The sequence below is a fragment of the Plectropomus leopardus genome, chromosome 1 (genome assembly GCF_008729295.1).
Source record: "Plectropomus leopardus isolate mb chromosome 1, YSFRI_Pleo_2.0, whole genome shotgun sequence".
In the NCBI taxonomy this organism is placed as follows: Eukaryota; Metazoa; Chordata; class Actinopteri; order Perciformes; family Serranidae; genus Plectropomus; species Plectropomus leopardus.
In genome coordinates this window covers 30,983,406-31,055,494 of record NC_056463.1, presented here as the reverse complement: position 1 = coordinate 31,055,494, position 72,089 = coordinate 30,983,406, and the positions used below count along the sequence as shown (strand labels likewise).

Genomic DNA, 72,089 nt, shown 5'->3' with positions numbered 1-72,089 from the left:
TAGGGGGCTAGAGACAGTTTATGCATAGGGCCCAAAAATTGGTTTAATACGGCTGCTGTCAGATCTGTCAATACCATCTTAAGCTGTACTGTAGCTGTTTCTTTTTACTCTACAGCTGAAAAAAACCCAACAAAACAAAACTGAATCACATGAATCGTGACCTTTTCTTTTTGATTTATCTATGTTAGACTCTGATCTCATCCCAAAAACTATCACATCATTAATTGCTGTATTGCTACCACCAAATCCTGTGGTTCCTTTCTTTTTTTGTACTTTTGAATAAACGGTAAATGACAGAGGGGAGAATCTTTTACATTAATGGAGGACTTAGTGAGATGATCTTGCCTCAGTTCATTAGCAGAGGTAATTTCTGTTTTAACCTAGGCCGTGCTAATTCCAGCCTGGCCTTTCGTACATGCGAGGCAGTCCTTTAAAGACGGCTCGCTTTTGAAGCCTGCTGGTCGAGCTGTTCAAAGCTGCAGCTGTTTTTGGTGGTGTTTGACAGCTTTAATTGATGTTTATTTTGGCATCGAGTTTCATTCCTTTCATGCAAATGTCCTGCATGCAGCGAAATGGGTCAGGGCAGCACTAGGTGGGCACAGTTTGTGTGTACCAGGATAAGAGCAAAGTGCTTAACGAATTTACATTTTAGATCACAGAATCTCAACAAGCAGAGCGCTACAAAAAGCAGCCACACTAATGCTTAAAATGAAAAATGGCTTCACAAGTCCCTCTTTGATTAGATAATGGATGATGAAAACATTGTACAGCATATTAATATGCCTTGTGTTACAAAAAAGCCCTTTCTTCACTTTTCAGAGCCAGATAACCAGGCTATGATATTCATTTTCACAGTTGAGATTTGTGAGAAAAATATCTATCCTATTAACTTTTTGTTTAAGATGTTTCACGAAGGGTTTCTTTTATAAACAGTTTCTCCACGTTTGATATCCGTGTGAGCTCTTTGGCTGTATTTTGCAGCGGTGTTTCTGCCAGTTTGCCCACCTGTAGACCTGCTGAGAGTCGGCCGACTCTCAGACATTCTGGCTCAAGGCACACACCCCCCCGCTCCTCTACCGCCCACCCCCATCCCGCCATGCTTTTCCCTCCACCAGGTCTGACATCACCATGGAGGCACGCAGGGGCCTCCTCATCTGCTCCCAATTACAGCCTTGCAAACTCCTCCACAGCAAAGACTTCAAACTGTTATGAAACTGAGAGGAACAACCTGAGACCTCGAGAAAACAAACCAGTGACGGAGGCATGGCACCGGGTCTGGCAAGGTGTGGATCTGTGTGTGATCATGTGACGACACTGCGGCAAATTAAAGCATCATGGGGGTTTTGAGGATATTAGCAGAGGCAGTATTGTGGATGTGGAAATGCCAGGTATTCTGACATAGCAAGAAAAGTCTGGATGTGCAGCAGCCTGACAAAAAAAAGAGAGAATATGGTGCTGGTTGTCCTCCCATTCCCACTAAACTTGTGTGAGAATAAGCTCGACAGTCCAACTGACTTGTATTTGAACTTCTGGGTTTTCCTGTGCCAAGTAGCAGGCCATAAAATCCAGAGAGGTCAGAAATAAAACGGCGCAAATGGCCTTCTCATATTTGTTGCCGTTTTTGGTTCAGCGTCAACATCTTTTTATCCTCACAGATTTATCCTGAGCCATTTCTCAATTTTTCAAAAGCATTTCTGCTTTGATAGATGGAGGGAGATTTGTACTTCGTACTGAGAAAACACGCCTAATCTTGGATTAAGCAGCACTACCATTTTAAGGTCAGAGGTCCACTCGCAGTCATCATGAATCAAAGTCAGATACAGGGAAGTAGAAACAACACAGATACTAAAGGCCAGTTTTGAGTATGCTGTGGTCACAGTGACATGAAGCCATTTTCATTGTGACACAACCAGAAAAAATGAGCAGAAACTTAGCTTAGTTTGTTTTTAAAGAAGTTCTTAGTTTAAAACTAGCGATTTATCTAAGTTGTACCATCAAAACTTGAGAAATGTTTTATCTAGTAAAGAATTTAGTAATGTGTAAATTGGTTGGGTTGCTAAAAATTTTAGTTTTAAGGGGCCAATTGATGTAGGCCTTTGAATGTAGGTATGACTATGTGTTATACTGCGCTGACATGGAATCAAGCAGACAGCAGACGACAGATGGAAAACATCTTCTGGACAGCATGGAGAAAATAAACAGTCTGACGGAACGGCAGGACAGTAAAATAAAACATGTATGACAATATGTTGCAATGGTACTGTCACATTGTTTACAAGGATAGACTAAGATCTTTTAGATAGAATTATTTTGTGTTTATTATTTATGCTATGATTCTAGTAATGTTTTTCGTCTTGTGTGAAGGAGCGACATAACATCTGGTTGTAAATTTGGATGTGGATAACAGCAAAAAGTTAAAACATTTGTCCTTTTAACGGCAGTGCTGTCTACTGTTGTTGGTGCCAGTGTTCTCTGCTGGCCTCGACTTATTTTACCGTCCTGCTCTAACCCACTAAAATGATATCCAGTTTGTCATCTACAGTCTCCGTGATTCCATTCCAGGCAATAGGCCAATGCATGCATGAGGAGATGTGTTAGGCATATGGATATGGTTGTGCTAATCTAACTAATTTGGCAGTTAGTCTGATATTATTAGCATAATGTTTTGTAAGTTGTGGTATATTGTGGTGTTTTTGTAAAATCTATTGAAAGTGGGCTATTTCAAGCCTATTTAGCAACTGTAACACGTCAGCTACTACTACTTACTACTAAAACGGTGTAAGATGTTAAATTCAAATTCAGTGCTGTGTAGCTAAATTTCTACAGACCTACATTGTAACAAGGCTAAGTTACAAAGTTACAAACAACGGCTGGTGCAACCGTTTGCAAAACTCAAAAAAAAGTGGGTGTCAAACAGCAATGTAAAAGTTTATTAATCATTGTATTAACTTACTAGAAAGGCATTTCTATTTTTGAAAAATCCAGGTTTAAGATCTCAATGTGTTCAGTTTAGCTAGCTTCTTTACTTCACACTCATATACAGCCAAAACCTGTTAACCTACAAAGGTTTTTTAAATTTGGCTCAAAAACTTTCAAAAAATGTGTGATTTGTATGTTTATTGGCTCATGGATAACTGCAAGTGCACCACTGGCATGTTTCTACCATTTACCCATCCCACTCTCTCTGTATCTATAAATCATAGCACATTTACGTGCCAAACACTCTGAACACGCAATCGGGACCACCCAAGTATTTAAAATGTGTAAACCGCAGCCAGTGAAAGTGTGATGCCTCAGCCCTGATAAGAGTCACTGAGGTGTAATACGAGTATATATCGAGTAGCTGGCACACACAGTGTTTTAACAGGTGATTGTGAAGGTCGTTGACATTGAGAATCTCACCATGAGAGATTGTGCTGTGACCCATAAGCTTTCCAGATGTTTCCCAACACGCAAAGGGACACAGACCTGACCCTGCTCCATCCAACAATACAAAACATCTGAAAACTAGAAAGCACCAAAAGAGCACAAACTGCTGCCAGAGACTCACTATCCACCTAATTTATTTTAGAAGCAGAAATTTTTAATCTACATCAGGATCTGGAGTTGCTTCAAACTACCGCTAATGCTGGAACTTTTCTTTTGAAATCTGAACAATGTGAACATGGGGAAAATATTGACTAATCAATCACAGAATGAACATTTAGAGAGGGAGTTTGCCCTCGCTTCTCTGCTTCTCTCTCTTTCTCACTAACTGTATCTATAAAGAGAAAGATGGTAACAATTTAAATGATTCATTAAGAATTTATTTTAAGTCAATGACAAATAAATAGAGGAGTTTATAAACATATACAAATGAATTAAATACATCAGAGATACAAGCTGCTCCAGAACGTGACACAGACATATCCAGTGTATATTTTGTTATTTAAGTTCATTAAATGCTCTAGTCTGTGATTATATGGTACATTCGTTTTAAATGCCCAATCTTTGAATCCTTAAAAATCACTGGATCCAGGTCGTACTCCACTCCAAACTTTCTTCTTTTACCAGTGGACAACAAATGGTTCGACCTCCATCGGAATGACATCACTGGCCTCTGTGGACCCTCCACCCCCTCCCTCTTTACCTTCACCCCACCCCCACTTTCAGAGCCAGTCGATGGACCGCCAGCCATCCATCCGGCCGGCCTTTCTCTCTCTGGGAACACAACTTCATTACAGAGATGAATTGTCTTATTGTGAAGCCCCAACTGCCTCTCTCACAGGAGAGGGTGGAGCCTCGCTGGACATTGGGGCATCATGCGGTGACCCGGCTTCAGGGGTCAGTTCACCCACTGTTTGAAAAGCATCTCACGTAACGCATCACTGGATGACTGCCCCCTCTTCTCAGCCGAGGGCCTTCTCACAGCCACACCAAGCATCAATGCACTGAATCTTTGTACATCTTTTACAATACTGAATGAGTGTCCACTTATAGACACTACATATATGAAAAACTGGATTTTTTCAATGCCAAAATGACCATTTTGTATATCTTCGAGATTATATTTAGGATGCTCAATGATTTTTAACAAAAGAGGTTTCGATTTCGGTTTTTTCAGTTATATATTTGATTTTTTTTCCCAGCCTCATACTACAGCTGTAGCCCTACTTGAGAAATATCATTGAGCACTTGTGTAATTCCCACTCTTTGAATTAGATCTTGGTCTTACTCTGCAGTGTGACCCTGCAGGTATTGCCCCCTCTCATGATGAAAGCAGTTTGTGGATGGTCATTTACTGGCGCGGGCAGAATTGAATGTCTTTGATGGTGGTCTATTTGAAGCTGACCTTGGTTACCATTGTGTAGGAAAGAGGGCAATTTCTTCACAAGTTATGTGCTCTGTCAGGTCCAGCCAGCTTTATAAACTGTGGATGGAAAATCTGTCCTGTTTGTAAAGTAGGCACTAGACACACAAACCCTTGGAGGCAGACGTGTGGGGCGGGCTGTGAAGAGTCAGGTTGGTTGAAGAGTGTTTGATCAGCTCCTGGAGGAAGCAGCAGTTTCCTCCTGTGGAGGACACAGCCCATGTATGTCACTGTAAACTGTCCGAGCCTGAATGCATGCAGGGATGGTGAAACACACTGTCCTCACAATCGCATTTTAATATTACATGCAATAAAGTTGAAGTGGTTATAATTTATGTTTTCATGATAACAAAATCAGATGACAATGGGAAAGGTGTCGCTTGTAGTAATGAACCTACAGAGAATTAGCACCTGAGTCTGCAGTGCCCCAAGGGCTGGGCAATATGGCCTAAAAAATCAAATTTGCAATTTCTTCACACCAAAGTCAATTTATGAGTTTAACTGATTTTTTTCCATCTCAAAACCAAACTACAAATGACAAAGAAATCACTCAGAACAAGTTTTTCTTTTGTTTTAGCAATAAAAATTAACAAAGGCAAACTGAAAAATGTAGAGGGCTTCAAGTCAGTTTTGCCTATTGTACAATTTTGCAGTTATTAGTAACTAATTAACTAATTAACATTAGTTCCACATTAACAAATAATGTTATTCATTGTGTTCAAGTTACTGGACCATCGGTCTGTTGTGGTGGAGTAAAATGACATTCCCTCCAGCTCTCTAAGCAATCTTTTCACATGTACAGTTGTACAGATGAGGCAGAGCAACTTGAGCAGAATACTTGGGGCTTGGTAGCACATACCCGGTGTTGATAGTTTTTAGCATGTGGATAAACCCAGGTTTTTCCACTGTTTATATGGGCACCGTATCTTTAGCGATATGCAGCGTGACTGCATCAGTGACAGCTTTCCACTGGGTCGTTTTCCTGTCAAACTGGACAAAATGGGAAAATGATTCTGCTAATGTCGGCTGCTTTTTTCCGGGTGTTTGTTGGCTGACGCAGACTCGTGCATCTTGAGAGTGAGACACATTTCTTCCACTCAGCTGCATGCCTCTGTCTGAAATGTTGAAATAATACTGAATTTGCATGTGTTTCTGACGGGAGGACTTGAAATAACTGACCTTTAAAAGCATCATTAAATTAAAAAAAAATTGCTTTGTCCAATATTTGAAAAACAAACGGCAACCTCAGGGGCTAAAAAAAATCCAGAAGCCAGTGTGAAATGCCAAAAAAATCCAGTTCTTTCAAGGCCACATAAAGCTGGTTCCACAAGTGACTAAGTCCCCATAAACACCCGTGTGAAAATGTCCAACTTTAAAGCAAAAATAAACATGTTTACATCCTGGTACAAGAAAACAAACAAACAAACAATAAAAAAAAAACATTTCGGTCTCTATAGCTTAATTCCTCTTTCATGACAATTGTATGTGGTTCGAATTTTTATACAACTCAACAATCTGTCAGATCTACCCCTCGCTCGTCCACAGCTCAATCTTCTCCAAATACACTTTTTCCTTAAAAAAAAAAAGATGGTGACTGAGAGAATGCCAAAGCCGAGGCGTCAATATGGCAATTTGCAAACCAATAGGTTACATCCATTATTTTATACAGTCTATGTTGCAAAGTATTTTAGAAGATAACACTCCCATTATCCCCAGCTGTAGTTTGTGTACAGTGCAGATTATCAAATGATATGAACGTGGTAACCTTCAACATCATTGTAAGCATATGGCCATGCTGATGCTAGCATTTAACTCTGAAGCTTCACAGAGCAGTAGACTGAAATATTAAACTGTGTTTTAGCTTTGAAGCTAATTGCTGAGTACCGTTTACTTATTGTTTCTATAGCACAACCCAATATCATATTTATTGAGTTACACAAATTCATGGAGCTGTCCAGTGCAATCACAGGATCCATACAGTGAATGTAATAGGAAAAAAAAGCCAATGCTTGCTATTGTTATTTCATTCCTTTCGGTCTGCACAGAAGTGATCGAAACCATGACAGTTGTTTTGAAAGTAAGAATTCTGCTTAGAGATGAAAACTTGCAATCTTTGCTCTGTCGTTACAGATGAAACGTATTTAAGTGTTGAGGCTGGCACTGAGCCTAGTTTGGCATGTGCCAGAAATAGTGCTATAAAAGGAATCAATATGCTTTATTAGTTATTTGTTCATTGTAACACACAGTCGTTGAAACATTTTATAGAGGTAAAAAGCAGCCAGTAGAGAATTAGTGTTGCTTTTACTGCTTTTCTTCTGAAATGTCCTCACTGCTTTCTTGCCAAGCAGCTACAGGCAGAATTCTGTGGGGGTGGCTATGAGCCAACTCAGAAATGTTTTATTGTTGTGGAAAAAATTATTTTAAGTACTTGCTTTACAATGCAGCTTGAGGCATGCCTGTTTCTGCTGACAGCCCTCTGTAGCTTTTGTCTGGTTAAATGATATGCTTTACAAGATTTTTTTAAAAGTAAACACATAAAAGGAACAATGTCAAAACAGTATGTTGTGAAATGTTCTTTGGAAGAGTTCTGCTCAGAAAGTGCTCCATATGATGTTTTATTTTTCAGTTGAGCAAGATCACTGAAAGCATTAGACTTTAAATGTACCCGATCATCTCTCAGTGTGACCCTGCGTTGTTGTGTAATGTGCAGGATTATATTCATTCATGCAAGAATAACGCTGTATGAATTCATCAAATAAATTCTCGTATCTTTAATATCGTGTTCCTCCCAAGGATGAACTACTTAATTAGTGAATATACAAGACACATGAAACCAATCTATTTTCATCAATTTTAAAGCTGGATGAACCTCCAAGGTATCTTTTTGTCCACTTATGTTGTTGGCCTGTTGCCTAAGGGGACATCCAGGCTTTGGTTTTTGTTTTAAAATGTATAGCTATTGCTGTGTTTACACCTAGCATCCCCCCTAAAACTGAGACTTTGAAAACACTGCTGACCCTGTTTTTATTTGAAAATGCTTGGGCTGAGTTTAAGTCTGAACAGGTGAAACGATGGGTTTTCCTTCCCGATGGGGTCTTATCAGTCAAGTCCATGGACTATATAAAGATGGACAACATATCTTCATTTCCTCCTACTGTACAAAGGTGAAAAAAAAAAATATCCCGGATACGGCTGCTGCCATCTTGCACTGGTGATGTCATTTGGAGCCAGAATCTGCACATTAACACATTATCTTTGCTGTCTCCCGTTCCTGCCCGTACAACCGTACAACCACTTGCAAGTAGTGTTATTAATAGAAAGCACACAAAGTGGCACACGCAACTGTGAACCAAGATGTCAAACTCTCCTTTTATAGCATCAAATAACTAATTGAAACCAAACTTAAAAGAAAAGCAGTCTCCTTTAAAAACATCAGCATGATAAGAGCTACCTAAAATTACAGAAACCATCTTTGAAACAAATGTATTTGATGTGTAGTTTGAGTTTGTAGTTTGGCTCATGTTTTACCTGCTTACATTGGGGAGGCGGGGTTTATGACCTATTCGTCAGCCAGAAGCAGGCAACTAAAATGTTAAGGCTTCACTTTTGGGGAGCTGTCATGTTGTCCATCTTTATTATACAGTCATGAGGTGTCAAAAAATAAATTTTGTGATTTCATCCCTCTTTTGTGGTTACTCCTTTCATGTTGCATCCTCTGATGATGGATAATGCTCCCTGTACTGTTCTAATATTTTCCCTTATTTTCTTTGCAATGACTCTCAGTCTGTTATTTTTCTGCCACCTTGACCACCTCATAGTCATGTGGTACTATTATTAACAGTTCCACCTTGTTGTTGATCCAAACACCCAAAAATATCTTATCTTACTTTTATCCATCTCCTTAGGATTTTTTTTTTTTTGACAAAGCAACCAACTGTAGACAATTGGCCTTCTGTTAACACTGGCAAGAACATGCCCATAGTATGTGAATGGTCATGTAAAATGCATTTTCAGACATGCTTGTATGGACATAGATTTCTGAAACAATGCTTTGACGATTGCGTGTAATGAAAATGTATTACTGTGGATGTAGCATTAAAGTCTTATTTGATAGCTCCAGTAATTATAGAAGCCCAACAGTGTCCTCCATGCAGGTTACACTGATGCTGCTATATCAATTCACCTGTTTTGAAATTTCCTATTTTGTTCCAGTTACACAGCAGTTTTTCCTCAGTGTGAAAGTGCAGAACTAATAACCAATTCTAAAAATGTCTGCAGAGTTTACAACCTTTGCAAAGATAAGATAGATGACCTTAGTGGCTTCAACTTTGCTTCTACATTTCAATGAGGTACCCTCTTTTACAATAAGGACTGTGTTAAACGCTTCCCAATAAGGGACTAACTTGTAAGGCCCAAACACACCAAACCGATATCAAAACTAGTGGCGACGAAGGCCAGCTGTTGCGTCACCTCATGTCGTCTTTGTCTCGGCCAAAATGTTGCACTTGAACGAACCGCAAAGACCTCCACCAATTGCCACTTAGCATGTGCGTTTTGCACCTGCATGCGAGGAAATAAAGACCCATTAAAAAGTTCAGTGGTTAAAAAATGTATCTCCCCTAATATAACAAGTTTTTTCAACATGTTGAATCCCCCTGGAAAAAAAGCCAACAAGGTCTAACTAATGCGAACAGTGCAGGACACACCTCAAGAACTTGGGTGACAGACACTCAGTGACGGCCCAACACTGACCGACAATCAACTGTTGGCTTGGTGTGTCAGGGCTCGTAGGTGTCATATATCAAATCTGATGACATCCTCAGTGTTCAGCTGTTACAAGGCAATCCGATCAAATCGGTGGGGTTGTGGTACTTATTGGCTTCTATCAGCAGAGTTATGTGTTTAGATTTCCGTTCTCCGCCCAAAAAGAGATAAATTATGCTGCCTGTTTCCCTGTAGATCTGTAGGTGAAAGTTCACAGGTCTGTGGACAGGAAGTCTTTCTGCAACAAGAGCCCAGAGGCTGACTGTGCCAAGCCATAGCCATGTTATTCCGAAACAGACCTCCTCGCTGTGGAAAGTGCTGCTAAATATTTGGGTATTAGCCTGCCATTGTTTTCCTGTGTGGACCTCAGCCTCACGTCTCAAGCCGAATGCCCTGAAGATGATATAACACTCAGTGCAATTCGATCGTGGCCTCTGCGATTGAACCCAAGCAGAGAGTGCAATTTCAAAGCCTGCTGAAACTATTCAAAACACCAGCGGCCCGTTAACGGCCCAGGATAATGAATTCCATGGTGGTGTGGGCCTCTATGTGTGGGAGACTCCGAGCTTAGCTAAATAAACCTTGTCTGGCTGAGTGGCCCCACTGGTGCCCGGCCCTGTGGGGACGAGAGCAGCGCGGTCTCTCACAGGTCACTGGACGTGCTCAGTGTTAATGACAGTCTCGTTTACCCTAAACTCACCGTTACATCCACTAGCATCATCCCACAAGTCACACCTCGACTCTGTCACAAAGGATAGGCTACTGTTGGCAAGGGCATTGTTAGCGGCTCAGCTTGAAATGACAAACTGCATCTACAGAGGGTTCACAGGAGTTGCACTGGTTGAAGCTGATAGCAGAGATCACTAGTCTTCCCTGTGGTGGGAGTGACAGGCTCTGATTTTTTTTCTCTTCTCTCTTCATTAACTATTCACATTTGCACCTTATGTGCAGATCACCATCGCCACTCCACGTGAGTCCGAGCAGTTCAAAGGCAGCGTTGCTTGGAAGTGTGCACGCCACCCCAGGAGTCGCCGGGGCTCGGACACCTGCGGGGTGGTGGGTGCTGAGAGCTGGGGCGTGTTTGGATCAGGGACTGAATTTTCCTCTGAAGATGAGGAAAAGGTTTATGGCATGCTCCCATGAGAGTGTCTCCTGCTCTTTGAAGCTCCTGTCTTGGTGGCTGCTCTTATCTTGGGAAAGGATTATTTTATCTCCTCCTGTTCCTTTCTTTCTCTTCGTCTTCCTCTGCTACAGCTTCTCTCTCTCTCGCGCGCTTTCCATCAACGCAGGTTTTGTGCGGATCTCTTAGGGGATCTTCTACTTGCCCTTGCTCTTTCACTCCTCTCATTTCCAATTTCCCCCCTTTCAGAGTACACCCATCCCTCTTTTCACCCCCACCCCCATTCTCCTCTCTCTGCTTCCTCTGCTGCACCCCACTCTCTTTTTCTTTTCTCCCTATCTCCTCTATTCTACCCTTCCAACACATGACAGACTGTGTAATTAATGAGCATCATAAACCTCTCTTTCTATTAGCTACCCATTAGTAAACCTGGCAAGCCTGTCATTTTGGACAAAAACACACAGCTCCTTCATTTGATCCCCACATCAAAGGGGGAACCCCACTGTTTTCGGCTGAATACACTAATTGTGTCCTCGTTCTGGATGGGGCTACACCCCCACCGCTTCAAAAAAAGCAGCCAGTGCCGAGTGCAGATAGTAAAGAGAAGTACAGAAGCAGAAAGTATTGATTATACAGGCCTAAATTTGGAGAGTTTTGGACGTTAGAAAATTAACAGTCGTTCAGTGGTGCGCCTGAAAGTCTGCACAAGTGTGTGTTTATGTACCGCACATCATTCGCTTGCCTCAGTTTTACTGTAGACACATTTTTGCAAAAAAAGAAATGTCAGGCTTAAGGCTCTGAGTGTTTTGCAGCTGTTGAGATAAAAAGGAATTTTTAAGTGTGATGCTGAGGTTTCCCCTATTTTACACTACAAACCAATATTGTAAAATTTGGGATCAGCAGTCTTATTTTAAAAATCATATTGGGACTTATGTCATCTGCAACATCTTTAAAACTGATGTTTGCATAATGAGGTCTCACCTTCAATGTAATTTTGTGGAGCTTAATTACTTTTTGTGTTAATATGACTTACCAAATTAAGACCAAAACAAGCTAAGAAGTGTTACTGTAGCCAGTTTTACATTCCCTGTTCGAGGTGGGAATATTATGCAGCCTTGCTGTTCTGTATATGATGTAACAGCAGAATGTGAGGACAGAGTTGTCTCACCTTTAAGCCTCCATAGGACGTAATAACACTGCAGAAACGGTCTCTGTATAAACAACCTACAGGACGGGATCGTAGGCAGGACGGATGTAATTTTTTGACGATTATGTGTTTATGTGTGTATCATGTTTTTTGAGTTATGTGTGCCAACTACCGCAGGAGATTAAAAAGCAGCTGTTAGCTGAGGAAGAAAGCGTAAATGTCCGCACATTGGAAAAATTATGAGATTGTGGAGCTCCTTATAAGCAGCCATATAACAGAGAAAGTAAATAATTTTTATTGTTCATGCCATTATTATTGTTCATAAAGTGCTGCAGATGTGTATGTTGTATATCAGAGGCTGATGCTGTTGTGTTAGACGTCAGGCCTGTCACACCTCTTTTGGTTCTGCGATGCCAGCATGCTGTCTAAAATTAAACACTGGCGCTGCCATCGCTTGGTTCTGTGTAAAAATGCAAAGGGGCACAAATAAGTGACTGTGATCTCTGTATAAAAAACGCTTAAAACTCTTTGAACTGCAGATTGAGTTCATGACTTTATGTTTGACAACTACACTTTGTTAACTATTTAAACATACACAAGCCATGATTTTGACTTGTCATCTTAATTACATGCATTTACAAAATAAATAAATAACATTTTCCAATTTAAAATTTTTACACCATGTTGTTTGTGCCTGCCTATTTTTCTTGTACACTGCCATATAAAATGACATTAAATGATCTTATGGGGCATCAAATGCTCTCAACAGATGGAGCTGCTGCCTATTAGTCAATCTGTGTAGGCTAAATAAATACATCAGAGATGTTTTCTGTAATATTTGGTCGCATCTGCTTTGAAATTGAATTTTATTCAACTTAGCAACTTAGAAAGTGTTAATGTTAAAGCTCAAAAGTACATCAATGTGTCCAGCCGTAAATCCAGGTTATTTCCATTGCTCCCAGTATGCAGAATGGAAAACGCATGCCAGGCTGTCTCTCCCTCCCTGCAGACCCTTTGCCTGACACATCACACGCTGGGCCACCACAATGGGCTGAGTCACCACCGCTGCAGGAATCAACACTGTACTTCAGTCACGATTGTCTTCTGCCCTTTATAGCATCTATGCCCTTTTGTTCCTCAAGATAAAGGCAACAGTCACATGTTTGAGCTTTAAGCGCCCAGCAGCTGCTCCTCTCTCCCGCTATATGCCTCACATCCCCCTCCTCACCACCAGGCAGCATTCCCTCCGGTGGGCTCTCCAGGCATCAGGCCCCTAACATTGTTACAAGGACATAAACACAGACAAGCCATTAGATCCCCCCCGAATCTGGCCGTGTGAATGCCCCCCATTATGCCTGTTTCCAGGGAGAATGCCGAGTTTTATGGTGGAATGAGCCAGAGTTGGCCACCAAGGTAGGAGCTCCCCCAGGTCAATAAATACCAACATCAATCAGGCAGGTGTCTAAAGAATTTAGCTTTTGTTCCGTGAAGCTTTTCCACCATAAAAGAAGAAACGCAACAGAAATCAGCGGACAGATTTCTACTGGATTTGACAAATGCTTCAATAAGAGCCAAATATTTACTTCATTTATTGTCTGATTTGATGAGGTGTCAAGCTAAAATAATTGCATCCCACGGTAATGGGGATTGATTGGAGGTTTGGGGGAGGGGGCTCTCGTCCATGAGATGGAAGTCTAGCTTTAAACCCCCGCCACCTCCTCTCTCGCAGGCATCAAAGGCGAAGCTTGGAAATAGGGCCCGCAAAGCCATCTCTCCGTTGGCCTCTTCAAAGGACAGGAAGTGTGTCAGAGGGACAGGCCTTCTTTCCCAGCAAATTCAGGCGAGTTGCTATAATAACAAGCTCATCTGTGTGTCTGTGGCAGCCTAGTTCAAAGGGGAGGCTGATTCCTCTTGGTACAACATGTGATGATAGAGTCAGGATGCGGAAACCACTGTTTAGTAGAAATGCGACTGGAGGGCAGTATTAGAGACATGTGCCCAGTGTACAGTCACATCCCCAGCGATGTGAAAATCCATGCCTGAAAATCAGGGCTAGATTACATTTTTGATCTTGACTTCTCCAGAAATCATCCCAACTCTGAAATATTTGCATATGTCACCTTTGGCTATTAGCTGTTTAACTATGTGCAGTAATTTATAGAACTTCTTCTGCCAGTAGTTGGTGTATTAAACTCTATAAAGACTCAAACTGGATTTATACCTGTAAGTTAAGGTGTTGCACAGCCTGCAGTTTGTGTGTAGGCTCCTTGTCAGCACTGTAGGCTATGCCACAACTGACATCTGCCTCCTCGAAAATGGACGGAGTCAGCATTTGGACTACAAGAGCTGCAAGATTTTTCAGCATTGCTACATGTGTGTTCTACTATACGTTTCTAATATGGTTAGAAATTGCTGATAGTACCAAACGAGGTAGTACACAAAGGCACTGGAACACATTAATGGATTCTGCCTTTTAGTCTTTTGCCTTTTTCTGCTTTTAGGCGAGTGACCGAGGGAACCACAAATGCCTGAGGCTCACCAGCAGGGCAACTTTACACTGTCTTACATTTACTGACTAGTCGATTTTCCTGCAGTGGTAATACAGGCGACAGGAACACTTTAAGGAGTTTTATTTGGGATACCGGGATACCACAGAAGAAGAATCAAGCTTGTTCTATATGTAACACATCCACAAGGGTTGCAAGTACCTGCACAGCCAAAGTGATGTCACACAATCAGACGTGGAACTTCATGAGTGTCCTGTTGGATGGGTTTTCACCTGTGCGTGCACATGACATTTTCTATCTACGTGGATGGACAGAAGAACCATGCTGTAGGCATGATACACTGCCCCCTGAAGTTTGGAAGAATAACACTTTGCAGCAAATAACAGTTTGCAGCAATAAGAAACCTCCACAGATTATAAAAGATCCAAGAGTGTCCTTGTTGCAATTATGCATCACTGTGCAACCATTCAAGTAGAAAGCATAACTGAGCAAGGTATCCTCAGGTTTCCTGAAAATGCTCACACAACAGTTCGTATAATAGCTTATGAATTAGCGCCCTACAAATGACGTTTTGTCCTTAATGTACAGTTATGTAATTAATGTAAAGTTACTCTGGTTTGGTTTTTGGGGGTGGACATGGTGATGAACTACCTTAAAATGACTCAAAGTTCCAAACATTGGTCTTTTGGGGAAAGTTCTGGGCAGACAGTTGTATGTTATGTGACCCATCCACCACCCCAAACTGCCTTCCAATTGGAGCACTTATAAACACTTTACTACTGTCAACGCTTTGGTCACATGATCATAGCGTTCCAAAATATGTGGGTTATGCATGAGTTACTGGATCATGATTACGAGGCATATGTGCAAATTTTGGTGCATTGTTTTTTGTAGGAAACAGAACAAACAGTGAGAACATCCTGAACTGAACCTTTACAGAAACAATGCAGGAACACATTTTACCTCAGGGGTGCATCACTGTATAAATGTGGGCACATGATTGGGTTTGTACATGCAGAAGCTGTAGGAAAACCGCTCAGATGTACTTACTTGCGTGGTTCCATAAGCTGGTAGTTCAAAGCATGTGCGCTCCTACGTATCAGACAAAATTCCTCTCTGGACTGCTTGTGCCAAAATTTCTAAAATTTCAATTTGAGTGGTGTCAGACATCCAGCTGTCTCTTTGCTGAAACCACTCATGCACCCTGAGAAATAATACGTCCACTCCTCATTTTGGCCATCATTATTTGCCATAAAACTCCATCCCGAAGGCTATGCCCCCAAGGTGAAGGCCTCTTGTGTCAGAGATATTCAATGAATCTAAAAAGCAGGTGCAAAACTGTCCTGGAATTTTTTTGTTCTTCTCAGCTGGTTCACACTATAGATTAGGTCCCATAACCACAAATCTCTCTCCAAGTTAACCTGACAGTTACCCTTTCACCAGATGACCTCATGTCACACTGGGGGAATTATTTATTTATAACTTTTTTGTCACATATATTCTGACAGCCGCCCTATCATATGCTGTTGCAAATGTATAACCAATGTTATGATAGCCTTTACGGTAAAATAGCCAACCAGTTACAGACTGTTCTTCCACCCCTTGTCAGTAGGGGGTGCTCCAGGATCTCAGCACGCTGCTTCCTGCGTCCATGTGCAGTAATCTCACACACTGACATCATGGATATATAATGGGAAGTCAGGATACAGCCATAGAGACGGGGTCCCATTTCATTCCTATGAGAGCTGCTCATGAAGCAAAACAGCTCTTTTTCCAGGTGTAGAATCAGTGTAGAATACCCAGATCTACTGTCCCATAAGGCATGCACGCTAGAGACTTACGATAGCCAAGCACGGCAGAGTGTGCCCAAGCAGGTATCTGAAAAATTAAATCTTGTGGCTTTTTTAGACTTTCCAAATGTTATCAAACTGGATAACTTAAATCTAGATACTGAAATGAGTCATTTCATGGGGGTGTTGACACTCCCGAAAAATGATTTACTGATTTACAGACATCCCTTTCCCAGTTACAGTCAAAAAATGTATTTTTGGGTCATATGCTATAGAAAATGAATAACCAATGTTATGATAGCCCTTACTGTAAAATAGCCAACCAGTTACAGACTGTATTGTTCCACCCCTTGTCAATAGGGGTGGAACAACCGGCCCGGACGGTGTAATTCCACTTTTGGCCACCATGTAAAATTTGCATCAGAGCCTGGTGCACTTCCTGGGGGCTTGATTGGCATTGGCAGTTTGCCTGTTGTGACTTAAACGGAAGTTTAACAGCTGTCTGTGTATGATGCCAACATGGAAAAATGCCAGACCAAGCCTGTAAACTTAAACTTTAAAGCCCATACCACCCAACCATGTGGTAACCATTTTGCCATTGAAGCAGCTCTTCAACAAGTCTGTTTGCTTTCACAGATGTTGAGTTTTGAGATTATGGCCTAAAACTGAACAAAGCCTCCCCTAAGATTTTAATCTGCTGTTTTTAGACTTAAAAGGAAAAATACACCATGACACAGAAATGACAAGAGAGGGTTTTTGATCTAAAATTAGACATCCAGCATTTTGAAAAACATGGCATGTTTTTTGCAGCGTGATTGATAACACAAAAACACCAACCAAGCTGCTCCAGCTGACAGCCCTCAGAAAACCTTTTGATGGAAATTTGTTGCTAAGTGTATTATTTAAATGTGCTTAAGTGTGCTGTTTTTGAAGATGTGCTTATTTGTTGCACTGTAATGTGAAACATGTGCAGTTGTATTTTAAAATCTTATTACTGCACTTCAAGGATTTTTTTTTTTCATTTTGGGTTATTGATTTGATCATTTGAAATCTGACAACACATGACACTTTATAAAGACTAACCAAAAACCCTCTGGTAGTGCTGCAGCATATCCTTTATTATCTGTAGGCGAGATTTCATTTTCATATTTAACACACCTGTGAAATTAAAGTTCTTTGAGTGTAAATGATCAAGGAAACACATGAATCTGTAAAGTTAGTCTTCCTTTTATAGCCACAGAAACAGATGGCTCAGATATATCTTAGATCAGTGTTTTTTCTTGTAAAGAAATATACCTATTTAATATGCAGTTTTTCCTAATCATGGCATGAATAATTTCTCTTTGAGGGTTGGTTCTCACTGCATTTCAGTTGAAAAGAACAATATTGCTATTCTGGGATCATTCAACAGTCACATAAAAAAGATCTCAAAAAAATGCATGCACAATTTTTTATACTTGATTTATGTTTTTGCACTGATGTGGTTTGTCTGAAGAATTTCTGACCCTTTACCAGTGCTTTCTCACAGGATGATGCCCACAGTGTGTGCGTGAATTACTGTAGCAGAGAGCCACCAGCAGCGTGGCATGACACATGGCACAGTGGCTTCTGTCTTTTATTATATAATTGAAGACTTCAAAAGAATCTTAGCCTGCTTTCATCTGCTGCCTCACTCCAATGAGACCGTGATTCCTAAACCTTATTCTCATGTCAAAGACCCCAAACAGACAGACACACGCTGACTGCAGGGCCCAGTGTCATAATGATTTTATCCTCAGGAAGCCCGTCTGAGAGGATTTTTGCTGTTGCCGTTTATTACTAAAATGGACAACTCTAGGTCAAAAGAGGATCCAAACAGTCATTTAATAATATGCTGCCATGCTTTATTATTCTTTCTAAATTATGGAAAATATCTTAGCGCTAATGGACAACTTTGATATAGGTAATTTCATTAATCACAGATGACTCATCAGTCCACACATGTTGCTCATTTGATTTGTTCTCAAATAAAATGTTAAAAATTGCATGTTGTGATTTGAACTTGAGCTGAGGTGGTTGGTCCCAAATCTGTTAATGTCCTGGGACCCCTGCAGGAAACCATGGACACCCCCACCCCCCCCAACCTTTGGCCACTGACAAAAGAGAGTGTATATACATGCATACATGCACTTATTTGCGTGAGGTTTAAATCATAAGGTGTTTTAGTCGCCTCATCTGCCTCATCTGCGCTTTGAAGAGAGACAGCTGAACGAGCTGCATCAAGCCAGCCAATAAAGGACCGGAAGTCATTACAGTCATTTTCAAAATAAAGATAGGAACTAAAAATTGTCAAAATTACAAGAAATGGACTTCGGTGGGGTTGTTTCTGACTGGTGGGGTCAGGTGTTTGAGTCGATGGTTTAACTTCACCTAGTCCTAGGTTTATAGTAAATTAGAACCTCCAAATAAAACAAAAATGAAGGGTCTGTGAACAATGTGTTTTTTCTCGTTTTTTTGTATTTTAAGCCTACGCTTTTTGGTCTATCACGTGTGAATAAAGTGGTGAATTTTATGAAAATTTTGGTTTCTTTTCAAAATCTAACAAGCTGCCTCCGTGCCCTTAAAGTTCATATTTATTTATTATTGTAGTAGTATAGTAATGATATATATATATAGTAATGATATATATATCTATATCTATATCTATCTATCTATATATATATATATGTATAGAGAGAGAGAGAGAGAGAGTGTAGTAATCATAATAATAAGAATAATAATGCGCCTAATAATAATTAGCCACATCTCTCTTACTGTGTGGCGCCAGTGTCCCATCAATTAAGTCTTTTATTCTGAAAGCGATGACAGGAAGTCGTTAATTGTCCTGTGTGTGTCTTGTGAGCGGCGGCGCTCCGGATCAAAGGCTCGTTTGGCTCTCCAGTCGTACGGTCCTGTACTGAGCGCAGTCTGCTCTCGGTCTCTACGGACGCTTCTCTGTCTGGATATCATCGCTGCTTTCTTTCCCCTCTCTGGATTATATTCTTCGGATGGTTTTCAACTCCAACTCGATGCATAGAAATGGGTAAACTGCACTCGAAACATGGTAAGGCTTCTTATTCCTGAGAGAAATCACTGCTTTAGTTCTCCCGCTGCTGCGATACTTTCGAGTAACACTGTTCATTGTCTTCTGACTTTCTTTCCCTGAAGCCGCTATTTGTAAACCGAGGGAGAGTCCAGAAGGTAAGCGCGCTTATTTTCCTCTCGTTTTAGTGATAAAGTGTCATGTTTGGGTCAGTTTGTGAACAGCAGCAGAACAGTTTCTCAGAGTGAGCTCTCAGCTCATTAGAGCAGCCGCGGTACAGCGGAGACTCTTTGAAGATGGACCGCTTACGGAAAACACGAGTGTAGCGCGAGGAAATGACACTTTGTAGTTGCTAATAATGCGCTTCTTTGTTTCAGGCGACAGTTTTGTAGTCAATGCCTGTTTAGCGAGGAAGGGAATCGACGACTGGCTCGTGAAGCAGAAATACTACTGCACGAGCTCACGCCTCGAGCAACAGGACTGTCATCACAAGAATAACTGCGGTTTGACTACACGGGTGAGTACGACTCCGTCCACGAGGTTCACGTATTTATGGTGAAGTAGTGGCTTCACAGGAGATTGTTAAACTGTGTCCTCGCGGTGCTCGTGCGCATTCAAATGACTGTCGGTGTTTTTCTACTGCATGCTTCAAGTCTTTTTACCCTATGTTTGACATAAGGCTACACTTAGCCTCCAGGTTATGTCTGTCTTACTCGTCACTTAAAGTCTTGTCAAACTTTGTTGAAGCTTTGTTGGTGGACAAACATTGAACAGTGGTGGCGAAGGTATCTTCATGTTTGCTGCGCAGTGAGGTAGATGTTTCAGTTTTCACTCAGTGAAGTATTTGCAGTTCTGCTAGTCAGTGGTGTACAGGATTGTGCAAAAGACATAGAATTGGTGTTTTAGCAAAGTAATAATTAGAATGTCTATTGATGTATTTCTTGGTCTCTGTATTAAGAGAAATAAAGAGTACAGATAATATGAAAACTGCATTAAAACACACATACACACAAAAAGGCTGATAGCCAGAAGTCAAAATTTAGTGTGAAACATGGATTCATATAACTATTACAAAAGGTAGCTCAAACAAACAATATTGAGCTTTGGTCACGTCTTGAATGCAGCCTGGTGTAAATAGACCATACAATTTATATTGTAAATCTCACATTGTCTGCCCAAGAGAGTTCACAACATGCTAAGTGGAAAATGGTCGCACTTAATACTTGCAACTTTAGCCTTTTGAAGTTGTTTTATTCTGATATATTTGTTTTTAATACTGTATACATAATTCCAGTATGTTCTGGTTGTATTTTATTAAAGAGACTACTGAGAAAAATATATGATTGTTATAACCTTGCTAAAATAACAAAGTTTAGGGTGGTCCCAAGACTTGTGCACAGTGCTGTACTTAAATTTCAAAATTCGCACATTCAGGCTTGCACCCTTTTCAAGTGAACCACAAAACACACAGTCTTACTTTGTTTTTTCTGTTTCACTGTGACTAAATGAATGTCACCACTCCTTTGGTAGACTTCTCATCCACTCATATAGGAAACAAATGTAGGTACCATCCTATGCACTGATCTGAGGTGTTTTTTTTTAGTGAACAATACATCAATCCTGAGTTGAAAGCATTGCAGTGTGACAGTCTGGTGACAAGTGTGGATTGTAAAGGCTGGGGAGAAATGTTGGAGGTCATGCTTGTTTTGTATTTTGGCATTGCCGTAAACACTGTGCTGTTGTTGTCAAGTGGGGAAATCCTTTGGAATTGCTTCAGAGGAGCCTTAAGCCTCTTTGGTTAGCGAGGCCTTCCTCAAAGGCAGCATGTTTGAGGAACTGGGAGCCCATCAAGAAAAAAAAAGGAAAATCAGTTCCTCCACCCACGATCCAGACACTTTGAGCAGGAATGCATCTATTCATTAAATGCAGCCCAGAATCCAGGATCTCTTGCGTTTTAACTCATTAAAGCATGTTTTCTGTTGTGATGTTGTGTGACACGATATTCCTTTCAGAATTCTTGACAGTTCCTTTAGTTGCTCGCAGCTTAAAAAAACTGGAATCCTATCATCATTAACATGTAGCTGCATGGTGAAATAAACAGCCAATCTTACTTTTACTTATCTATCCCTTTCCTTTGTTTTTTTTTATGACATACAGCATGAAGCTGTTCTTGTGCAAAGGTCATGTTATATCTTGCATTTAAAGTTATCATGCAAGTAAGACACAACTGCACATGATGGATTGGATTCATACTGTGGTATGAGGTTTTATTTGCATGCTGCTGTGGAGAAGGCAAACATCAAACTTGAGGAAGTTTAAGGAGACAGAATTACTGATTCCCGCCTAAGTTGGGGCCAAAGTCCACAATTGTTTTGTCTTCTGCTGCAAGGTGTTTGTGATAGCTTTGCTTAAAGGACAGCCGTGGGTTAGAGATGAGAAAGGGAATGATCTTTTTCTGAATGTCAATGAAGCGTGACCTGTGAGGGATTGAATGTGGTACAGGGTGTTGTGACGCTGGGACTGGCTGTACATGTTGCACCCACATGGTGTCAAAGTTGCTATCCTGATGTGCCAAAAGCTGCAATAAACAGTTTCATATAGAAACAGGATCCCATTCTCTGCAGGCTCTGCGTTGCCTCTATGAGAAACACCTGAAACTATGTTTATTTTCTAGAGCATGTGAACGCCACTGCAGCAGAGCAGCCATGCCATTTTCAGGGATGCTTATGTGTTGAGCTTCATACGCTTTGGGCAGTTTAAGCATTTAAGACCACATTATTACCATGCAATTACCATACATTATTACCACAAAAACAAACAGTCATTATTTTGTTCCTGGAAATATCCATGCGCTGCTTTCCCCAACAACAGTGGTGTGTGAAGTTTTGGCCCAGGATGGAACAGGAGCCCCTGCTGAAAGGGCTGGGTGTTTTTGAAAAATTTGGAGGTAGTGGAGCTCAGTTTGTATAAATAATTCAAGTCTGGGTGCCTAATGGCTTTTATAGCTCACAGGGAAAATGAATAAAAGAAGAAAGGTTTTTCCACCATCAGTGTGTATTTGGGTGCTTTCCTCTTTTGTTTTGGGATTATAAAATCTTTAATATTTAATTTTCAAGTTTAAACAATTTGTTTGCCTTTTGCTTTCTGTATTTTGATTGTTACAGAGCACATTTCTACACATTTATGAAGTCATGGTTTGAGTAAGCAATGCATATAACATAGAAAAATCTTTCACACATGGAGATTTTGACATTGCAGCAATCAAATATCCAGAATTTTTGCCTTCAGACTTTGATTTCTGAAACATCCAATTTTGAGTCTATTCACACGCAGCATTAGAATATGGATACATTTTGTCATTTCCTCTCACCATGGTGCCACCAACTGCTCATTCTGAAGTGGGATGATTCTGCTGCTAGTGTGCTGCTCATCTGCATTGCCAAAGGGAGACTTTCTGTTTCTGTGGCCCTACAAATACTCACTGAAACTTGAATGTTAATGTTCGCATCAATCTGATTATCAATCAGATACGGGAGAGTTTACGAGATCTGTGCTTAATTAGGGGCTGTGGTCAAGCAAAAAAAAATCTTGGTCAACTGAAAATGTACCTACTCTTTTACCAGTCGATCAACTAATGCTACAGTGCACTCTGCCCGGTTGTGTTGTGTGTCTGCGAAAGCGTGTTTTCCTGAGGACAAAGTATTTATTGAATTCTTTGCAATAGTAGCGTTATGTAGTTACACTGTGCTACAGACGCCAACGTTGTGATGAGGCACTTAGCACGGCACGTTGGGCACTTTCTCTGGTTACATAAAACGTTCAGGTCTTGGTAAAACACTGTGCTCGTTACTGTCACTTTACCATCCAATCACAGTGGAGGAGGGGCGGAAAAATACCACAATGACCAACCGCATGACAACAATGAAGAAGAAATTCTTCCTGCTCACATACACTGGCGTGTTAGTCCTTTCTCCCTTAATACTTAAGCCTTCCCTTCATCTAGAGTAAGAGGCATAGTACTGCAGCTCATGCTGACATTTTTACTTCAGTGGATATTCCTTACAGTAGCAACTGGATGCAACCAAAGTCTCTCAGCTAAAAAAAAACAAAAACAATGAAAAAAAGCTGAGCCTCCAAACTGCTCTAGCATTCTCAGCTTGGCTGGACACATGGCCAGTGACTACATCCACATTAGGCCGTTTTAAATTTAAGGCACATCAGTACTGCTCACTAATCCTGGGTTTTAGCCCTAAAACAGTCTGACTTGCTTCTGATTGGGCAGTACAAGCCAGGACGGGTCCTTCTCTGATTGGTCACGCCCAAGTCATGTGACCATTTTCAGGAAGAAAACACGCTACGTTAGCCTGTATGTATCTATACCTCAACTACCCTGCGTTATTCAGACATGGCTGCTCGCTATCAAAAGATGTCTTCAAATGAGGCAACTGCCAGAGCACTGTTTCCTGTTTACACAGGCTTGGTTGTATGGATGGAGATAAGAGCTGCAACGGTGCTAAAACGCTCCTATGGACGGGGATCATTTTCGTTTAACGACTTCGTCTTACATTTAAAACGGAGACGTGGATGTAGCCTAAAAGTGACACCAGCAATTGCATGACCAGTGAGAATTTGTTAGGAAAAGAGCATATTGACCAATCAATCAACCAGCCCACCAGAAGATGTCAGCCCTAGCTTTAATACCACTGATCTGTGCAAGAAGCCTTACCTTTCAGTAGCTATTAGTAGCTTTTCCTAAAGTAAAAAAAAAAAATCCAACCTTATACTGGTAATTTTTATATTTGGCCTGTGTGCTGTGAACAGATATTATGATTATAACATTTAAATGTTTCGGAGCATTGTAAGTTGATGCTCTATTTGTTAATTTTGCCACTTCTGTTCGCATTAGAGTTGAATGAGAGTTGAGGAGATGTTACACAAATGTCATGATGTCCCAACATTTCCAAAGCATTATGAATTCAATTTTTCGTGAGCACTCTAAAGATTGTTTATTATCAAAATAATCCCAAATCTTGAAATAATCCTTTTTTTCTATGCCTTCTATAAAGAAAATGTTCCACAAATCACATGCTTCAACTGTATTAGATGTCTTAATGCTTTGTGAGAAGTTTAAAAGCTTGACCCCTCTGTGCTTTCAGATAAAAACAGAAGCTAACCTCTTCTGTGAGAGAATGTGAGTCAACTCTCTTAGCTTTAAAAGCTGTCTTTATTGTATAGAATACCTGGTGAGATAGTTATTTATAGCCGCTGTTCTTTGAGGCCCCCTCCCAGCTGAACCAGGGTCCAGGAGAATGTGGGTCGGGTGTCAACAGTAGGGAGTCCACGCTTGGAATTCTTTTGATCTGATCTTTTCCAAAACATATTCCCTGTAGGAGCAATGCCACGTTGTTTTGAAGCGCTGCACACATTAGCAGTTTGTCTACATTAATGGTTTTAAATTGAATTTGCAGTGTGCACAGATAGATCGAGACATAAAGATGCACTTGAGAGTTTAATTACATTTCCATGCCGACTCTGCACCCGCTCATCTGTTGTCAGATGTCAGATGAAGTCTGTTTGAGGTTGGCAGACACTGAGTGAGTGGAGTGGGCAGGTGGATCTGTGGCTCTCAACACATGAGATCCAGGTCATGTGAGCCTTGGCACGCTTTCTCCCCTGTGTACAGCATGGTGTCTACACCTAACCATAAATTTAATATGCTATGTGCACCCTGTAGAATTATGTTGCTGACAAAGGCAGTGATAGGGCAGAAGATTTTTGCAATTTATGTCTCCGAAGTTCAAATTTCTGTTGGACAGCTTATTAGGTTGCTTCTCTTGGCATCACATGAAAGAAGTCCATTTTGTTTGTAGCATGTCTAGAGTCAAGACCTTTACACACTGGGGGCGTGACAAATAAACGGCACAAAAATTTGTGATACTCGTTGCATCAAAACTATTCATACCAGCAGTGATGCTCATTTGCGACAGTTGCAACAGCTGTTCAATAAAAAGGTTTTGATGAGAATAGATTTGTCAGCAGCGATTTGATTTGTGACGACTACCGGGATCCTATTGGCTCAGAGCAGCTTCTGGCAGTCTGTTTGAGGTAAGTTGTTGTATAGCCTTAGCAACTATAAGCTTTTTTATTGAATTGCCTTCAAGTGAAATGCTCAGAGTAAATTTAAGTTCCCTCTGGTAAACAGTTATGCAGTATAGGGCTTTTATTGTTAAAGGTAAGAATGGAATTAGTGGATCTGTGATTGATTTATTCCTTTATCTGTGGTACAAATACTCAGATAATATTCAACATTGTCTTGGAAGTAATTATGATGCTTTTTAGGCACGAAATATTCACACTGTGTGAAAGCACTCATGACAAAAACAACGGTGTGAATAATATTGACGTGCAAATTAACCACACAAAATAAAACTGTCCCCAAAAAACCATCCCCTATAAAACGTCTCTGATTTACCAAAGCCTTAACTTCAAAAATGATCTATTTTAATGATTATTCTTCACAAAGTCACCCCCTCCTATTCTTAAAATTCCCCTCCCCCTCTGCTAATTCTCCCTTCTCCTCCTCTCTCCCCTCCTAGCTTCCATCTGTTTCTTGCGTTTACCCTGTGGCCCTGTGATGGTTGTGGCTGATGAAATGAGACTGCATTTGAAGTGGGCCATGCAGGGAGGTGTTTTTAGTGACACTGATGGCTCCTCCTCTTCTCCGAGGCCCTCGCCTCTCTGTAGTAAAAGCCACCTCCAGTCTTCCCAAGCTGCTGCTCTTACAATTCCAAAGCTTATATTTTTTTTTAAACAGAGCTCCCATCAACTTGTATGGAAGTGCAGACAAAAAGCGAAGGTACGTCTGACGACAGAATGCAACTCAAAAGTGAATCACAGTGAAACTTCTGCCCCCAACCCCCTTGTCTCGCAGTTGGCTGCCAGCCCTTTGATTTTTTTTTTTTTTTTTAAGTATAAAGGTTTTTTTGGAAGTAGGCCTAAAGCTTTTAAACGCATTCCCTCAGCCTCCGAGTCTGATAAAAGACATGGCAGGTTTTGCGCCCCCTTCGTCTTTCGCTTCAACTGTTGTGCTTTTTCTCTCCTTGTCGTTTCCACAAAGCAAGGGCCCTTGTCTAGAAGCTGAAAGCACCTTTCAAATGCAGACTCCTCTTCCTCTTTCTCTCCTTCTTTCTATCCTCTCCCTGTGCGTTTTCTTTTCCCACCGGCTGGCCTCTTGTGCGTGCTGTGTGACGTATGCCCCTCTCCCACCGGGCTCTACCCCCTCTGTGCTCCCGAGGGACCAAGGGCCTGTTGTTGCTCTTTGAAGAGGCTGGGAGAAAAGTTTGGAGCCACACTCTAAAGAGAAGAAAAGCCTTAGCCTATGGGGAGGAGGGGTAGCACCTGGCCATAGAGGGGCTCTGTGATTTTTAAAAAAATTTTCCCATGAGAAGATGGGGTGGAAGTCTTGGGCTGACGTCAATGTAGCTTGGGGACTGGGAGGTTCGAAAGACATGCAGGTGGCTTTAATGTCACATCCGGCATCGTATGTCACATAGATTTACTAAAAGCTGTAGGAGATTCTCCCGTGTGACAAAGCCAGGCGGATAACTTTCGGTTTCTGTGAATGGCGCCTTCTGGAAAGGTTTTCTGTGAAAGAATGACAGTGGTTTAGAGTAAGGCAAAGCCCTAGTGGCATGTAGACATTTGATCAGGTTTATCCACTTTGCTCCTTTTTTTGTGGTAAAGCATTTCCTCTCCGTCTCTTTATGTATTTTGAGATTACCATGATATGTCACACACCATTTTCTGATTTTGTGAAGAAATGCATCTAATGTGTTCAGTCAGGTCTCTAAATTCTTTAACGAGTACTACAACATGTATAGAGTTTGTCAAAGCAAAGATCAGCTGTCACTTGTGGGTGCTGTTGCGAATAAAACCACATATTTGGCATCTCAATGGTATGAGTGAAATGGTGCTCATGTATTTGCAAATCTGTTCATGCATGTGCATGTGAGTGTGCAGTATGTCTGTAGTCAGCTGTCCGGATGCACTCCAGAGATCAAAGGATTCTGGGGGAATGTGCTCTAAATCTCAGGGGATTAGCAGCTGAGATTGTGCTTTGTTTCCCCAAATATATGCTCAGTTTGGAGCAATGGATAGCTGTTGATCAAAGTGTCTCTTACCACCCCTTCGCAGATACATTTAGGCTGCAGGGTTTTGTCCCACTCTTGAGGGTGGCATTTATTTCACAATTGTAAGAAAAGGTTAGATTTTTAAGGATGTTTGGCTTTCATTTGTTTTGAAGCTGGCCTCGAAAAAGGCTTGCAAATTGATAAGCATGTGCCTAGTGTTTAGTATAAACAGAGTGATACTCCGAGCATGAAATCCATCTAAATTTAGAGTTCATTTAACTGACATCATCATCTTTGCCGTAACGCTTACATATCTTCAACCTTTGATGTGTGTGTATGCCTCAGTCATGTTAATGCCTTTTGAAAAGCTTCAGGAAAGTGTTCCTTTCCACGGTTGACTTGAAATATTAAGGTAGAAAGGGGAGCAATTAAGTGTAGAACATTTTGGTTGATCAATAATGGCTAGTTCTGTCAAACCAATACAGCAGATCAAAGAATTTTACAAGATCTATATATTTTGATGTTCAGGTAGAGTCTGTTATTGTACATATATAAAAATATAAGTAAGAGGCAGTATCTCATGACTTCAGGAATAGGTTTCATCTGCTGTATATGCCATATGTTATTCCAACCACATTGTGAAACCAACATATCTATTGTATCTTTAAATATGAGAGACTACATGTTTGTTACAATGCTGTTTTTATATTATAGCAAACTTCACTAAAGCGAAGGTCTTTGCATTACACATGCATTGGTGAATGTAAAATTTGTAAAACCAAGTGGCTATCTTCGGCTCTGAAAAATTAAGCAAAAGTGCAAAAAAACTGCTGTTCCACAAATGGCCACTTGTGGCTGGCTCCAAAACAGAGTCAATGCCCGTAGACACTCATGTGAAAATACCCAACTTTACAGAAGGAATAAACATTTTCGCAGCTTGGTACAAAAGATGGTTTTGATGTCTGTAGCTAATTTCACCATTCATGACAACTGTACGGGGGAAGACTTTTGATATAACACTGATTAAAGTTGATCAAGGCTTAATGCCTAATTAAGGGCACTCCTCCACGGCTCCATCCTCTCATCCAAATATGCCCACTTCTTGCTTGAAAAATCCAAAATGACAAAGGCCAAAGTGCAAACTCGATTATTAAAAATTGCAGTCCATAAAGCAGTGAGTGACTTCACGATGGCAACGTCCATTAATGTTACTCAGGCCATGTACAAAAAATGTCCTGCTGCATGAACCACATTTTAATACACAGTCATCACAGTGGTAAAATTTCACTGTAGTTGTTTTAGCTTGCAGCACAGGTAGAACTAATAACATTAACATGGCTTAGTTTCATAAAGTAAGCCATGACAGTGAACCAGCAGGCACAATACCAGGACCTCGGGCCTCGCTCACCTAAGTGAAACAAGGTAATTAATATTATTGATAAAACCTCTGCTATGATATGTCAGAATGACTGTGTGAAGAGAGAGAAGTGTTGAGTCAGAGGAACAGAAAGCAATTTTCATATTTGATTTGAGTTATAGTTTTCGATATTTACTTTAAGCTGCATTTCTACTCAGCCCTCGAAAAGAATGAGTAATACAAACAGAAATAAAAAAAAAAAAAAAACAACAAAGAAAAACATAGGTACTTGTGCACCCGAAGAAAATTTTAAAACGTTCTGAATATGAGAATAGTCTGGTATAGGCTAGGGATTGACAGGGCTGTGTATTTATGTGCGTGGGTCTGCAAGAAACTCTAGGTGACTGGGGCTCCTGTGGTGGCGCTGAGCTCCTCTGCCCATTTTAATCACCCACTTAAAAGGCTCTGCTGAAGTGGGTGTTTAAGTGTTTAAACCCTGAATAATTCTCTCTTGTTTGTTTATCAGGTTCCCCTGTGGGTTGCGCTCTGGCCCGTGCAGTAAGTGCTGAATAATTTGACTGAGCACTCAAAGTGGCTCTCAAATAGGACGTGATCAACATCTGCATAAAACTGCTATCGAGCTCTCATGAGAGTGCTCACATGCACAGGATCGTGCATGTACACTCATATGCCATAAAGCACACAGGCACATTTGTTTACTATAATATGTGAATCCATTTATCACTGCTAACAGACGCAGAGTCCCAGCATGATTCCCTTCCACTTGTTTTTCTTACAAACTGATCGTAGGGAAACACCAGTGATGGACTCCACAGCCTCCACGAGCCCTGCTGTTGTATTTATGCTCCTTGTGTTTGAATGCTTTGGTGACCAGGGCTCTAAGGCCACCTGAGGTAGAGTGAATGGAGGAAGTGGATTTAGGTAAACAGAGTTGGGAGAGCATTGTGCCTCCCACAGACAGAGGTTCCAGGGCTCTTCAGCTCTTCCTGTGGCGCCAGGGCTGGAGGAGGTCTGGATTGTCTGTTAGGGGATGTTTTTGGTGGAAGGAAAGCTAAACAGAGGAGCGGCCCTGCTGAAAGGAAAGCTGTCCTCCCCTGGTGTGTTTATGCTCCACAGGTGCCGCAACCTAAAGAGGACCTCACCCTGTAGACTCTCAATGAATCAGGCCAACCCTGTGATCCCCAAAGGGCCATTTGCCCTGTCTGTCAAACCGTCACTCTCCACCCAATTTCTTGCTCAAGTTGGGGAAAAAACAGCATCCTTGGACATAGGTTTTTAAGTCTTTATGGAACTGCTTTGACATAGGTTTGCATTTAAAGTGTTGATGTCTTATAGCATAAAATCTGTCCCAACTGTAGAGTCAACTCTGTGTTTTGTGAGTTTTTTTGTCTTATTTAGAGGCTCTCACAAGTCACATCATGGTAAATCTAAACAATCTCCCTCTCTCTGCTGATATTAACTTGGATGGAGGTTGTGGATTTAACTTTTCGTGCATCATAAATGAGCCCTGTAATTGACCGACGACCTGTCCAGGTTGTAGCTCGCCTCTCGCCCAATGACAGCTGGCATAGGCTCCAGCCCCCCTGTAACCCTTACGAGGACAAGCGGTTTTGGATAATGAATGAATGAACAAATAAATGTATCATAAATGGTTCTCCAAATCAGTGCTGCTTCCTGTATGCAGACGACTACTTTACTTATATTGAAGACACATACAATGGAGTAGTAAGAAGTGTGTATAAAGTGAGTGAGTGCCTGCTGAATGAATTCAGGGGTTGAGACTGTATGGATACAAATAGCATGCCTTTGCCTTTTAAAAAAATGTTTCCTTGGTTCTGGTTTATGTGTCTGTGTTAATGTGTGTATGAGCATTGGTAGTAGAATTTGGTTGCTGTTTGCAGCTGAGTAACTTACTCCACTGCAAGTTCATTATGGTGAGCCGTGACACAAGCCACTAATTCCAGTCAGCTATGAATAGAAACCTGCCCCTGGCACCAGCGCACTTGTATATAGTAGTTGAAGTGTCTATTTCTGCTGCTATGTTTACTTGCAAAGTTGAAACACTCTCTGTAATTACGGAGATTTTAAGTCCACAGTTAAAAGGTCAGATGTGAGGGATGTTTAGAGGTAGTGGCTTGTGGCTGGCAGGATGTCTGCTCAAAACATGCTGTGCGTGTGTGTGTGTGTGTGTGTGTGTGTGTGTGTGTGTATGTGTGTTTGTGAGTGAGTGTATAGATATGTGTATATGTGCACAGACGGAGAGGAAGAATGGCCACCTTGGTGTTGAGGTCTGTTACATCTGGCCAGCATGCACACGTCAGAGGTTTTCATAAGTGCCACCAACCACATGGAGTACCGCTGTTGATTGCAGTGACAAGGTTTAGTAACTGGCTTTGAATGAAGTAAGATGGGCTGGCAGTTATACAGTAGATGTTACAGACAACTGTCATTTGGGGGAATCGTAGAGATCTGATTATAGCGATCAGCTTTTATGACATCTCTCCATCTACAGTTGGTTTCTCTTTCTGTGTGTGGTGGCTGGATCGCATCCAGACTGCAGAATTGTATATGAAATGCAACCCTGGCAACTTACAAAACTGGTTCAGTAGATCAGATAGTAATATGAGCAGAACACATGATCTATTTTGTGCATTCCAGGTTTTGGTCTGATATCTCCTGGCTGGATCAGATGATAATAAACACTTTTCAGGGAAGACTTTGATTCTAAATGTAAATGTCCCCTATAAAAACATTACAGACTGGAAGACTTGCATACTATTTATATTTATTTTAAAACAGAATTAAATATTGTAGAAACATCCGGATCTCAGTATGAATATGTCCCTATTTTATTATTTTCTTGTGGGTAGTGACATGACAAGACAGAGGTGTTTCTTCTCATTTGGCTGTGGTGAAAGGTTCAAGTGCCTGTCAGCTTCTTGCTGCCCTCGAGGTAGACTTCCTAGCTAAAATCTTGTTCCTCCTGCACTTTGCAGCACTTGAGACTGGCGTCTGAAGCCACCCAGACGACTGAAGGACTGTCTCTCCTCAAAGAGAGCTTTGACTAATTACCAGGACCTGCTAGACACAACGAAGCACACTCACTGTTAAACACAACAGGCAAGGAAGCAGGCATGTAGGCATGTTGCCAACTGACTTTCTTAAATGTATAATCCATCCTATTTTTGCAATAATGATTGACACACACGCACACATTCTATAAGCTCATGTCACCTCAGCAGGACTGCTCTGCCCTGTTTGCCAAGGAAGTTAAAGGTTCCAGAGCAAACTCATTTTCTCCATGAAGGGTGAGATATCCTATTGCTATACTAACCACACAAGCTTTTTGAGATGAGGTGTGTCATTTTGCATATGACTCCCTCTCTTCTCTCTCCTCTTTTTTCTCATTCTTTGGAGCTGAGCTTCACTCTGAATTCAGAGGGCCATAATGTTGTGATTTGTTACTCTTGGCAAGCGGAGACCACCTGTAAATCAAGGCCAAGCGACAGGCTGTCTCCATTCCCTTCCAAACCATGGCTTCCTCTTGGGAATGCAAGGTCTCAAAGTGGAGTTCATTGGCTGGTGGAGAATGTGTTTTAGGGATTCACCTCTAGCTCAGATTCCCCGTTAACCCTCTGACTCCCAAGGAAACTTGAGGATTAAAACAGAAGTGCCTTTGCTAGCATTGCCTGCTCACAAGTTACCTTAAAGGACTATTTCATTCTCCAAAAAAACATCTGTGTATCAGTTACCCCATGTTACAATGAATATGTGAAAAAACTGTGTTTTTTTCACATCTATGAAGTCACACAACACAAGCAAACTAAAGGCGTTCTGAATTCGGGGCTGGTCCGAGCCAATTAGCTGCCCAAATAATCGTTCAGTGTGAGGGGTTATCTAAGTAATCTAAATGTTACTGACTATGTCGGAGCCTCTCAAACATGTTTGATATTTACGATTGTTGGCTCCGACAGAATACTGAGCAGAGACCCTCAATAGCCAATGAGAGCGAGGACACTGGGAAGTGCACCAAACAGATATTGCGTACATGTACAGCTGAATGACAATTCCAACTCACCTCCAACTCATGCTGCAAAATGTATAATCCACACTTTGTCACACACTTCGTCTTCTCAGCCATGACTCGATCCATAACTTTTTTCTATGTTTTGGTTTTTCGCTACAAAACAAGACGCATGCAAGTGCAGCCAGCTGACGATGGCAATCCTCCTCCTTATTTGTTTATCTTCTGACATCACGTTTGATCACGCAAGATTCTATGAGATCCCAAGTCTGTGGGATCGCCACTGTGATTTAAATCTGTCATTATGTCTGTGGTCTCCCACGTTCAAAAAAATGGTTAAGATTTGAAAATCCTCTCGTGGGTACCAGTCTTAACACATTGATGCAGCTGTAGACCAGCAGTTCCTGTGTTCAACAAGGTGAAATTACTGTTTTTGATCGATGGAGTCTGACTTAGATGGAGTAAGTTCAATTTCGTTCTCTGTTAAAAAGTTCTGCCTATTTGGGAAGCACTGAGCATACACTGGATAAATGAGATGTTGATTTTACTGGATAAGTTGTGTGATTTTATAAACAGATGTTTTGGCATGCAAGAAAAACAAAGTTGGGTGAGTAACTGATATACAGATGGCCTTTTGTGGGGTGAAGTATTCCTTTAATGCCTGCGTGTGATCAGTTGTTTATGAGCACTGTTAGTTCAGCTGTAGCCAACTCAGCATTAACATGTGGTAAGTCATTTATTCTGAAGACTGCAGTAGTTTGTGCTCATAAGGGGCTTGAAAACTATTGCTATTTGCTGGCACTCACATCACACATCAAAAGAAGTGTCTTTTTCAATTTCTACTGAAAAATCTGAGAGAAAGTCAGAGATTGTAACTGAGGCCCACTGTTTTCCTCATAGAAAATGAAAGCACTCTCAGCTATTGGTGTTTCTAATTTGCTGTAGGGGTGATCATGCAGTTTGACTCTTGATCTTGACACCTCGTATCCTCTCCTTCTCCTTCTCTCCAAGATAAGGCTTTGATAAACAATGTGATAAATGTTAATTGCTGTAGTTACATATTTTTCAGAAACTAATAAAGGCTGTTACCTTGAGTAACAGGTAAGAGCTAGTGCCCGAGGGGCTTGCTGAGTTGTAAAAGCTTATCTTTGCAGGTGTAAAAGTTTTGTAAATGGGTCATTAAAGTGTTGGCTAACTTCACACATAAAACACAAAAAGGGAGAGGGGGAGGGAGATTACTTCAGATCAGCATGTTTCTGAAGCGCAGAGATGAAGGCTGTAAATCTTTGCTAATATTCCACTGAGCCTTTCAGGAGGCAGCCTTTGATGTGGGTGAGGTAATGTGACCAGCAGTGTTTGCAATGTTAATCTGACGTGAAAAGATGACTGGTGGCTGTGCACTATCGCTCGACAAAAGGAAGGCATCACATCAGGGTACTCACATCAGAGTCCTGTACAAAAACAAATAAATTTAGAGCGCAAACACGTGTGCAAAAATTCACATGCATTACGCACACTACACGGACACGTGTCTTTGCAACCTCTTATCCAGCAATGACAGTTCATTTACACTGACATACAGTATAATTTTACTTAATATATATAGCATGCAAAGAATAAGTCTACTGAACTGCACCTCCAGGGCTTTTTCTTTAACCTTGTAACTGGTGTGTGTGTGTGTGTGTGTGTGTGTGTGTGTGTGTGTGTGTGGAGAATCTCTGCATGACCTGTGTTGTGAACTACAGTTAACACGGTAAGCCCTCTGGCATGTGCAGCCTCCTCAAACCCCTCCAGTCTTAGTGTTGCTGACCATGCACACTTTAATCATAGAGCAGCTTCCTCCAACCTGCCTGGTGATGGATCCCAACTCCGTGGCTATAATTTCCTTCCTGGGGTGCAGGGAGAGAAGTGGGTGTGCCGTGACTGAGGGGTGTCAGGCATGGGGCCGCAGAGTCTGGAGTGAAGGTGTCTGTCTTTGATGTTCCCTCTGAGACATCAAATTACATGTTAGCCCTCTTCAGTCAGCAGTTAAAGGACTCACTTGTCCAATTATTTATCCATTTTTTGTCCACTTAACTCAAGTATTGCTCTTTCTCTAGAGGACGAAAAATTAAGGCAAACAAAGTGGTTGAGACATAGAAGAGAAAGAGTTAGTGGTGGTGGGCATGTGGTTTTAAAGTTAAGTGTTTTGGCCACTTGATGACATTTCCAATCTGATCAAGCCTTTAATAAGTGGATTTTTTTGTTTCATAGTGAACTAATGCTGCTAATATTTGTTGTAAAAAAAAAACAAAACGCGTGCACTAAATGTACTGTGAGGTGCTTCAGATTAAAAGCATCCGGCAGAAAGCTTATATTTTGTTAATGGTGCATGTGAAGGGCTCGACATCAAACGATTTACAGTCTGTGACCTCTGGAAAGGCACTGAGTTTCTTATCAAAGCCATAAAATTGCATTGTTAAACACAGCAGATATGACTTCCTCTTGGCACTGCAGGCTGCTCATAGGATCAGCTTTATGCATTTGTTTGGTTTGTTCTAAAGCTCTGACATTTTAGGAGACCCAAGCATCTGTTCCACCGGAGCAAATTCTAGAAAGTACCTCAATGCATTGTGCTAATGTTTGATAGTCTCTCTACAGGAAAAAACAGATTTATTTAGTTTGGCTAGAGAGAAATGCAGAGACATTAATTTGCCATGGCTCTCAGTCTGTAGGTGTTGTATGAAAATTGGCCCCCGTCTCCCCTCCCTCCATAAATGGGACCGTCTCGCGTCAGCTTTGCTATGCTATATGATTATCTGAGATCTTTATTTCATGTGTGAAAACTGATCCCCTTTGAAGCCTCACTCAGAGGCAGTGCAGCGCTTCACTACCTCACATCAACACTCTCTATCTTGGCTCCATCTCGGGGCGTCATGTTTTACTGCTACGTGGGGCTTTGAATGAGGCTGTTTAATGCCGCTGGAAGGTGAGGAGCACTCCAGCGTAAAGAACTGCAAAAAGACTGGACCCAGGTTAAAACTGCTGTCTGATGATGACTGGTGGTCCATTTAGATTTTTATGTTTTTTTTTTCTTCTTTTTTTTCCTGCAGCACCACCACACGTACCACACATTTCAGGATAGGCATTGCTCCAGATTCCAAGAGTTGTGCTCGGTCCTTTGAAACTGCCTCCGGTGTATCTCAGTTTACTCTTTGGGATGGTGGGGAGGGATGGGTATTTCCTCTCTCGAGGTCCTCTGCGAGTAACACTACACCTATAAGCTAATTTGCAGCTCTAAAACTAATAAGAGTTTTTTGTTGTTTTACTTCTCGGTTTTCAACATTGGGGCTGTGTGTGCACAAGAGACTTTGAATATTCCCATGCTATACGGCTGTTTTCTCCATTAGTAATTCATAAACTTCAGCTGATGGCTGCTATCCAGGCTCCATGGAATCTGTCAAAATCATTTTATTTGCCAAGTGCACCAACTTTACGGGGCTAAGTACAAAGACATGATGACAAGTTAAGTGTACCTGGTACAAGGACAACAAGGCATCACGTGTCTTATAATTTCCCTTCATATTTTATGATACTACTCGTAGTCCAATATACCTATCAATCTTTGCACATGGACAGATATTAGACATTGTGTAGCTGTGATGAATATGACACAAGTGAGAATAATCGCTTCTCGTTTTCTGTAATGCTCTGTTTCAGCCTCTCCAGTGGTGCTTTGCTTTTATGTGAGCGTCAGTGACCTCAGCCGTCTCTCGTTTGAAAGGCCCTGGGGAAGCAGACATGGAGAAGCACTGCTGCTATTCCCACATTCTCTGTTGTCTCTGTCACTCTGCCTGTCTAGCACGCTCGGCTAAATGGCCTTTCATGGGTGTGTGTCGCTGCCCACTTCATGTCGGCACTGCTGCTCCAAACGTTGCAATCCTTAAGGTGTTTTCTTGCGACGGGTCGGGGACAGAGCAGGAGGCACCCAGGCGCAGTCCTAATGAGATTTTTCCTGGGTTTTGATGGAGTGCCAGTAGCGCTGCCATTGCTCTAGAGGCCTGCCTCCACTGAGCCCTGGCGCGCGATCAGGGGAAGCTGTCGTTGGCCGCATAAATTGTCAGCCTGTGTGGCGGGTCGTGGAGGCAGACAGCGTAGAGACCAAGAGGTCTTGTGGGACTTTCCCACAATCACATACAAGTACACATTACTTGCACTTTAATGTATCCTTTTGCTTTCAAACACACACTCGCAGCAGGAAGGAAAATTGGCCCAGTGGGTCCATGTCGGCAGGGCTAGAGTAAAGATGATGCTCCGAGTCAGTTCAGTGCCAGCATGCACGCAGTGTCTTTGTTGCTCTGTCTTGCTGTCTCATTACCATACAATATGGACTAAGAAATGCAAAGTTAAATGGCAAAATTTATGTACAAACTCTTTAAAATTTTATTTGTTCAGGATATGTCAGCTAAGCAGTTCGCTGTGCAGCTACACCCTGATCTACAGTAGTTCAAAATTTGCTCAATTGATGATGCCAGCATTCATATTAATGTAAATCAAGGTTAGCAGCAAAGGGACCACTTGGGTCACTCACCGTTGTCACACTATTCTGAAGATGTAATGGTTCAAACTGCTGACAGAATGCAGCTTTTTAAGTCTGTGAGGTTAGCTACCTTTTCAGGGCTGTCAAATGCAACCTGTGAGCCAAAATGAAAATGAGCAGTGTTAACAGAAATGTGGCATTTTCATTTAATTTCCTTAAGAATGTAGTGTCAGACTGACTGAGCCTATATGGATGTAAAATCAAGGCTAATGTCTCTCCATCTACACTGTATGTTGGTAAGTTCTATACATTTTTTTTTACTGGGATAACATTTAATTTAGATTTCATTTTATGCCCACTTTAGGCAACATGTATTAAAATTGCAGCATATGTAGATGTGCATACTATGCTTTCTGAAAGTCTGTGAAAAGCACTGAAAACATCACATAGATGAAAATGTGTTCATAAAGCCCACAATGTTGAAGTTGAAGTGCTGCCTCTTGATTTACATATTTTGTAATTGGTGCACTATGATGGAGTGTAACTCTACTATTACTGATCATGAGTTTGTTGCAGTTGACATTAATAAATCCAAAGACCAGTGTTGAATTAGCGTTCCCAGCTATACTAATTTGCAGAGCCAAAAGAAAATGCTGGCATCGTGCATTATGTTTCTGCTCACCACAGACTTGTTACATTTGTGTGATTCATACATGTCATATCAATGTTTCTGAAGTGACACAGTGTATGAGCTGACCTTGTCAACGGGAAGGGAAGGGGTGGTGTATGGCGTGTCATCTAGGTGAGACACCTACCAAGCTGCAGATAGCAGCAGAGCACTGTTTGAGAACAACAAACAACCCTGGTTATTTTTTAGTGACCAGTCACTGCATTTCCAATGATGTTTATGTGATCAAAAGTAGTTTTTTTTTTAGGGACGCTTCGTTGGGTCTCAAGCAGCGCTTGTGCCACAAATGCCAAAACGGGATCTTTTATCTGACCATAACTAAGTGTTTTTGTGCCTTAACATAATCACACATTAAATACAACTTTGTTAAAATCTAAGATTTCAATGTATCTGCTACATAATAATGTACAAAGCATCTGTGGTTTGCAGAAACATTTAGTGCAAACATTTATACTGGCAATTGGATTCAGAAAAATCTACTGAGGTGAGTAGAGTGGTCATCATTTTTAAAGAAATAACGTGTTTGTTCAGTAAATATTATCGTTCTTTAACATGCTAATCCGCCTTTGGTTTATCCAATTTTATTTTCATAAAATGTGCCATTGATGAGGTTTGCCAAATATTTCCAAGGGCCAAACTAAACAGGCTTTCATTTTGGGGAGTAATGTAGATGTTGTAATTTGGCAGGCACACTGTGTTCTATGTTATAGTCCAGTAATAAATCATTTAATGTGCAGCTTGAATAAGTCAAAAACACACAGGGGCCATACAATCCCTTGTCCAAAAAGCCCTGAAGAAGCTCTGAAGGACCTGGCTGCTGTTGAAAGCAGAAGTCTCTTTGCAGCGGTCTCCACAGAACATTTAACATCATGTCTGGAAAATTGTTTTGGCCAGTCCCAGGTGCAGTAAAAAGATGCTTGTTCGTGTCCTGAAGCCAGCACCTCTGACCAAATCCTGCAGAGACGCTGGGAAGTTGCATCTTGCCGTCGATTTTATAAAACAATTTAGACCCCAAACTACAGAGACAAGCAGCAACAAAGTGTGCAACTCTGCAACAGTCAGTGTACAAGAGCGTTAATCAGTAGTGCATTTAAATCATAGTGTTGATTTTATAGCACTAGTATTAGCCGTATTGAAAGTTATCACCTCACATTTTTATTGTTAAAGCCACTTGCAGTGGGAGAGTGGGGTGACGTCTCCTTTGCTATGAATTGTTTTCCCACAGTGACCTTTGACCCTTGAATTAGCAAGGGTCTCAAGAGAAACACATCTTTGGCTCATTGCTCCACTAAAAGAGATTGATAGCTCTTTGGCGGTCACCGTTTTACGTACATATATTTATCATGGTCATGGTGCTCGCACACGATGTGGGCCAGACTTTAATGAGACCCGATTTTCAGATTCACTAACTGTTTGCAAATGTTGCATCAGTTGAGCCTCGTCTTTACTCATTAGTGGAGGAATCACTTTGGAGTGGGATGACCAGCATTGCAGTTTTAGGCAAATCCAGTTTGAGCGCTTTCATTTCAAATGAAACTGAAGGGAGTGAGTTCAAGCTTTTATCCTCTGTGGCTCAACAAACTGGACTGACTTAGTTTCTTGTCTATCAGCAGTTTCAACATGCACTTCCTACTACTGTTACTACTATTGTCACTGCTCCTTCAGTTACTTCATCTTTTATGCAAGAAAGAATAATTTTGGTCCTTTGTGAAAGATTGTCAGTCTTTTGGTGTCTTGTTTAATTGTCTTCCAATCGGCATTCTGTGCTGCCTTTTTGGCAGAGTCTGACATTCATTTTGCGATGTGACTTTGACAAAGGAGAGGCAGCCAGAAGATGGAAGATTTAGAACCAGAAACATCAACAAAATGGAGAAAAAGGAGATTGTATGTTCATTAACGAAATCAAACAAGGTGAAAGAGATTTTAGGGTCTATCTAAAGAGAGGGGCCCGGGCGTCTTAGAGATGCAACCAGGAATCCTGTCAGTCATTTCTTAATAGGAGTGACAGAACTGAAAAGTGTGTCATTCAAGTTACTGGTGGGGTTTTGGGAGATTGATCACTTTCTCACAGATCTGCAATGTGGTCTGAAATGTTGCTTCTGCCGTTAATATCTCCCTTTTCTGGAGCTGGGCAAAGACTCTTGTCTCATTGTTCATGTGATCAATCGGCTGGTGGGAACACAGGAAACCCAGAAGCAAACACTCCTTATTTTTAGAACTCCTACATGTTATTTTTCTGGCGCCCGACAATCTTATCAATCACTGCCAAAGCCAGAAACTAGAGAGCTAAGCTCCAAAGTGCTTGTGTCATCAGGTCAGTCAGTCTGGAGGTGCTCTTTAGACACTGCATCAGAACAGATTGTAAGGATGAGGATGTCAGATCAGTCTCAGCCAAGGCATTTATCCCGGGAAATGTTTGCGGGCTTTGGTTCAAAGCTGTAGTACAGTAGAAGCTGAGAACAAAACTCAAGCAAATATTCCCATATATTTTTAAGAAACGGCTTTTTTGAAGTGTGAGAGGGTGAATATAAAACATACAATGAATGATGAGAAGTATGGGTTTGAAAATTGGCAATATTCTGCTTCCTTGTATATCCATTTCTATTCAGTGGTGAGACTTTTCATGAAAGGAGGAGGAAGTGTGTGTGTGTGTGTGTGTATGTGTGTGTGTGTGTGTGTGTGTGTGTGTGTGTGTGTGTGTGCGCGCGCGCATGTGCGTGCGTGTTTGTGTGCAAGTTTTTTTTTTTCTTTACACTGACCAGAGCAGATCCCAGAGTAACCCTAGCGGACTAATAATATGACTCCCATCCATCACCACAGACAACAACCAATTAGCACATTCCTCTTCCCCCTTTTTCTCATGTTCATGGTTAACCTCTCAATTATTTTGGATCATACATCAAAAAAGCAGAAAAACATTCAAGAGACTGTATCTGTGTGTATATGTGCGTGCAGGCATGTGTGTTTGTGTGTGAGGAATCGAAGGAATGTGGAGTGAGTTTATTTTTTATTTTTTGTGAAGCTACATGAAAACAGAGGCCAGTGTTAATGTGAGCACACTCTGATACCCCATTCAGACTGACACAGTTCATACTCATGTCTGTGATCTATCTGAACACATACCAGGTAACCGTCCTTCGTAACTATCGTCCTGACCTTGGTTGAATGAGAGTTACAAAAGAAAAGTAACTTTTTCTAGTAGTTATGTAATGAGCCTTTGTATGATTCTGTGGTTTAGCAGTGACATATGTGAAACTGTACTTCAGACTGGAGTCTCAGCTAATGGTGACAACCAGTAATTAACCTATGACAGCTGTCTCATATGAATGGGTCTGATACAGGCACAATGTTTTTTTCAGCAGACCTAAGAATACATCACACAAACCTTTGAGACTTGGTAACACAAACTAAAACATCCACCAGAAAACAAGAGAATATTATAACGGGATTGTTGTCAGTGATTTTTTACCGTGTAATTAAATTCAACCACATCAAACTTTTGCAGAACATCAAAACAATAATGTGGAAAATGTTCTTTTCTTCATACTCTTTCTTTCTTTTTCTCAGATTTTTTTAAATCACTACAGTGAAAGCTGGTACTATAAAGGCAACGCATGTAAGACTTGTAGAAGTACCCATCTTACATTTCACATGAATGAACTGCCAGTTGAATATGATACATTGAGTATGACTGAGTTACACTAATTGACTGTGGTCATTTAGTGGTCACAGGCATTGATTGAGCTATACAGGCAGAGCGCAAGGTGTCATACTCTGAAACACCCACTGGGGTGCAGAACAACCAGAGCAACAATATGGCACGGGGGCTAAAAAATGCAAATAAATGCCTGTAGCTAGCCAAAAACTTAGGATTTCACCAAGTCAAAGTATTATTTTAGCTCCCCATGTCTACCAGAGAGAAAAATATATAATGAGAAATTCAGTATTGTCAGTATATCTGATGCTACTGAATGGCCAGAAGTGGAATGCTTTTATATGAACATTTATTTGATCAAGTCAGCAGGTAATAAATGAACCTAACAAACCAGGCCTTACAGTTAGCTTTAACTGCTACAGTTTGTCTGGCCAAATTAGCAACTGTAACTTACTTATTAGTGTCAGGATCCCACAGTTTTTTCATTCTTCCTGCTAAATCCCGCCTCACATCTCATTGTCTGTATCCACTTTTGTTTTCCTAAAAGCTCAATTTTGGGGTTTGGCAGCTTATAAAAACTTAATTCTGTATCTTTTACTCAGTCAGCTGTGCATCACACAGCAGCTTTTAGGCATTTTTCTTTTGTTCGCTAGCAGATAAAATTGACAAGGAGGCGACTTAACACATATAAAGAAGATGGAACGGGACTTGATTATGCTCTGTCTCTATGGGGCTTTCGATTACACCAGTTATCAGGTCAAACTTTGTTCTACTGCCCGCATTGTATAGTAACCCTAATGTAATCCAGAAATTATCATAGGAACTACTGATTCCCCCTTCATCATACAAATGTTGGGCAGACAGGGGTCATGAAGCTAAATCAGAGGGTATGTTGACCCATTCATACCAACAACAAACACAGGTTTATCCTGGGTCTTTGCTTTGGGGTATCAGTCTGACAGTCAGCCAGCCAGTCAGTCCTGTGGTTCACTGTTTTCTCCTCCTGAGGCCACCCACAGCGCTGCGGCCTGGCCGGCGCTAGTCTGAGGAGGGTAGGATCACACCATCTGACCTTCTACCTCTCTGGATTACACAGAATTCCCCTCTCACGCTGTCATAGCCTCGCCTCTGAGACACACACACACACACACACACACACACACACACACACACACAAACTCACCTATGAACACACCAGCATGTGCACAATAAGCACACATGCTCCTACACTCATATCTAAGGATTTTATGAAGTTAATTATTAATCATCAGGGTTAATCATCACCTATGATAAGAATGCTGTTAATATGCTCCGTCTCAGCAAAGCCTGTGTGATATTTATCAAGTTTTTGATGACTGTCAGAAAATGTCAGTAGTCTGGGCGCAAGGGAAAACTTTGAAATGATGCCAGGGGTGGGTCTTTGAATGTGTGTATGTGTCGGACTATGTGCGTACGGATGTATGCATGTACATGCGTTTGTCAGCCTGTGAGTAATGGTTTTCTGGCCAGATGACTGTAATGCCACATGGATACCTGAGCCAGACTTTTCCACACTGAAGCCCGGGAATCACATGACCCTCCAGCCTCTGTGGTATGCACTAACAGACAGCGCTGCAAGGAGAGGGGCCATGGATAAAAACAAGCCTCTGAACGCATCGCTGCAACGATAGCCTGCCACCGAAATAGCCCTACTACCAGCCCTCTTTCTCAGAATTCCCTGCTGGGCCGGCGGCGACGTTTTGGATACTTCTTTCATAGTCTCAGTTCTGACTGCCAGTCTTATGCCCAGTTTGTTTCAGTCCTGCAATTACCATGCTCTTAAACTTTCCGCTGCTGTTTAAGCTCAAGAGTGCAGTTGTCAGGCTTTGCTCATATATAGATATATAAACGCTGTAATTTTGATGCAGGCATGTCACTCTGTGTTGGAAAGCTGTGCTGTGGATTTGCACCGTTAAAGATGTTTGTTTTCATGTGACAAAAATATGATACTTCTCTATTATACGACTTTAAACAGAGATTTATGTGTTTTGTTCTGTTTTTTTCTCTCTCCAGGACTCCATGCATGAAGCCTGTGCAGAGAGGATTGGTGATGAACACTACCGTTTAGAAGGTAGGCCGAAGACTACACCAGCTCATATCACTGATTTAGATCCGTTTTATTTCGAGTTGAATGAAAACCTGCAAGAATACAGTTAGCGGTTGCCTTTCAGGTACTTGTGTGGTTCATTTTTGCAGTCGTTCATCCTTTCCCGTCTGCTCCACACCCATTCTCTAAGCCCCAACAATGTGCTGATGAGGTCCCCTTTAACTTCCCTCCCGCCTCTCCACCTCCTCAGTCTTTCATCCGCCCCTCCCCCCGTGGCGCTCTGCAAAGTGCCTCCATTCCTCCATGTTTTTTCCCCAATGTGATGTGATCCTGGATTAAGAGCTCCGGGAGGAGAAAGTCTCTCCCTCCCATTTAAAGACAGGATTGGACGTGAGGCGGAGGCAGAAATGAAGCGATGAAGGAGACCAGCCCAGAATTTGGAAGTGTGGCAAAAAATTCACTTTTATTTCATCTCTGCTTCACTGGATAAAAGACAAAGTAGAAAGACAAGCGATAACGCGACTGATAAATGGAGTATGAAGTGATTTTTAGTCATTTGGCTGAAACAGAGTCTGGGCAGAGGTTGTCCTCCCTTTAAGACAGATGTTGCTAATTAAAACATGCTGCTCTGTTCATTCTCAGTGATGAAGATGAAGGCCCAAAGAATTTGCTTCAATAAAAACATTTGATAGATTATGTGTTAATATTTCCGTCATACAGACCTGTAAAAGAAATGAAAATTGTCCCTTTGAAGTTACTAAGGGAAACTCATTCACTGACATCGAGCAAGAAGAGGTAACTCTAATGTTTGTGTGTGGAGAGATTTCACAATACCAAAACTTTGAAGTGGGCTACATTGAGGTCTCAGTCAGAGACAATGGGACATAGTTTTTCTGCCCTACTTTGCAGTGCAGACAAAAGTTGCGTGGAGTTGTTTGATACCAGCAGGCTGTTCTACACTTTTGAAGTTTGGACGATGACTCTATGAGCCTGAGGTGGACACACCCAAGTTAATTTGTCATTGAGAAAAAAAAATCAGATGTTTGATATGCAGTTATTTTGTTAATGTCCTTTAATAAGAACAATTTGTTATCTAAACAGTGTTTTAGTTTAGTTTGGAATAAGCTGTCCTTATGTGCACATAGCAAGCTATTTTGGACCTCCTCAGGCACACTAAGGCCCAAATAAAGACAGTTGTGGTGGATTTATGATGTCCCCTGCATGTCTCCATTGTCTATACAGCTAACAAATAGGAGTTAAAGAGATACTTCACCGATTTTTAACAAGCTGTTTATCTACACTAGGTGTAAATGAACTGTGGTTACCTTTCTCCAGTGGCTAGATCCTGCTCCCCGAAATGATGCGATGTGTCATTAGGCAGAGTTGTGCTTGCTCTCAGGCCGCTGCTCAAAGTACAGGCTGTACTTCCGTATTTTTGTATTGCCCACCATCCATACCGCCACCTAGGACACGAAGAGTATAGACGTGGATAAGAGACAGACCCGCCTCTCTCTCAAACTCAGACCATCTGGTAAAAGTACAGTGTGCTGATCAGATGTTTCATCAGCTCACTGTTTAACTGCAGCAGCAGGCCGCCATGGTGTCAAATTCGCATGTCAACAACCAACAGAATGTTTATTGGTCCAGTGCAGTGTAGTGCATTCTGGTAGTTGTAGGTTTTCTACCTCATGCACAAAAGTGAATGAAACAGTCCATTTTTCTTTTTTTTCTGGTCATGTAGCACCCGTTTCAAAAGTATTTGCATCTTTCTACTATATAGACAGCCTAGTTTTATGAAAGGACCGTCTTTCTAGTGGTGAAATATTTCTTTAGGTAAAATCTAAAAGGGACAGCAGAGACAGCTGCGATAAAAGGACAACCAACACACATAAAAGCCTTCTTCTCCAGGTTGAAGGAACCATGTGGTATTAACTTGCAAGAAAAAAATAGCAGGGAAGAAGGGCTCACTGACAAAGTGTGTTTAAGATACTTTTTATTTAGTTCCTTTAACTTATTGTCAAGGGAAGGGTTTCATCTTCATCAGCACCTTCTTTCAGACTATATTACACTTGTTCACATGTGGGCTTCCAAAGGTCACAAAGTAGCTAAACAAGACTGCTGGATGATAAAGTACCTTGCTCATGAGTATTTCAGTGGTGGCCTCTGAAGGAAGAGAAAATGTTATGATCACAACAAAGGCCATCCTATCCTTGCCATCCCAAATCCCCTCAGTACCCAGCACTGAGCTGCCCCAGCGTTTGAGCTGGGACAGACCCAGTTATGTGTAATACAGTAGTCTTGCTAAGCTGGGTGTGATTGCTCACAGTGTGTGGCAGTTTTTCCGACGTGCCACTGTTTCTGCATGTGTGTGTGTGTGTGTGTGTGTGTGAGAGTGTACCCGGGCACGTGTGTGTAGCGTTGCTGCTGGAACAGGCTCGGTTTGGAGGGTGCCCGCCTCGGCTGCCCTCGTCTTGCCCCTCAGATCTGATGTGCAGCCAATCCCCTGGCTCAGCTCCTCTCATAAAGAGTCGGCTTATGTCTGTGGTGGGGGGGCCAGAGGGGGAGCAGGGTGATAGCAGATTACTGTTACTCCTCCCGGCATTTCATTAGCTCCGAGATAAGCATCTCACCACCATATTGAGCCTGCTACGGAACAGATTTGCCCTCGCACACAATGTTCCCTTTGAGCACCTCAGATGATCAAACAGCGGGACCCCAAATGCTGCTCCTCTCCAAAAAGTTGGTAAAAGCTCCCTGGGATGATGCCTTTCATTTCTGGCATTTTCCCCTACCCAGGGATGAGACAGGTCTGCTTTGATCTGCTTTGGATCAGGAGGAAAGAAATTGGGCTGTTGTGTCTGCTCTGTTGGCGAGCAAACAAACAGTGTTTCAGATTTGACTTGGCTTAATTAATTAGTGATTCTGTTTTACAGCCGGTCTGATCTTCTTCCAAAAGGTTTGAGAATGGAACTTCAAAGTGCGGCAGAGGAGCAGGGGAGGGTGGAGAGAGAGGGGTGTGGTCTGTGTGGCTTTATGGGTGTGTTCATGGCCTGCAGGACTGTGATTGGATGAGGAGGGGGCGACTGATGCTCATGAAAAGCTAAATGACCAGAGGTGAAACACACAGGGGCTGTGGCTGGGTAAAGGCTGTAACAAGCTTCTGAGAAAATACACGGAAACACATGAGGATGAAACCAAGGAGCTGTCTGGGTAACTGTAACTCACGGAGGCTCGCAAAGGAGCTGACGTGTACACCTCCCAAATCTCAGTTACATGTCGTGTGTGTCTGCGGTCTCATGTGTCAAACAAATGCTGGATTTCAAAGCGAAGAAGGATATCCGGTAGCATTAGGTCTGGGCCATCATCCAACACTGAAACTAAAACACTGAACCAGACAAGGACAGTAGTTTTATTTCTGTCTACCAGATAGTACTACCTTACAATAATGTGCAGTCCAAAAATACACCACCATCAATGTTGAATTAACCCCCTTATGACACAGTTTTTACAAAGAAATGTGTTTGGGAAAATGTGTGTTGTATAGTACAGAGAAGCTGTCGTTGACTTCTATGGTACATGAAATGTCAGGCTCCACACGGGCGGGTCTGGCCGTCATTTTAAGTGCATATGACAGATTAGCCTTCTCTCTGGACTGGCTGCCTTTACTATATGTCTACATGGTAATTTACGGTGAATGGCATTCCATAAAGCGAGGCGCTCCCAGGGGTCTCACGTAGGCCTTTTGATGTTCACACACTGTTTTGGATCCACCATTTATATCTAAATGCCACCTAATATTCTATCATGTTTTATACGTGTTATGTCATTCAATTTTATGTTTGACATCCCCTCTCAGTGTGAAGCCATTGAGTTATATACTTTATATACTGCTGCTAAGAGTTTTAAAGTGTTTCTTTATGTTTGGCTGATGGAAAAGCTTTTGCCATTGGAGAATTAGTGCTGCCACAGTTTTGACAATTTCTCTTTTTGCATTGGATTGACATTTTAGATTCTAGTTGAAGTCTTCATATCACTGTTTAGATTCAACAGCACTTCATCCCTCTGGAATGATGCAATTAACTTATTAACTGACATGAAACTGTAAAAATAAAGTTCTCAGTCAAAAGTTTGATTTGAGTACTGTTTCTCAAACATGGTACTATAAGTGTATTTTAAGTGCTGTGGTAACAAGTTAAAATGTCTTAAAAGATTGTGAGTAACAAATTATGCTTCAGTTTTTTTATGCAAGTATCATTAGAAATACTTTAATTACACCCTACAGGCTTAGTGCATTTGAGCAGCCGAAAATAATTTAATTTGCAAGTTGCAACATTTAAAGGGAAACTAATGTATTTTTCAACCTGGATCCAATGTCCCATGTTTTTGTGTCAAACGGATGAATGGGAGCTACAGTTTTTGAAATGTGTCCAGTATTGGCGAGAGTGCTGCAGCCGCTAGTTGCAAAACAAGCTGCAGTGTAATCCTTCAGGGTGAACAACATATAAGGCCACTAAAATTGCTTGTTTTTGTCACTGACAGACTCAGTTTTTTATTACACGTGTCTGACAATATCATAGAGAGAAATAAAACGAGAGAAGAAAAAAATGTTTCCTGCCCGTTTCGCAGCTGCCGACTGCTGCCGTCTCGCTTAATACTGGACCCATTTTAAAAAATGTTGTTCACATTAGTAAAGATCAGCAGATCATACATTTTATACCCTGAGAAAATAGGTACATCTTTAAATTCTAAAATAAAAAAAACAAAAAAAAAAAACATATGCTACTTATCAAGTTAGGAGAGTCACGATTCTGCTTTATAATTTCAATCTTTCAAATCCAAAAGTTTATTTTGATTGATTTTTGATTTTGAAACTGTGACATCCCTGATTAGTAGTTGATATTTTAATATTATTATAGAAATGCCATTTTAGAATACAAGCAGTGAAACAAAGAAAGGTGTGTGGATTTATTTCCAACCAGGACAACTTGAATGTTCGACACATCTTAATTGCAGCTGCCAAATCCGGAAGTAGAAGCTTACAAGGAATACTTGAAGACGACGATGTATCCTCAGGTTATGACTGCACCCAACGTTTCCATCCTCAGGCTCTCTCTTTTATCTTTGTGTGTGTGTGTGTGTGTGTGTGTCACTGCAGTGGCTTTACCCCCAGAGAAGACAGACAGCTGCTGTGTGGAGGAGAAGATGCAGGAGAGGGACAGCCAATCTCCCGCAGGGCCACAGAAACAGCTCCAGTTTGAAGTGAGTGTCAACACCGAACAGGACGTTTATTACCTCCCCTCTGGATGAAACTAGGGCAATGGCAGGACACACAGAAATACACGCTGACGTACACACTGGGAGATTCTGATGGTTCAACGCTGTGCTCTTTCAGGAGCTGGAGTGTGCTGTGTCTGTGGAGGAGGATAACCGGCAGGAGTGGACCTTCACCCTCTACGACTTTGACAACAACGGCAAAGTCACCAGAGAGGTAAAAGTCTTGATATACATGGCTGAATAAGCCTTTGATGAATGAATGAAGGCAAAAATGAATATAATAAACAGAAAAGAAATACCTCCAAACATCTGTCAACGCCAAACAGTAGTTGTAGTAGGAATTCTTTTTAAAAGTATTGTAGTGTTGTGTTCATTAATGCAAGCCCTTTACAGTAAATTTTTATCAATTTTATAGCCTTGACAAAATGTGAAACGCATCTCTAAATATACATATTTTAAGTGTTGCAAAAATGTTCCGGTCAGTAACACCCTCATTACGGGTATGGAAATGAATCAACAACTTCTTTGTAAATCTTCCGATTTTGCCCTATTCTGGTGTCACCACACCCCGAAAAGAAAGTGAGGATAGAAGTTACAAGCCTCCAACCCAGTCTCACTCCTAAGAGCCAAATCCGTGTGACATCTGTGCGTTTCCACTCCTGCAAGGTACCTTGTGGCTTGCGTCTGCCTGGTACAGATCTGAAAGAACATCCAGAAAAGCCCGTGTTTTTTGAGAACAACTTGAAACAGCGCAAAGAGACTGGAGCTGTCCTCTGTGCGGTTGGCTGTGCAGTTTTTTTGGCATTGCCTGTGGCTCCATGGCTCATGAGACGGCAGGCGGCGGCTTGGAGGGGGAAAGAAAACCTTTCTTCTCCAGCTCTTTTTTTTTTTTTATCCTTTCACACAAATGAAAAAAGAGAGAATGAAACCAAAAATGACACAGGAAGCTTTTATTTTATTTCATTTTATTTTATTTTTTTTACACAGCGCGTCTATGTCTGAAACCAGTATGTGGAACCGGTCCCTAAAGAATTCATAGTAGTCCTTTTTCTTATCTGTTGGAGTCTTTGTGTGCTGTATGTAGGCTTAATTCTCAGCAGTTCGGCCTAAGGAGCTCTTATGATGAAGCTTTTGCCTCCTAAAGTAAAACACTAATGAGATTTGAGATACCGAGTCAGTTTATTTTGCACCCATACAAGTTGACATTTTTAAAGGACAATTAGATTTTGGTTTGCTATGAAAAGATCCAGCATAATTCCTAATACCCACGAGAGAGTCATTATCTCAGTATGGTGCACAAAAACACTCATCAGTGCAAAAATATCGCCTCTAAACAGCCACAAGAGACGGTGTTATTTTATGTGCACATGACGAAGTCCAAACACAGCCAGTTTCCTTGTTGTGAAGTGAGCACTGTCGCATTTTCTGCATATGAATGTGCAACATGTTTTTTGAATTTATGTATACATGCTTTTGTGAGTTTATTAAAAAGTGTACACAGGTGTTGCTTTTCATCCAGATGAAATGAATTTCAGTCATTTAAAGCTACAGTTCAACCCAAAATCAAAAATACCTTTTCCTCTTTCCTGCAGCGCTGTGTGTCAATTCAGATTGTTTTTGTTTGAGTTGCATATTGTTAGATATCGGCTGTAGAAATGTCTGTTCCAGTGTAATGGAACTAGATGGCACTTAGCTTGTCGAGCTCAAAGCGCCAAAAAAATACATTTGAAAAACTCAGTGTCTCTTTCCAGAAATCATGACCCCAAGATAATCCAGCAGTTTCATGTAGGAACTATTTTCTTTCTACTAAACTACACACACAAACTGTATCACCTTGCTGAAGAAAAGGGTGCCTCTACGCACAAATAAGTAGCTTGTATTTGTGACGGCGCGAAATGGCAGATCGTCCGCTTTGGCTGTGTTGTAATATTAGCTACCTCAGTGGTGCTAGGTGAGCTAGCAGTTGATGTACGCTTCCTCCTGTGCGTGATACGCAGGTGTAGATCGGTAAAGAGAAAAGGGTTCCTGTCTGAAACTGCTCACAACAAGGTCTGTGGACTATTTTGAATAACCGGCTCATGATTTTAAAAGAGACATCGCTGTTGAGTTTTTCAAATGTATCTATTTGGTGCTTTGAGCACCACAAGCTGAGTGCCATCTAGTTTCATTATACTGGAGAGAAGGCAGACATGTTTATGCTGTTTACACTCGCAACTCACACCAAAACAATCTATTTATATTTATAAAAAGCACAACAGGTAAGAGAAAACTGTATTTTTGATTTTGGGGTGAACTGTCCCTTTAAGGGACATTGAGGAATTAAATGGAGAAAGTGTAGCACTCACACAGCTGTACGACGACTCGTATCAGGCCTGACATCTCAGTCAGCCGCTTTTGCTACCGCCAAGACGTTTCTTTTCATGAATTTATAACTTGTCTTTACACCCTGTCTGAAAGCTTTGACTTGGAAAGCCGAACTAAAACAACTGACATCAGTGAGTTTCTGTGTTCACTGTTGTCTGAGTCACTTCTTTAAATTCCTAGCTAGCATGAAGCTTATGATACAGTTTTAATGCACAAAGCTACAGAATTTTGAATTCAAACAGTATAGTGATAAGAATAGACTCCTACATTCCTTTTGTTTGGATTTTTTTTTGTAGAACAAGCACCAAAGTCACCAAGAATCTGCAATTTTTATATGCTTGACGATCAAATGATTCTCATCTCTGAAATGGATCTGTGCATCAAGCAGCCTGGATTAAACTCACCTCCACCTATTGTGTCCTGCAGGACATCACCAGCCTGCTCCACACCATCTATGAAGTCGTGGACGCCTCTGTCAACCACTCTCCCAGCAGCAGCAAGACATTGCGGGTCAAGCTCTCAGTGGCTCCCGACTCCAGCCAGAGGTGGAGGAGTTGCACGCAGGGTGCGGCAGGTAAAGCTCACATCAATGCAACGGGCGGGGGAGGGGGAGGAGAGAGGGCGTTTTGGGGTCCCCCTTGTGTTGCCTGCTGTCAGCTCACCCAGAAATGTGTTTGTTGTCATGCAGAAAGGCGGCTGCTTCAGGCCTGTCAGAGCTTTGTTCCTCGCAGTCTCGGCGTCGCTCCATCTCTCCCACTCAATGGGGTTCATTTTTAATGATGGGGGGAGTGACAGAGCTAAGAGAGGGCCCCCCTCCCTCAGCGCCTTCAAATACTCTGAAAGAAACCTTAAGAGATGTGCCGAGTCCTTTTGATAACCACAGCCATTTTTCTTTTCTCCAAAGTTCTCTTTATTCCCCTTCTCCCCCCCCACACCCTTCTCAGAGCTGCCGGGAAAATATAGCTACGTTCAACTTAACTTTTCTCACTGACGACTTGGTAAACAAGTAGTCAGGGAAAAATATCTCAAAAAGTATATATTCCTGTGTGTTTGCGTCCTGTTGTTTCAGCTATAAATATCCGTCAAGAGATTCAAACAGAGCAGGCTTTGAAAATATCGCCCGTTGCCTTCATGCTAATTTGAAACTGCATCAGATCTCGCGTCCTTAATAAACAATTTCTGAAGTCTGAATGTTTTTTTTTTTTTCATTCTGTGCCTTATAAGAGGCTGGGAGTTGAAAATAGAATAAATGAAGCAGTGTTGTTTTTCCTTTTCTATAGATCTTCAAAGTAAAACCCCAAAACAAAGGTTGCTTTCTTCTAAGGCTTGTGTGACTGTTGTCGTGTGTGTGTGTGTGTGTGTGTGTGTGTGTGTGTGTGTGTGTGTGTGTGTGTGTGTGTGTGTGTGTGTGTGTGTGTGTGTGTGTGTGTGTGTGTGTGTGTGTGTGTGTGTGTGTGTGTGGCTGCTCTGTGTAGCTCTCTTTGATAATAGCCTCCTGTCTTTCACACATACACAGACATGTCCCACCCCAGAGAGAAAAATGACAAGTGCATAGAAGACCCCAAGAGTGCAGACAAGAAGACTCGCGCACTGCTAAGGTAAACCCACCTCTACCGTACACCAGTCTCGATTGTCGAAGCTTGTAGTGTCTATAAGAAAAATACAATTTTAATTTGTTTTTAACATTTTACTTATTGTGTCACTTATTGTAAGATTTGCTTTCTGAAAGAGGAAGTGGCTGGGGGCAGTGTTTGTTTGAGGAAGGATTCACACTTTGGAGCTGCTGCAGTCCTCTACTCTTTAATTAGTTCTGCCCAAATTTACCTCTGCTGCACTAAAGAGGAGTCCACAGTGGAGGAGAGAGTCAGTCTGTTTGAATACTCCCAGCTGAGGTTTAAACCTGTGATTTTCCAGTCACAATCTCACTTCTCTAACAATTACTGCGCTACTGCCTGATCATAAGGAACACTTGTTTTACTTTCTCTACACTGAACCTCTCTGGCCCAAGCTGCTACCTAATGAGAGGTGCCGCTTGTGTCCACAGGCGCCACCACAGTGACCACCACACCCAGCCGGGCTGCCAGCGCCACTGTGTGGATGAGAACCTGGAACGCAGGAACCACTACTTGGACCTGGCAGGCATCGAAAACTACACATCCCGCTTCGGAGCCGGTGAGTGGACCGGGGCCAGGGGTTTAGACGGGGAGAGGGGAGGGAGAAACACGGAGTCGTGGCCCTTTGAAGCTGCATCCAGGGGCCCTCATTACTGCGGCACCTGCTTGGAGCCATTAGGTGGAACTAGCAGCCCACTGAGCTCCTCGCCAGCACAAACATCTGGGCACAGGCAAGCACAATACATCAAGTGTTCAAGGCTAAAGCCCATCAACGGACTGGGCGGTTGTGAAGTGAAATATTAGGTCTAATAAGCAGCGGCCTTGATCTGACGGTCAGTGATGACATGTGATTATTTTAATGTTGGTCTTGTTAGGAAAGTGCTAACAGAGATCTGCTCTGTGTCACATTGTGTCAGGGTTATCCACACGAAGAAAGAACCTGAAATAAAGCTGCCAGAATCTTATCGTGGAGCTTTTTCCTGGATCTTTATTAGGGAGCTGTTGGCACAATAATTTGCTCATAATTGGTTATTTTTCTTCCTTTTTTTTTTTTTTTTTTTTTAGCCCTTTTTAGCACCCATCCAATACTTTTTTGACAAGTTGTGCCAGGATTGTTGTTGTTTCTCTGCACCCTTGAAGTTTGTTGTTAATTCTGCTTTTTCAGATAAATGAATACATGTGTCTGTCTCCCCCACAGCCCCCACCACAGAGCCGACCAAGGCAGAGCCTCAGGCCCGCTCATCCAACCAGACTCGTTCTCGCTCCCATGAACCAGAAAATGGCCACTCCCATTCCCACCACCGCCGTTTGCAGACTGTTGTGGACACTCCAGACAGCCTCCACCCTGCCCGTACGCGAGGAGCCCAAGATTCAGGGAAACACGCCCTCCGCTCTCCGAAGACCCACAGCCGCACGCCTCCTGCGCAGATCAGTAGCAGGGTGATGAGAAGCCGAGGTGTCCCTCCTCCCCCAGCACTACCCAGCCAGACCCCCCCTCACCAGTCTGCGGCACCTTACCGCAAGCACAAGCAGCGGTCCAAGGACAGCCAGGGCTACAGGGCCTTAGGCTCTCTGGCTCCGGGACCAGTGGTGGAGAAGGAGCAGGTTAGGGACCTGCCCAGCGTGCTGCTGTACGAGGGGGGGCTGGCGCAAGTGGTGCAGCGGCACGAGCACCACCACCACCATGAACACCATCACCACTACCACCACTTTTACCAGTCCTGAATCTCCAGCCTGCCTGGGACAGCTCAGCACTCCTGCAGCACCACAAAACCCTCCCTCCTCCAACACCAGGCCGACCCTACATCGTGCAGCTCTGCAGTGCCTTTGTAGTGGACACAGGACATGGGTTGGTGAGGAGGATCATGGGAGGGGTTTCCCAGTGCTGAGAGGTTATTAATCAGTGTTATAAAGAGGTTGGTCAGATATACAAAAGCTCGGGTATGCAGCAGGACAGTGATTCAGGGCCGCGGTAGGACCAGGGCTGGGGCTGGAGAGGAGGCACAGGGGGACAATTTGATAAACAACCCCGGAGTTCCTGTCGCCGTCGACCCTGTAATCCTCTACCTGATGAACTCTACGGCTCCAAACCAGCACCACAACCCTTCCAGACCACTAAGCCAAAAGGTTTTCACGGAAAAGGAGGGACAAGAGGAAGAAAGACTGTGATGTAAAGATGAAAATATATGAAGGAATATAGCTGATAGGAAAGCAGGGCATCGTGTGTGTGTGTGTGTGTGTGTGTGTGTGTGTGTGTGGTGTCGGGGCGTGGTGTGTGTGTGTGTGTGTGTGTGTGTGTGTGTGTGTGTGTGTGTGTGTGTGTGTGTGTGTGTGTGTGTGTGTGTGTGTAAAACAGTGTGTGAATGTGCCAGGGTAGCAAGAGTGTGTGCGTTTGCGAGTGTCACGACACTGGTGTCTGTCGAAAACCACTTGAAGTGCGCTCCTGGGTGCGTGAGTATTTAAAGCAGGCTGTCAGGCAGGTTTTTGAAGATGAAAATGAAGATTCTGATTCAAGCACGCAATGCCCTGCAAGCAAAAATGGATAGGAAAATGTCGACATGTTATAAAGTTAAAAAGGAACAGAGATCCCAAATTTGCTGCTACCTCTAATTTTATCCTAATTGTTGTTGTGATGGTGACTTTGACTAAGAGGTTATTTTCAAATTACTTCAAAACTTTTTTGAAACAAGATACATTGTGTCATAATCTGCAGTACTGAAGTGTCAAAATGCTCCTTACTTTTATTAACTAACATTTGCTGTACATAAGGTATATATTGTTATCAATTTTATAAGCTTTATTGATAATGTGATATCTTTGTATTCACTATCGGAAGCTTTTATGTTTGTTTTCCTTCATGACCGCATTTTCTAAGACCACTAGGAGCCTCATTTTGACGAGAAGATGTACAATTCACTCAGTCTCACACTCTTGAAACTTCTGCCTCTGTTTCAACTTTCTCACCATGTGATTAGTTTCGTAAGTGCAATCTAGTGATGATGCCTGAATGACTAAAATCCAACTCTCAACATTGCTGTTCAGTAGCTCAACTTTACAAGTGTTAATGAACTTATTTGACTGACCTACATACTGATGTCACGGAAACATATAAAAACAAGGAACTGTTTTAACTGTTTTGACATCTAGCGTAAGGATTGCAGGTTGAAACCAGAGCATGTGAGCGGAGCGGAGGGATGAGAATTCCCGCTTCTCAAGCACGGAGCTGTACGTTCTGCCCACTCATAGGCGATGCAGGCCGCTCCGCAAATTATCGCTCCACCCTTCACTCAGATTTCAACCCCTTCCTCTCAAATCGCTCAGTGCTTGCTCCAGAAAAAATAAAAATAAAAACATCTGCCTTGTATTTTAATTTTAGCTTGTTTGACTTGTGAGAGTGCAGGTGGTCCCTCATCCTCCTCTTCTTCATGTTCGGCGCTGCTGCTGCTGCTGGCACCCACGGTCACCTCACTGTCCTCTTCCTCAGTGCCAGGGAGGAGGTACTTTCGGTAAATGCGATTCCAGAGTGAATCTCTATCAACTGAAATGACGTTGCCACATGTCCTCACGCACCCTGCTCACTCACGCTCCGCTCACATGCTCTGGTTGCAACCAGCTGAAATTTATCCCATGTGCCAGGCATGAACTCCCGGTTAGGTTTCTTTCAGGAGATTTGTACTGGGAGCCGAATTCTCCGCAGAGGTCCCTCCTCTCCAAAATAAACAGAACTAGCGGTTTAAGTGTTTTTCTGACGCTGCTCATTGTGGAGGCACTGCTTGCTACAGACGGAGCTAAAGCAGAAACACTGATGCCCAATCTAGAGCCAGTGTTTGGTTTGTCAGCTCAAGGTTACCGTAGAAACATGAAGTTTCAACATGGTGATCTCTGTGGGTGAGGACCCGCTTCCTACGTAAATATAAACGGCTAATTCCAAGGTAACGAAAACACTTTCTTCCAAGTGATTAAACACTAAGGTAAAGATGCGTCCAAAATTTCCCTGGAAATCCTTCACACTGGACCTTTTAAATTCATGATTGTTTTTTAAATTGAATGGCCGTCATAGTGTTCATGAAGACTTTCATTTACTAGTAAGAGGGTTCTGTATATGTAGATGGATTAGGAACTGAAAAACCAAGTTTTACAGAAAAGTTCATGTGTTTCATCAAATGGTAATTGACCTTAAACGCAAGACGGACTGTAACAAAAGCTCTCTTTTTTTATTTGAACTTCCAAAATTTTAACTTCCAGTTAAATCACATGTCCTGAATCCCATGCTACACTGAAAAACCAAACTAGAGATGGTGTCATCTTGACATCAGTGCAGCAGAACTCCCCAGTTCTGGCTCAGGCTTTCTGGCGTATTTGCATGAATTGAAACCCAGTTGGTGTATTCATCTATCAGTATGAAGTTTGGCCTTTAAAGATTTTTGTTATTTATGCAGGGAAATATTTTGCTGAGCATGCATGCCATTTTTCACCCCCGCTCTGCTTCAGAGCCAAGCATTTACACATACTCACACCTGGGAGTTGCCCAACACCGTGGATTCCTTTTTTTGACTTCCAGGCTAGCACTTTTTTCAAACATGTAGCAACTTGTCCAGCTCTCGGCCTGGCCTGGCTGGGGTCACGCGGCTGTTCCCTCTGTTTACATGGCATCTTCCTGTCCCCCAGCTGTCAGCAGGTCTTTCACCGTGCCGCCATGTGGCCTCAGAGCTCAGCCAACAAGGCTCTGTTTGTGGTGCGGCAGGGCGAGGGCTCTTTCAGCTGTCTCATTCCTCTGGTGCTGGATAACACAGGCCCGGCCCGCGGGCTCCACTAGACTCATAACTCACCACTGCTGCTTCCTGCCAGCACCAGGGACTGTGCCCTGCATCCTGTCCCATGATGCTCTGCCAAAAGCATGCAGGTGTTAATGCAGTGAGCTGCAGATGTTAAGGTGTTGATCACTTTGTTGGTTCTCTGGGATCGTACAGGGTTTCCACAGTCATGGAAAACCTGGAAAAGTCATGGAATTTCAGTCACATTTTAAAGGCCTGAAAAAGTCATGGAATTAGTAAAAATCACTGAAAGTTTTTATAAAGTCATGGAATTTTGTTGTGTTTAATGAAATTGTTGTAGTAATCTCGTGGGGATAACCCTCCTAATGTTACATAACGGCAAATTTATTTTCTGTAGCTGTCATCATCACATAACTCTAATACAGGCCGAAGTTTGACGTTCTGTCTCTTCACTTATGTATGCCAGCTAGCTGAAATTATATTTGACCAGAGTTAATTTGGATATGTTTAAAAAAACAACAGGCACATTTGGCAAAAAGTTTTTATGTGTCCTTGAAAAGTCAAGGAAAAGCTTTGAAATTTAGTCCATGAAAATGTGTGGGAACCCTGATTGTAGTTAACTGTTTCCTGTGTGTTTTATGGTGAGCGTGCGTGTTCCTTTCAGCATCTCATTTACAAATGACCTGCCCAGATGCATCCATAGTCGTAGAGCTTAAATGCTGTGCCCAAGGACAACCTCCTCCATACACCCACTCGTGTACGAACTATATCCACTGTGTTTGATTGCATCAGTCTGCCTTAAGTGTGTGCACATGATGAGTAAGAATGCAGTGAATGCCAGTCATGCCCTGAGCCCTGCAGGCCTTCCTTTAGCAGAGGCACCAGTCAGACGGGTCATCCCACGGGACCCGGCGCAGTGGAAACGGCGTCGCTCCCTCTCGAGGGGGCTCACAGCTGCGCTCCATCCCTCAGCTTCCTCACCTCACACTGCTTTTCCTGGACAACATGTCCCTTGCTACTGCAGCCCCCACACACAACTGTAACTCCTTTGTCAATGGTCTCAAGCTCACCCGAAATGGCGTTGATACCAGCGTGACTCTCCAAATATAAGTAGTGTGGAATCGGTCGCCTGGTTGTGTGAACGGGCAGCATGCAGGCGACCGTTCGTCCTGCAGGGTGGTCCGATTGGACACGGTGAGCGAGGGCTTCTGAAGGAATTTGGGTGAAAGGCTTGGTCAGACCCACAGCCAGGTTGCAATTTTTAAACTTCTTTTATACCCGAGAGAGTTTTACTGAACCGACAGAGCTCCTTTTTTTAATGCCCTGCTTCACATTCGTACAATTACTGTGCCTCAAGTCACATCAGAAAGCTGCCCACTACAAACACACTTCAGTACTGCTGACTTCAAAGCAGCACTGGAGCAACTGAGGGTGCAATGCCTTGCTCAAGAGCAGCTTTACAGCATTTGTTGAGAGTTGGGAAAGCAGTTTCTTTTCAGTTTTGTCACACAGACTTCACCAGATGCTCCGGGGAATAAACTTCCTTTTGAAGCATTCTTAACCTTTAGCCTACAATTGTCTAAATCGTCTTCTGTCTTATATCATACCATGGCAATATATCTATATTTTTGGATCAGAATAATATTAAAGGGATAGTTCTGATTTTTTGAAGGCATCAATAGTCAGTGTAATACCTACAGTAGATGGTGTTCAGCATTCCCCAGTAATATATTTTAGCCACCTAAAAACAACATCAGACTGAGTGTACTTTTTATTGAAAGTGTTGTCTATGCTTCACCTCTCTGTAGGACAGCCCTCTCTGACGGGGAAGCTGTCAGTTCCATCGATGCTTTCGTTGAAGCCGCCAGACTCCATTGAGAAAAAGGTCATTTTTAGCGTGCTGAACGCAGTGGCTGCTGGTCTATCTCTGCTTTGATCAGTTCGCTAATTTTGCGTGACTTTGGTGAATCTAAACTAAACTTTTAAAAAAACAAATTTACATAACCAGAGAAAAAAACAAACTGATCGAGGTAGTGGCAGACCAGCAGCTCCTGTGTTCGGCATTGTGAGACTGCCGTTTTTTTCGGTCATTTTCCCACTGGAAATCACTTTCTGACATTATGGTAAAGCAGTGAAAATATTCTCAATGTAGCTTTGACTTAAACTAATTTAGATGGGTTTTTTTTAGGTGGCTAAAGTATGTTTTGTTCCTGACCCCTGCACAGCAGTAGATTACTAAACTTCCATGTTGGACGCCAGCCTGTTTCTCCAAATTGGGGATGTGCCGACCGCCATGTATGCTATGTTATATACTGTCTATGGATAAATACTCCATACGACCTCACTTCAAAACATCTGACCCATCCCTTTAAGGTTCAGTCATCAGCTAACAAAGAAAATCTACCACAATGTTCCATTATTATTCTTCTTATTTGAAATGATCAATGCCTCTGTTTGGGACAAACATTTTCGAAACAATGTCACACAAACTTTCTTTTGTCGTCTTTTCTCCTTTTGTATAGAATAATCAGTATTCAGAGCCACTTCTCCATGTTCATACAGTATACTATTGCACCACTAATTTGCTTTGTAAGATCCATGTATCGACATTTTTAAACATCTGATGTATATAGTGGACTGCAGAAAGGATAAACCAGCATCATGTAGAAAGAATTTAAGGCGTATTTATAATAATAATTAAAAAAACTGTTAAGCTATCTCACTTGCCTACTGTCAGCTAGTACTCCAGTATTCACCATGCCAATCCCACTTAGCAGGGAGGAGTAATGATCTGTCTATAACACAAGCTGTCTCTCTCTCCACACGCAGACACTCTTTCACTTGGTGTTTGTTGTAAATGAAAGATGTTTAGCACTAGCTGTTATTTTCCCCTTCTCCCCTCCCTCCTAATGTTTTTTTCATGACTTTGTTTAGTTTATATAGATTGTATTTGATTAATTGCTTTATTTATTTGATAGCAGATCTGTGCCAAGGGAAAATACCCTTTTATTAAAGTATGAACCTGTTCCTTATAAACACATTGACGTCTGGGCTCATTTTATTTTGTTCTGATTGACAGCCTATATTTACAATTACATCTATATCTTCAAAAGTTTTATTAGTATGTCGTCCATTTGTATTAAAACAGAACATTTGCATTGCATTATAAAAACAACACAAAAAGTTATATGCTGCCATGCAGATCTTTGATTTTGGGAAATAAATGTATTTAATTTGTTGCTGAGAGTTAGATTAGAAGATCGGTCTTCTTATAGTTATTTTCCTACTCATCCGCTCTGAAAGCGCTTGTTGCAATGTTGAGGGTGTCTGTCTTTTCAGGTGGCATGTACCAATTTCATTGGCTTTGCCTGCCCTCTGTAAAAAGTTATTATTTTATTATTTATTAAAAATGTTGAGAAAGATTTATTTGCACAAGAAAACATACAATGCAATTCTCCCAAAAAAGTAAGATAAGCCCCCCAGCGCAAAGATTCAAAAATAACCCAAACACATGCATGTGTCCCATCAGTAACTTAAACAAATTCTCTCAAAGTTTCTTCTTGTCCAATTTTTCTACTCTGTAAATATGACAATGCAAATGAGCAATAAAAGGACTAAAAGGAATATGTCACTGATGTGAATGGGTGGGACATACACACTAAAAGCCATTACCTCCTCAAACAAAACACACAAAAGAGGAGTGAAGAATCATTCATGCCTCCGAGTATGTTGACTCAACAGAGATAACAGCCCGAGATAAAAGCCTGAGAGCCTTACTGCATTATATCCCATTGTATTTTTAAAATATTTTTCACTTGAATTTTGTGTTTTTTTCTTTTTGACACTCAAAATTGGCTGGCCTCTGGCCTCATACTTACCCTCACCCTTCATTGACTAAAATTATATAATTTAAAGACAGTTCATAAAATAAGCCTGCATGCCCCAAACACTTTTCAAAACAAAGTTACACCCTTGTTATCCTCTGTACCATATCTTCTGTATTTTTGCAAAAGATCAGCTGTGTGTGTGTGTGTGTGTGTGTGTGTGTGCAGGGTTCACAAACCATCTTTCACAACCACAGTCACAGAGAGGCCCGAAAGTTAAGGAGCTAGATCTATCCACTGAGCAACTGTTGCCATATGGGGCTTTTAGGACCACAACAAGATGACCCCAGATTTGGGTACGAGAGGACACATAGTATTTTGGACATGGACTGTTGCCTTCCCAGACTTTAGTAAAACCAGACCAAATTCTAACTTAATCTGTCAGTGAAAAGAATTTATCTCCAATGCAATTGCACTTTATTGTGGTGCGTCATTTCCTTTTATTTACGTTTTTATTCTTAATTTCCAAGAAGTCAGTTGGATTGATGTGAAGGGTACCGAGAAATGTGTGTGTGTATGTGTATGTGTATGTGTGTGTGTGTGTGTGTGTGTGTGTGTGTGTGTGTGTGTTTGTGTGTGTGCATGCGTGCATGTGCATGTATCGTGAAGTAAAGCTCCTCACCACTGTATCATAACAGTGGTGTCACAGAGGGCTCCCAAATCTGGCTGACCACAGCTGCTCACCACGCCACGCTCTCTACATGCACACACACTTTCATCTGCAGCTTAGCAGCTTATCTCTGGTCGGGGCAACCGCAGAGAGTCTGCCTCTTGGCAATGTGATACGCCTTCCTCTCACGAACACGGCTATTTGTGCAAGCAAGGCAGTGTAACCCGCAGAACTTGTATCATCATTACAAATGGTTTCTGTCCTAACACAGCTCACCAGGTTACTATTACTGCTGCTTTACACATTCCAGCTGTTAAAAGGATCAGCATCAGAGGTGTAAAGTCAGTCATCACAGTTATACAGCGGCACTCCTAATGGTTATGACTTTTGTACACGTTTTGCATCTTTCTTACAAAAGTATTTTCAGTACATGGTTAGTAATGTATGGTAAAAAATACTCTCTCATTGGAGCTCATTTTATGAGAATTAGGAGAAATAATAGGAGATACTTAAGTCAAATTATTGACCAACACATTTTTTTTTTGTCAATTTACCAAAATTTTTTAAAAGTTTACTGCAGTCAACAACAAAGAAACAAAAATTTAAGGATCCTTTAGAAGTATGATTTTGAAATATCTCTGCATGGCCGACCATTTACAGGCATTAGATGCACTTTTAAAGTCACCCCCTATGATGAGAAAGGCTTACTTCTTATCCTGGAGATTTTTCTTTTTCAAAGACATAAGAGCGAGTATAGTCCTGGCTCGAGTTGTACCGTTGCATACAAATTACAAACAATAAAGAAATGGCTCTGACGCATTAAGTCTATTACACAGCAGGAACTCCTGCACAATCATGCTACGCATCAGAGAAGTAAGCCTAGCCATGACACTGAGCTTTACAGAGTTTTCTATTTGCTGCTGCAGGACTTTGGAGAAGAAAACATATCTTTGCATTGCTAGCATCTTACAGTCTCAACAGTTGGATATTCCTAAATCATTTAAGTTATTAGAATAACATTACAGATCATTTTAAAATTCATTCATATACACATCACAAAATCTGTACATTAACATGACAGTTGATTAATTGTTGCTGTAGGCCTACCTGAAATTATAGAGATAATGGACTTTGCCCAAAACAAAATGCTGGCATTGTATGTTTCTACAAACCCCTGATATGTGACATTTGTACATTTCATACATACGTGTATCTCAGATTACATGTATGTAGCTTAGTGACACCTAGGAGAGATGGCAGTCAGACAGAAGACAGCAGAAGACCAGTGTTCAGGACTTACAAAAGCAGTTCATGTCCAGCTGTGTTTGTAGTGACAAAACTGGATATTTTAAGTCTAAACATTATGTTTTCCTTCCCACAGACAAGTAATGTTTGCCACGGAGGATGAAGTACCTGAAAGCCACACTTGAGTGAAAGTACAGATATCTTACCAGAAAACGGCTTTGGTAGAAGTTAAAGTAACCTATTAAAATATTACTTGAGTTTAAATCTAAGTGGATATGTATTGTATGTAGTACAAGTAAATACAGTTGCTAAAAAAGCAAGTGGTCAGAATTTTGAGAAGTGTTAAGTTTATTTCTTAACATGTACACCACCTTAACAATTAAGGCACTACATTTTTCATTTATTTTAATTAATTTCATCACTCATATAATGTAATTTCAGTAGCCTACATATAAACCATTACTACACTATGTCACCAGGTGGCTCGGGTGGTATAGAATAGTGCTTCTGGAAATAAATGAATAAATCCTGCTGTGAAATGAACGCAGGCTGTGTGTCTCTTCTATTCTATGTCACAAGTGGATTAATATGCCTTAATTGTAGTGTAATTAAATTTGATTTTAAATCATTTTAAATTATCTTTTTATCTTTGTGCCTCTTGTCTGCACTTAAGTAATTTAATAACTGATTTCAACTTGTTTATCTTATCTCTTTTATTGTAAATCTGTATCTTTTATTATATATTTTATTACTCTGTAAAGCACTTTGAATTGCCCTTTGTATGAAATGTGCTATACAAATAAAGCTGCCTTGCCTAATATTAGATTTTAGGTGTTTAATACGAAGCACAGTCACATGTTGGTCACAGAAGCAATGTGTCAGTGTTGTTTTCCTCATGCTGGCTGACGTGCTGGGAAGCTGACTCAAAACAACAGTGTTTGAATGACCCTTGAAAGGAAAAAGAAATTCTGTAAATAAGGTTAGAGCTGAGGTTAAATAACCTCCAGCAACCTCTTATTTTGAAAGTCTGATTTGAAAGCCTGTTTGATCTTGCGGGACCTTTATTTTGAAGCCCTGTCGGCGAAAACAGGTTATGACGTCACACATGTTTGAGGACAGTGGAGGGAAAACTCGTGGGATGTTTTTGCCCAAATGTAAAACTGGTTGTTTTTTGTGCTGAATGAAGCGCCGGCTGGAATGAAAACAAGGTAGAGTGCGCTTGTATGTGTTTGTGTGGTTTGAGGAGTGTGTTTTTATCTGACTTCATGGTGAATGACTGTAAATGGAAGTGAATCGCTGTCGCAGCGTTCATGCTAAAAATAGCTGCTGACCATATTGACATCGCTTACTTTAACATCACTGCGATGCTAAAAGGCTTGTTTCACCATTAGGCCAATAGTAATTTGATTTATGCTTATTTGTATGATTTATTGCAGTGTTTCACCTGAGTAGTTGTTTTGTGCTTTGACGGTGTGTTTTGGATAGGGTGTTAAAGAAAACAGTAAGGGCTAAAGAAAACAAAAACCCCTGTGAGGTCACTCAGAAAAACTTTACAGTAAATATTTTATGCGGGTTTTATGCAAAAACTTGTTTTGCGATTATTTTTGTAGCCATATGGACACATTTGTGGTTTATGGCGTAAACCCTGAAAATGCTGCTATAAAACAATTTAGCTCACATAATTGTGAATTTCTGTCAGAAAAAGGATCATAGAGGACAGTGCCATTAATAAGCAAATGCAGTTGTAGTTGTAGTTAAACTCAACTGTAAATGTGATTGTTTTATAGAAAAGAGCAACAGTGTGGTTTCTCCTATGAGCATGAAACTGAAACTTAAGAGATTACATTGCCTATAGAACAAAAAACATTTGACATGTGATTAAAATTCATACTAAAAGGATAGTTCATACTAAGCTGAACCATTGAAATGAAATGCATTCATTATTGTTCATGGATACAGTGAAAATGCACTAGTTAGGGAACAAGAGAATCAATAGTTTTTGTCCTATGCTGTATACTTTATTTTTTAATTAATGTGTGCCTTATTGAGCTATAGTGTTTTTTAAGAAGTAGATGACCAGATGAAAGGATTCTTACTTCTCTAGCTCAGTGTTGTTAAATGACGCATGAAGCAAAGGCCATTAGTTTAGAACAAATGTTTATACTTGATATTTTTCTGGCAGCCCAGAGGGATAAATCCTACTGCCGTGAAGTGAATGCAAGCTCAATGTGTGTGTGTGTCTTCTATATCACGGTGTGTTTGCAGCTAGCCCAGGTACCCCTAGGCCTGAGGCTGGGATCACAGTCGCTAGCATGTAGCATCTGATTTGACATACAGCCTGAGCTTGACTGAAAATCGAAGCTTAACTGCAGCTTTGAGACTTGTTTGCACCTGCCCTCATGTGATTAACTGATGATCTAACTTGCAAGCTAGGACCACTGATTCACTAAACCACATTTTATAGCAGTAACAAAGATGCTCAGGGGAAATGTATCAGTGTAAAAGTGTATGTTTTATTTAGGAAATGTAGTCAATTAAAAGTGAAAGGTAATGCACAGTTACAGATTTCTATTACTTCATTAGATTACACCACTGGGTTTTGTGCTTAAACCTAACCAGACATTAACCACAACATTTTCACAACTTAAAATTGAAAAGTGAGTTTCAACATATCAACTACATATGAAAAAAATATAACATATGCGTAATTTCACATTGCTCATTGCTTACATTTATTATGGCGATGAGGTTAGGATGACCCCGTCATGCACTGGTGCTCAGGTTCTTTGCTTGTTCTGTGTTTTTGTCAGCATTGTTGAAAGCAGACAGAGACAGAAACAACATCCAAAGTGATTTAAATACTGCACAGTGGTGCATCACTCGGTACAAAAGAAAGAGCACTGTTTCACAAGCACTTGGCAAATCTAGTGAATTCCGTGCTTTCTTTTCATGAAACTGCTTTGCTATATTTGCCGTAACTAATGAAAGCCATGACAGTTGAGTTTTACATTCCACAGAGAGAAGAAAACATAAGTTGAAGCAACCAGATTTATTAAGGTGAAGGCACCTTACGAGATACAAGTTATCCAACCACAAACCAAAAATTAACCCTAATAAACCTTATGTTAGTTAGGACCTTCTCTACTTGATGTTTCTTTCTGAGTCGCAGGATTGTGCGTGCAGTTTGAACTGGTGGATTGTTTTGTTGTGTGAAATGCAGATTGTGCACCATAAACCAGGCTTGTCTTTGTCCTCTGCAGTGATCTTTGAAAAAAGAAAACTCAAAAACTTCTTGCCTTGCATCTTCATTGGAAGTCTCACATGCCTTATAGCCAAAGGGGCCATTTCCTACTGTATCCTCCTGCATCCTCTCTTCTCTGTAGCCTGGCATGAAACTTTTTTTTTTTTTTTTGACATTTTCTTCTTCTTCTTCTTCTTTTTTTTTTTTTACTTTGACTTTGATCTTCACTCCTTTCAACTCTTCACATATGTTGGTAATAGCCTTGGTGTTCATGGAGATTTTCTTCTGCAGTGCAGAGTAACGGTTGGATAATGCATTCACGCCTTTTGAAATGACAGCGCTGGAGACAGTGTCCTTCCTCTCATCTGTAAGTCTGTCTCTGCTGTTCAGTCTTTTTGGCTCAGGACTCTTTATAAGTGTGTCAGGTGAAAGAGTAAAAGGTGTAGAACATGTTTTACAAGTTCAAGCTTAAGTTTTTAAGTTTTGAAGAAGGATGATCTACACTTGCTTACTACAATATATTTCGACTTGCAAGCTCTGTGCTCTAATGAAGGTAATGATAGGACTTTTACTCGGAAAAGAGAGCAACATGGTATTGCCACTTTTACTTAAACATGCAGTAACAGATTTTTAGTCCAGAAACAAGTTGTGAACACAACAGTGACATATCATCACCTTATAAGTTGACATGGTGAATTTGTTAGAAAACTGTTGTTCATTTACAGGTCCAGCAGTTAAGGATCATTCTGGCCACCAGGTAGATGTAAATCCAATACTCACTCTCTTTTAGCTCTGTTTTTGGTCCTTACCAACTCTTAAGGGAAATATTGCTGTTTGGTGCTGAGCAGGTATTGTCAAGCGGGATTTCAGAGCTTTTTTTTTTTTACTACTTGGTGCTGCAAACTACCCTAAAGCCCCTCTCCAGCTGCACAAAAAATCCACTAACATGCCCTAACATCTGGCTTTTTTATTAAATGGCAAAAGTTAGAATCGGTATTCTCTCCTGAGGTCATGACTCGGCAGTAGTTATGAGAATTTGTCGGCCCAAGCTCCGATTGGCTTCCATTGACAGTGTTGGAAATACAACACCCAGGTGGATGCACCAATTTTGGCCCCTTTGCTGGTGCGATGCAATGATGGACCACCACAAAATTCTCCATCTCAAGCAGCACATGAACATCATTCCAGATTAGTCGGCACCGAGTTTAAAAGAGAGACTAAATAAGATATATTAAAAAGTAACCACCGTAACATTTTTTACTGGCCTCCATGCTGCTTTCTACTGTTTGCTAACCGGTTTTCCAGCCCATCCCTGACTTTGAATGCGACACACCAGTAAAAAAACAAAACAACAACAACAGCACACACACATAATGGTGTACTTGTGTGGTGCAGAGCCTTGTACACAGCTCATGTCCACTGGCAATGAGAAAGGAGTCTATCGCCTGCTTTTAGCAGGTTTTCTGGCTTTAAAGAAAACAAAAACACACCTGCTATTTTTGATGAAATAGGGCTATATGAATGTGGTGAAAGTAAACCAAAACAGAGGAGTTGTACAGTGCGAAGGTTACTCTCCCTGTCTGTTATCTTCTATATTTATCTATAAGGCGTAAATAGTACTAGGAGTCCAATGTCAAAAGCTGTCAATATAAAAAAGGGCAAAGAATCAATAGGTGTAGATAAATATTATTAATACTCAGCAAAATGAACAGAGATCAGTATCTTACAACATGGGAGGTTAGTGTCTGAGCAAAAGGTACATGATCATTTATAGATGAGCACTAACCACAGCAATTACAGTGAACCATTACTGTGGGAATCAACCTCTGGAGAGCTGTACGCCTTAGACTGAAGAAAATAAACCACAGCACTGAGGGGAATAATGCTCTCTGCAAAGCACAGAGGTATTTAAGGCTACAATCTGAACATTTCCATTCACTTAATAACTCGACTAACTCAGCGCCTAAGAGGATATTTAATCTGTATTATAGTAAGTACAACGTGTGTTGGAATAATTATAGGTAACAAGGTAATCAAGGTATGAGGAGTTCAGCGCAGTGGGATTTTGCTGAATGCGTGGCTTCCTTTTCATAAATCTAAGACTAAATGACAAGTTTAATCATTCATTTTTTTCATTTGTTGAATGCAGTTTTATTTGAAGAATAATAGCCACACTTCTGGCATTTTTTTAGAGCAGAGAACAGCTCAGTGACTGTCACAGAAAAATTCAACAGTAGGCAGGACTTTGGAATAAACCTTTCCTGTGCATGTGTACCTTGTTGTACTTGTGTTGTTTGGAGACATGGGTTACAGGGAATGGTCTTTTTGTGTAGGAATAAACCCTATCTCTGTATTGCTACTGGCAATAAAAGCAATGATATTGACTTAAATATGGGGAAATGAGAGGCTGCCATATTATGTTCTGTGTGCTTTGTTTCCACCAGATAGGCAGAGAGCTTTGAAGTGTGGATTGGCTCAGCAGGGTGCAAGCTTCTGTAAAGGCAAGATGCTAAACGCTAAGGATGAGAAGGACATGAGGTAGTCTATTACCAATACAGGAGCAAAGAGGGGAAAAAAAGGCAAATCCAATGATAATGTACATCTGTTCCAGTGAATTTATGAGCTTTGAACATTTTTTCATGTGGGATAAGTGGATCCTTTTTCTTACAGAATCTCAGAACTTCAAAGCAGATTCGCTTTGGATAATGCAAATGATCGGAATATGCCGGTTCCTGCCTACTCAAGAGCATGAAAAGAAAAGAGGGGAAAGGGAGAATTAAAGCTAATTGGCATGGCAGTCTTTTATGTGGGGAAAGAAGGGCAAAAAATAAAACACTTCAATTATTGTCAAGTTCATTCAATTAGGAAACAAGCTGACGTAGTGCTAAAGTTCAGTGTGCCCGACCCTGTAGCCGTTTGCATTAAATGTCACTTTTCAGTGTTGACATTTCCCTTGTTTATCTGAGGAAATTATAATTAGCAGGATTAAATCCACCCGATAATCATCAAGCTAGCACTGGAGAAAGTGGCTGCTTTGTTCAGCTCAGATGCTTTGGTGCTTATACCATTAATCCCATGCTCACCAAATATATGTACAGCATTTAAAAAGAAATCCCTCAAAACATAAACAATAGAAGCGGAACAATGGCAAGTCACCACCTCAATGGCTGAGAGCTGGGGGTAGTATACACGACAACTTCCACCAGTAACAAACACCAAAATGAGTTTTTGTCTGTACTTTGTGATCTCTGATATTAATGACAGGCAACCACAAACCACAAAAAGGACATTTGTGTCCAGGAGAGATTTTTCATCTTGCTGTGTCATGAAACGGCTGGAAAAAGCAAAGCACACACATTTGTAATTTGCAGAGAGGCATGTTCCTTTTTTGATAAAAGCAAAAATACTTCAAAACTGGGAATAAGAAGACAAACATTTTAAAAGTACTTTTAAAGAGTACTTTTAGATAGATTGCATGTGCATGCAAACATCAGGGTGACTGTGATCTATTAGGAGATACAGACAATACTTTTTAGTAGGATCAGTTCAGTACTGGTTTTGGTCTTTTAATAGGGATTTGTTGACCATAAAAAAATATGGAATATCACCAGAAATAACACTTAAAGCTATAAATTGGTAACCTTTATGAAAATAATGTGTCATATTTGCTGAAACAGCCCCTATATCCTGAAAGAAGTACGTGAGAGAGTCTGTGAAAAAAATCATGTTTCTCCTCCTCTTCCTGCTGTGTCTAATCGAATTTGCTAAAACTCACTGTGGCACACCAAAAACAACCAATCAAAGACAAGGAGTCTCTAATGCAGCTGTCAGTCACTCTGTGAACTGCGGTCAAGCTGTCAAACTCAGCAGCTCTGTTGAAATATAAATCAAGATGCTGTAACTGCAATGCCTATTTCTTGCCTCAAATGTTTTCAGCAACGTTTTTTAGTGTACAGTCCTGCTGTAAAATAAGAAAGTTTGTGACTTGGTCACCATGTTGAATACAGTTAAACAGAGTACCAAGAACCGCCTACCAGCCAGACCACCTTTCTCATTTTACAGCTAAACGGTACACTAAAATATGCTGCTGAAAACCTTTGAGGCAAGAAATAGGCAACAGAATCTTAATTCATTTTGATTAGTGCTGCCTAATTCGGTAATCTGACTGAGTTTATGCGCAGTGATTGACATGATTGACAACTACTTTACACACTCCTTTCATATGCTGTTAAGTGCCACTATGCAATAGATTAGGCAGATGAATATGATTTGTTTTTTTCAACAGAATATCAGTCCGATGTGCTCCTGTGTGTGAATTTAGTGCCATTTTCAGCAAATATATAAAAAAAGTTTTTTCTAAAGTTATCAACTGTAGCTCTAATAAAAAGGAGGACGTGCAGATGCTGTTAAAACTCTGGGAGAAACAGGTGAAGAATTGTCATATTTTCTTTGGTTTTAGGATATAGATTTATCCAAAGTCTGATAATGCTTAGTCCTCTGCTATAGAGCTACATTGTTGTCCAGAAACTATGATAAACACATAAATGAGGGTGACATGTTCCTCATTAAAGTAAACACAGTAACTGTTGTTTATCTTGAGCCTACTGCTGTGAAGAAAAACTAACATCAAATGTATATTCATCCACTGCTATTAATAGTCCCCCAACAAATTTGCTGGTTACTCCCATTTCAGTAGTTATCTGAAAACATAAAAAGCTCAACTGTTTTAGGAAATTACTAAACATTTTTAAGAAGGAAACCTTTCACTGTTTAATACCAATTTTTAATGATTTACATCTTCAGTAGGAATAAATAAGCTGAGAACCACAGACAGGCTCAGGAAATAAAATAGTATTGAGAGACGGTTTGGGCTTTTATGGGATTTGCTCACTATAAGAAAATAAAGAATAGCTTAAGCCCTATCTTAACAGCAGGCCCATCCAAAAGGCTGAGTAATAAGATACCGTTTTCTCCAATCACATTTATACTTTTGTCAAAGTTTAAGCACTGTCATTATAAAGCATGTTTTGTTACCATGCGGTTCTATATGCTTCAGTATAAACCTTTAAACTGGAGTTGATGTATTTTTGTATTTAAAACCTTTATTGCTAATTAAAATATTCTTTGTTATGTGATATAAATAGGTATATTGTTATACTGAGAATCAGCTGAAATCTAAATAGCAAGAAATGGATATCCATTAATTCATGACATGACTGTTTGCTGACTATGATTAGAAGTACTTAAAATGCAGCAGTGGTTATTCGCTTGAATCCATTAATGCACGCATTGATATGGAAGCCTGAAGGGACATGTTGAGCCATTGTCTTATAAACAGTGACAAGGCAGTAAATTATATATATATT

General features: G+C 41.2%; 1 protein-coding gene across 1 annotated transcript; it reads left to right on the top strand.

Annotated features, from left to right (window-relative positions):
- The first annotated feature begins 19,094 nt into the window (after positions 1–19,094).
- nkd1 (NKD inhibitor of WNT signaling pathway 1) lies at positions 19,095–55,186 on the top strand. The gene is made up of 10 exons (XM_042488460.1): positions 19,095–19,259; positions 19,364–19,396; positions 19,616–19,755; positions 43,684–43,741; positions 48,873–48,976; positions 49,110–49,205; positions 51,782–51,929; positions 52,872–52,953; positions 53,400–53,527; positions 54,167–55,186. Exons 1-10 carry the CDS (start codon positions 19,235–19,237, stop codon positions 54,691–54,693), a joined length of 1,341 nt encoding a protein of 446 aa, XP_042344394.1. The 5' UTR covers positions 19,095–19,234; the 3' UTR covers positions 54,694–55,186.
- The last annotated feature ends 16,903 nt before the right edge of the window (positions 55,187–72,089 follow it).

Bases quoted from the DNA above. Each gene is read 5' to 3' on its own strand.
- nkd1 (XM_042488460.1), top strand. From the start codon at position 19,235: ATGGGTAAACTGCACTCGAAACATG. The intron at 19,397-19,615 runs GTAAGCGCGCTT...TCTTTGTTTCAG, and splicing joins ACCGAGGGAGAGTCCAGAAG to GCGACAGTTTTGTAGTCAAT. The intron at 53,528-54,166 runs GTGAGTGGACCG...TCTCCCCCACAG, and splicing joins CACATCCCGCTTCGGAGCCG to CCCCCACCACAGAGCCGACC.